The sequence below is a fragment of the Pongo pygmaeus genome, chromosome 4 (assembly GCF_028885625.2).
Source record: "Pongo pygmaeus isolate AG05252 chromosome 4, NHGRI_mPonPyg2-v2.0_pri, whole genome shotgun sequence".
In the NCBI taxonomy this organism is placed as follows: Eukaryota; Metazoa; Chordata; class Mammalia; order Primates; family Hominidae; genus Pongo; species Pongo pygmaeus.
In genome coordinates, this window is record NC_072377.2 from 109,921,670 (window position 1) to 109,993,758 (window position 72,089).

The following is a 72,089-nucleotide window of genomic DNA, read 5'->3' on the forward strand; positions in this document are numbered from 1 at the left end:
AAAGGACATTGGAGGTGAGACGGCATTCTTAATGCACAACTTCCTATGTTTTGAAAGCATTTATACTGAACACTAATGTAATTAACTCTACTTGATGCCAATTTAATAGGCAGCTGACTGCATTTGTATTGTAGAGCTCTTGGAAGCAAAGAGATCTACTACTGGATACTGTTTAGTTGAAGGATGAGTAGGAACAATCCCTTAACCTTCACCCACTGAGAGAGTAGGTAGAGCAAAATGAAACTATGTAGAAAGGAGTGTTTCTATCAGGTTAATTGTTTCTGGCTATTCTAGTTTCTTTTGTACCCATCTCATTATATTTTAGGGAACCCTCTACTTTTTTCTTTTTCTAGATCCTAAGGAAACATATGCTGGGCATTGAACGTTCCTCATTTATCATTATTTTGTCTGATCTTTAAAAAGTGACAAAACATGGTAGGTGTTCAAGAAATATGTGTTGAATGAGTCATTGACTGATATTAATGTTTTCTAAAGATTTAGGAAAGCAGCATCAGGTAATTTACTTTCTGAAAAAAAGGAAGTATTCAGCCCTTGTAAAAAATAATCAAATGCATTAGTTTTCCTTGTAAGTGAGTACAATAAAATTATTTGCTGTTGGAGCAGGGAATCATGCCTGGTCTCTTCTGAAGCTTCCATAACATGAAGCCTATCAATGGATATAGATTGAGTAAAATAAAAATTGGTAAAATAAATAAATGAGTTAACAAATCATGTAAACCGTGTCAATAAAATCAAGGAAATATATTATTTTTCTCTGAATGTCTAAAAATTATCCCACTAAGGCTAATATATTGTGGAGCTGGCAATCCGCTTTACTGAATGATTCTTAGGGTACTGAATGAAGGCAGCAATTATTACAAGGTAAACTTAAGGGTAAAGCTTAAAAATGCAAATCTGTAAAAAGACTAAGATTTATAGTTGAGATAATAATTTATATTGGCATCTTTGAGCTCTGATTAAGTATACAAAAAACACTGAGAGGAAAAAAATGGCTACTCTAAGCAAAATGAATTTTCTGCTGGATGTGTAAGCAAAAATACAGATGAGTCTTTAAGATAGGACATCAATAAAGTCTGAGTTGGATCAGCAGCAGTTGAACGTACTTAAAAACTTGTGTATATATTCATCACACGTGCAGCCTCCAAGTTTACATGTAACTGGTAGTACAGTTATAATTCAAATCAGCAAAAGCCATGAAATCTAAATGCAAAGATAAACCACAATTTACACCATTGAGTTTTCACATCCCTTTCCTGGCTCCATCTGAAATTCCCCTTGAGAATCTTAAGTCAGAGCTCTATCTGGAAGAAGTAATCCTGAGGATATCTAAAATCCTTTGTTACCACTTAGGCAAAGGAGATTCCACAAGACCTGAGAAGTGTGGAGTAATTGCTCCTAGCATCATAATGTTCAGAGCTGTATACTCAGAGGAGAAAAAAATTCAACCGTATCATACAGCTACAGTGTATTTAGCCAAAATGGAAGCTATTTTTGGCATGGCTTGCTCGCTGTAGATGTTATTTCCTTTAGCAATATATTGATCAATGCATTTGTGGTTATTATAAATAAATAAAACTCTATGTACAACTACCACAGTAAAATCATTTGAAAAAAATTGCTAACCTATTTTTTAGGATAGAAATCTTTATGAATTTCTTTAATAAAATATCATTATTCCAGTAAGACAAGGGCTTAAGAAATTATAGATGCCTTTCCCCCCTAACTTAATCATATTAGCAATCTAAGTAGAACCTTCTAAATGCTTTCTGAAGTTATTGATTCCCCTTGTAGAAATCTATCTGAACTATATCATAGAGTCATTAGCAGGTAATGCTATGCTGTACAAATTATATACTGACAGAATTTACTGGTGAGGTAAGAGAATCAGGACACATTAGCCATTTGCTCAACTAATTGTTGCTACTGTGTGCATTTTAGTGCGTGCAATCTCTGCAAAACAGTTTTTAATGAGGCCATTAGTCTTTTTCTTATATTATTCTCCTAATTCCCTTCTATATTCTTTAAAACCCTAATCAGCAAAATCACTCACAATACCCACTTCTAAAAGTGAAACAGTTAGCTGCAATGTGGTATCAATGGACTTAGCATTGTACCTTTAATATGTGTATACTGTACATCTCAAAGGGAGTCAACTTCACATATTTGTTCAGTAAACAATAATAATGATCTTAATAAGGTACTTTGCGTATTTGATGAGTTTTAATGTAAAGCATATTTCCTAATATACAAAATATACCAAAAGTAATCTTTCAATTCAAGTAATTTTCTTCCCTAGAATTTATTAAGAGCAGAAACTTCCAAATGAATAGAAATGAATTACATATAAATGATTTCTTTCTGGAAAATCCCATGCAACCAAAAGAGTTAATATTGCATAAAAAATAGATATGCAAATTAACTGTGGAACAAGCATTAAAAGTATATAAATGCTGGCCAAAAAAGCTAAACAGCCCATGGAAAAGGACAACTGTAATTCAACAAACTTAAATTCTAGGCCCAAGGGTAACAAAAATACAGACCCTAATAAGATAGTTCCAACTCAAATTTTCAGAGGAATCACTATTTCTGTGGAATGACTACAGATAGTTTCTAATGCTATTATCAACAAAATAATAAAAGCCTGGAGGCAAGACAAAACGCACATCAACACTTTATATTTTAAATAACACAACATGCTTAACAATCTTAGCCATTATGCTCTCATTTTGACAATATTCAAACTCCAATGTGGTTTAAAATATTCCAGTGGGAAAAATTTGTATAAACTTTTAAGTGTTCACTAGATGTGTTGATTGTAAATTTCTTCTCTATACACTGAACTTTTTTTTTTTTTTTTTTTAAGATGGAGTCTCGCTTTATCGCCCATGCTGGAGTGCAGTGGTGCTATGTCGGCTCACTGCAAGCTCCGCCTCCCGGGTTTATACCATTCTGCTGCCTCAGCCTCCCGAGTAGCTGGGACTACAGGCACCCGCCACCATGCCTGGCTAATTTTTTGTATTTTTAGTAGAGACGGGGTTTCTCCGTGTTAGCCAGGATGGTCTCGATCTCCTGACCTCGTGATCTGCCCGCCTCAGCCTCCCAAAGTGTTGAGATTACAGGCGTGAGCCACCGCACCCAGCTATACACTGAAATTTTAAATGAAGTCAAGCTAAATATTTATAAACTCAAATACTGTGAGTGTGTGTGTATGTATGCATGTTCATTAGAATAAAAGCTGAATATAATTGTATTCTGTAAAAATTGATCCCCTAATTAGTAAACAATGACTGAATTCTAAATCTCTAGCTAAAGTCTGTATCTCTTTTTCTGAACTTTAGAATTTCATGTTCTTCATCCAGATACATCACACTTTAACATGTAAATGACCTCCCAGCTGAACTCATTTTTTCTACTCCACTCTCTCCCCGTTCCCCACACAATTTTCCAAACAGGTGTTAGAATGGATAGTAATTTATAAATTTAGTTATGCAACACTTTTGCCACAACTTGTGGAATAAAACCTACACTCCCTACCTTATTCTACAAGGCTACATTGGATTTGTTGATGGATGTTATTCAGTCTCATTTCTCATACCTTTTTCATAAACTATTTTATGTCTCAGTCTCTTTGCAGGTTCTCTTACTCCTTGCCTGCGATGCTAGCCACTATTCTGATATTCCAATGATAAACACTTATGCATTTTCAAGGTACATGAAGGTAACATTTCTCAAGTATCTTGCCTGATACTCCACTCTCAGGTAGAGTATTGTTTCTTACATTATACCGATTTAAACATTTATATATTTAACTCCCATATTAGCCTATCAGCTACTTGATATGGGAGATATTATCTAGCTCATTATTGTATCATTGTTATCTGTTACAGTTCCAGGTGTATGATAGCTACGCAACAAATATTTCATAAAGGGTACTTACTTGGTATTTTGTAATCTCTTTAACATACACTCTTCACTAAGGCTTACAGAACAAGTCTAGAATATTTTTTTTTGCAGGGGAGGTCATAGTAGCTAATTCTTCTAGTTGATCATCTTCTGTTTGCTAATTGTTTTAGATATTGATAAACCTAATATAATTAACACATTACATTTTCTGGCTGCAGAAATAGGTTCAGGAATGGACCTTGACCTAATGCAGGTCTAGAAGCATATGAAGATTTTGGGAGGTTCCCCTGCACTTATGAAAGAGCTTCAGAATTATGCTTTCATCTGGACAATTTCAGATAGGGATGCTTTAAACTTACCTATTCCATTATATCTAGGATGTCTTTGACTGAAGCTTCTATATTTACGTTTAGCTTATTACTTACACTAATTTCAACCAAAGTCAGCTAGAGATACAGCTGGTTGAGCCCATAATATTAATAACAATTTCAAAAACATAGGTCTTAACATTCATAATCAATGTAAAGTTTTATCCTCAGTTATCTACTTGTTTTTTACCACATCCTTTTCCAAATCCATCCCTTGATCTTCCCATGAATAAACTTTCTGTTCCATCTTAATTGCCTTATACTTTATTTTCCTATAGCTGTTTTCATTATCACATGGAAGAGTTCCGTTTCCAAGTTAAGTGAGAGTAATGAAAAGACTTGTCTCAATTGGATTTCCTCTATTGCAATTGGTCAAATTCTGAGTATTTCACAAGAATGTTATAAAATGTCAAAAGAATGTAAACTCTTTGTACTGTCTTTCTTCCTACTTCGTCTGCTACTCCACAAGGTGTTTTAGGCTTCACAAAATTTCTCAGAATGAACTTTTACATCTTTCAATTAAATTAAATAACCTTTTAATTTTTCTCTACCTATGTCTGCACTAATGTAACCTTTCATTAAATTAAACCAATAAATAAAGTTTTATTATATTCTATATTCCCTAGTCAACAGATGAAACGCCAGTTTATTATGAGCTTGGAGTTAAAGTTAAATTCCAGGCAGAGCCTGGTGGCTCAACCTGTAATCCCAGCACTTTGGGAGGCCAAGGCGCATGGATCACGAGGTCAGGAGTTCGAGACCAGCCTGACCAACATGGTGAAACCCCATCTCTATTAAAAATACAAAAATGAGCCTGGCGTGGTGGCACATGCCTATAATCCCAGCTACTCAGGAGGCTGAGGCAGGAGAGTTGCTTTAACCCGGGAGGCGGAGGTTGCAGTGAGCCGAGATGGTGTCATTGCACTCTAGTCTGAGTGACAGGGGGAGACTCCATCTCAGAAAAAAAAAAGTTAACATCCAGAGGAGAAGAGAAAAAATAAGAAGTTGTATGAAATGGAGTTGGAAATCTGATGGAATTTTGCCTGATCACTATCTTTGTTCTGAAATGTCTCTCTAATGAGAGTCAGTAAAACCAACCTGTATTTTAAGCTACCTTGAGTTTGTTTTCTTCAGCAGTAAAAATAGTTCAAATGATCACAAGATTTTATATATATATATATATATGTACACATATATCTATATCTATATATCTATATATCTATATATCTATACGTGATAGAATGTGACTAGGGAGACATATTACTGATAAGACATATATAAATCAGGGGATATATATTTATATTTCTTATTAGTAATAATTATATCATAGTAATATAATTATACTATTACATAATATATAACATATTTTAAAACATAATATATTATGTTAAATATATTTAAAACATAATATAAATATATATAAATATAAAACATAATATATTTTATATATGTTATATGTTATATAACATAATATATATTATAATTACCATAATATAATATAAATATAAAATATATATAACTATAATTACAAATATAAACATATTCAATTTATAGACTTCATTTCCAAATTTGACACCAAGTAGAAAGAAGTCTTCCATGGGCCTTCACACAGCAACTCTTCTGTGTGCGTTCAACTCCATAGAGTGTCCTTGAGTGACAGAGACTCACTCAGGGGCTGGCTGGAGGACACAGTCATACTTAGGTGTCCATAGTGACATCAAGATATAAAGGGAGAACTAGGTTGGCCAGAGTGGCATCAGTCCCCAACCAAGCCTGGAGAGAGACCTAACCATGAAATGCACAATCTCAATCTCGATGCCGAATTTGCCCACTAACATGAAAGTTAAATACTTTAATAGTGTAAAATTTAATAGTGTGAATGCCATCAGAATGAATAGTGACTGGTTAGGCAAGGAAACTTGTCATGACTAATGACTAAAGAGCAGCCGCAGTAACAAGAGAACACTCACAGATATGAAAACCAAAACATTTGGACCAAAAAATGTTGTTTTATTTAAATGTTTCATTTAAGCATTTTGAGTATGGAGCAATAGTACTAAATTAGACTCACCCTCAGCTTTCTCCATCTCCCAATCTTATCAGGAGGCAATGGATTTGTGAATTGAGAAGGGAGATTGGCATGCTCCATTAACCACTTAAATATCAACTAGGGGAAGAGCAGGTAATGTGGAAGAGATTTGAAAGTCTGGAAATACTTTTAAAAGGGAGTCGGTAACTTTAACTGATTGTCCACTTATGCTTTTGGATCAAACTTATTCTCCTCTCGCATCTGCTCTGTGTTGGAGCTGATTGTATGTATACATCTCTTTCTAATTCCCTGTTCAGTCAAGTCACATAGATCGTTTGAAATCAGTCATGGTGAGAGTATCTCTACCACAGAAATCTGTAGCCCATCAGATGTTTTTCTTTCTGGAGATCATTTTACCACTGTGCCAGTTTTTGGAGGCTGAAAAAGGAAGAACAGTTATATCCTTTCATGAACAAAGATACTATCTTGGGTAAGGAAAAGGGTTTGTATCAAACATCTCAAAATCTGAGCACTTATCCAAAACGTAGTTAAGGTTTTGGGATAAGAGATTAGCCTGAAATTATCTTACTGAAAAGTCTTAGTTTTGTTTTCTCCTGACTTCCTCCGCACATGGGGAAAATTAGAGCAATCTTCTCAGGTAAGTGGTATTTTTACTGTCCATCTTAGTTCATGTCAAGTGATTCTTTTTTCAGTAATATGCCAAAGAAATAAATGCCACAGTCAAGGAATGTAATAAAATATGTAAACAACAACCATTACTAGCAAAGAGAAATAGAAAATGTTGTTTTCTACTTTTTGAGCCAATAGAATGATGTAAGTATCCTAGAGACAGGAATACTGATGCAACCATAAACAAACAAGTGATGGCCCTGATACTAGTTTATCTGTGTAAACAAAGGATTTTGTCATTTGATCACAACGTGTAACACCCAGATATTTTTTCTCTGTGGAATGAATCTACATGTTTTATCGCAAAATAAACGTAACTATGTATTATAATATTTTTCTTCTCATACAAAAATAATCTCACTCCATATTAATATGTTTCTCCTGTACACACATGATAAATCAGATAATTTAAAATTATTTGCTATTATTTTATTTTAAAGCTTATACCTAGACATGTCATTTCCTATTGATAAAGTTATTCCAATGATTATTATCAAATTGTTTTATTTTAATGTGTATAACATGAAAATGGAATGTCAGTTACAATTCCATCAAAAAAATGGAAGGTGGTTGTTTCTGTGTAAAAAGTCAAAAATGATCCAGTGGAGTTGCATAAACTTATTTGATGGTTTAAGCACTTAACTTTAATATAAGGTCATAAACTAAACATTAAACCTTGGGATATATGGTACAGAGTGATTCTAGACTAGAAAGCTGAAAGGAGAAACAACAACAATAAATTGGCCATGTATATGTTGGATTACCTAGATATTGCATTTATCAGAAATCATGTTACCTAGTATCATATAAAAATTGTGATCGACACACTTAATGTGTCTATTGTTTTTATAGACAGTCTTTTATTTTGGGTCTCCCAAATTATTTTTGAAATGTTATTTTGTATACCAATTAAACACCACCCTCCAAAAAAATGACAAAATTATAAATCACAGTAATAGCAGTTTTTCTTTCATATATACCTAAAATATCTGACTTTATAAAATATTAATTATTTCTTTAATTTCCTGTGTAGGTTTTTGACACTGTAATAATGAGCTAAATTTTCTTCTCTCCCTATTCTATAAAACAGCACCCTTTTTGAAAATATGAGTATTTATTACACTAAATATTAATTTCCTCATTTTCATCTTGTCTCCAAAAGAATTATATGCTTTGCTTTTTCCAGCACTCTATTTTACAGAACACGCTGAATTATATTACCTCTTTCCTTTGTATTTTCTGGCTTGTTATTTTGTTTAACAGCAAATGCCAGCAAAGTAGTGCTATGCTTCTGCTTATGGGTCATCGAATTATAAAGTGGAGAAAACTACCTTTGAAATTAAATTCTGTAGCACTACTTGATTCACATTTTCAGCAATGTTTTAATCATTTTATTTCTGTTTTCACATATTACTGACTGACACAAATAATGAAATACGTAATATAATGATTGCTTTTTATATGACATAATTGTACACGTTGTTATGTTTGAGATATTCAACTGAAAAACATCACCATTTGTAACACTTGATTATAATTAACTAAACCCAAAAATAAGACTAGAAGAATTTAATGGTCAGAGAATTTAGAGGATCATTTGATTGAATTTTCCATGAACCAAAAATCTTTCTGCAACCCATAATAGAAGAAAGGTAAAATTTTTAACATAAAAAGCGAAAGAAACTTTAGAAACATCGGTTTTGGAAATATGGTCCAGTGAATAAATTACAATATAGAGTTAATTCATAGAAGTGGAGTTATACATAATTGTATTCATTCATTCATTCCACATAGTTCTATTGGTATGAATACTACATAGTATGTTTTTGCCTCCAAAAACATTAATCTTAGAAATGTAAACAAGTAACATGCTTCAAAAGACATGAGGGCCAAATAGCTTTATAGATCAGATCTATCTTACCTTTTTTGGAAACAATCTTGATTTTATTTATATTATCTAAAATTAAAGATGAGACTCTAGACAATGATAATATCCTATCTGAACTTCCTACTCCTTTCTTACCTCTCTTGGATTCAATATCTACACAATAATCTGTTGTTTTGTTTTGTTTTTCAATTTTATTTGGGGATATTTTGTTACAGATTTTAATTGCTTAATAGAATGATTAGAGAAGAAATCTAACCTAAAATCTAGATTTTATTATTTAATGTCATAGAGTTTTACAACTTTCTCATTATTTTTTTCTTTTTATCCTTTTTCTATACTGTTGTATTATGTGTTGTACAATGCTGTGAAATATGCAAATTTTAAATGAATTTTTAGATATATTTATCAGTTGCATTATTATAATATGCACTCTTTACCAAGATATTGAATATTTCCAAAATTCCAGAAAAATTTTCCATGCCTCTTTCCAGTCAATACCTGCCACATTTCCCACTGCAGAGACAACCACTGTTACGATCAATTTTACTGCATATTAATTTTACTGTGTATTAATTTTGACTGCTCCAGTACTTCATATAAATGGACTTCATAAGCATGTACTCTCTTTATGCTTGACTTCACTCATCATTCTTTGAGGTTCAACCATGTTATATGTATCAACGATTTCTTTCTTTTCTTTTTTGAATATCACTGAGTAATGTTCCATTGTATGTTTATAACATAATGATCAATTTTCCTGTTGATGGACATTTTTGTCCCATTTTTGGCATGAATTAAGCTATTCTGACTTTCTTGTATAAATAGTGTAATGTACATATGTTTTATTCTCTCTTAGATAAATAACTAGAAGTAAAGTTGCTGAATCGCAAAGTAGGTGTGAGGTTTATTTTAAGAGGCATTGTCAGACTGATTTCTGTAGTGGTTGTATAGTTGCACAGCCCACTGTCAAAGTATGAAAGTTCCAGTTGTTTTACATTATCTATCTATCTATCTATCTATCTATCTATCTATCTATCTATCTATCATCTGTCTATCACTTATCTGTGAATCAATCATCTGGGTTTTTTGCTGTCATTCTTTATAATTTTAGTTATTCTAGTTTTCATGTAGTAAAATCTCATTAGGGTTTTAATTTTTATTTTCCCTAATAACTAAAAAATTGATGAGTGCTTTTTCATTTGTTTCTTGGCCATTTATTTATCTACCTTTTAAACTCCCCGTTTAAGTCTTTTGGCTGATTTTAAAAATTGATTAATAGGATTGATGTTTGTTCTACTTATTTTCTGTCAATTGTATACTGTAAACATATTAAACTATAATTTTCAACTTGTCAATAATTCTCTTCAGTTTGAATTACTTTTGCTTAATGTATTCTGAAGCTCTGTTATTAGGTGTGTACACATTAGAAATTACTATGTCTTACATGCACGCATGTTTATGGCAGCACAATTTGCAATTACAGAGATATAGAACCAACCTAAGTGCCCATCGACCCAAGAGTGGATAAACAAAATGTGGTATATATACACCATGGAATATTACTCAGGCATAAAAAGGAATGAACTAGTGCCTTTTTAAACAACTTTGATGGAGCCGGAGGCCATTGTTCTAACTAAAGTAACTCAGGAATGGAAAACCAAATATCATATGTTTCACTTATAAGTGGGAGCTAAGCTATGAGGACACAAAGACATATGGAGTGATATAACGAATTTTGGGGACTTGGGAGAGGGAAGTTGGGAGGAGAGTGAAAGATAAAATACTACATATTGGGTACAATGTATACGCCTCAGTTCTTGGATGCACTAAAATCTCAGAATTCACCACTAACAAACTCATCTGTGTGACCAAAAAAAAAAACACCTATATCCCAAAAACTATTGATATAAAATAATAAGAAAATAATTTTAAAAATTAAATTACTGTCTTCTTGATGGATCCACATTTTATCATTATAAAATGTGGATGATTTTATATCATTTTAAAATGTTTGTCTATATCCCTGAGAATATTCACTGTTCTGTAGTTTACTTTAAATGATATTTACATAGCCATTCTAGATGTCTTATGATTAGTATTATCAATTCTTATTATTAATATCCTCTATCCTTTATACAATTTTTATTTATTTATTTATTTATTTATTTATTTATTTATTTATTTGAGTGAGGGTCTCACTCTTTCACCCAGACTGGAGTGCAGTGGTGGGATCTAGGCTCACTGCAATCTCTGCCCCCCATCCCTGGGCTCAAGCAATCCTCCCCCCTGAGTCTTCCAAGTAGCGGGGACTACAGGCACACACCACCACGACCCAGCTAGTTTTTGTATTTTCAGTAGAGACAGGGTCCTGTCACGTTTTCCAGGCTGGGCAACTCCTGCAGGCAAGCAATCCACTCACCTTGGCCTCCCAAAGTGCTGGGATTACAGGCGTGAGCCACTGCTCTCGGCCTATCCTTTTATTTTTAACACAGTTTTGTCTTCATATTTAATGTATCCTTCTTTTCAACAGAATATATTGTATCTTACTTCTTTGTTCACTTTGACAATGTCTGCCTTTTAATTGGAAGGCTTATTACAGTTAATTTAAGTTTTCATATGACTGAGTAAAAGTCAAACTTATTTCTGTTTTTCTTCTATTTGTCTTTTCTGATCTTCATTATTTTATTCTCTTTTTCCAAATGAAAGTTCAAGAAGATATCCTAGAAAATTTGAGAAGACTGTGGGGCTCACTCTACCTCCCTTTCTCATGGATCAGAGTCACGCTCAGCCTGTTGCACGTGTGTGAATATAGCTATTGCACATTACAGGTAAACTGAATTTTTGGTTTCCTTATTAACTTTTGGATATTTACTAGATTTACTTAATTTTTAATTAGTTAGAATTAAAATTGTTTTGTCTTTGTTTATTCTGAGTTTTATTGTATTATGCTCAGAGAAAAATATGTATCAAATATATTTTTATTAATATTTCAGAAAAACATTTTTTCTGATTATAGGATAATAAGACAGAATTTACAGATATAAATATGAATGGAAAATAAGTTTTTATCTACTAGACTTATTGCCTTAATAATAATTTTGCTTTGATATACTTTGGGTATATAACATTTCATGCAACTTTGCTTTTCATAAAAATAATGAAATATTGTATATTTTATGGTATTTATTATTCTCTGCTATATTTTCTAATGGTAAATAATATATTTTAATGTATAATGTAGTGTTACAATAAGAATTATTTTGTAGCTAACTTATCTATTGATTGTTAAATATATGTCAATTGCTGTAATGTGTACTTTTTTGTGTTAGATTACCTCATTTAATTTATTGAAGTGCACAATAAGACTGGTACTACGACATTTACTTTTTGTAGATGAAAAAACTGTTGCTAAGAAGGGTTAATAATTGAGCAAGGATAACACTCTTGTTAGTGCCAGAGTTAGAGTCTAAACTACTTGACTACTATGACAAGGTCTTAAAGTTAAACTAAGTTTTTTTTTTAATCATTCTTAAATATCCCTTTTGCCCCTTTTTCCCTTAAATTTTACTTTATATGATATTAAATAAATATTGCTCTTTGGCTCATTTTATATTTGAATTTAAGTGCTCTCCATGCCCATATTTCCATTTCAAGATTCTTCTATGGGAGAGAGTGCCAATGTGGTGTTTAACAGTAGTTAATTTGGACATTTGGATAGGAACATGTAGCATATTTACATATATATTGTATTAAGCCATATTCTGGTGTTTAATACTTCCATCTTATTTCTTTTACATTGAGTTGAGCTAGTTAAATTCACGTGCAAGCCCAATATACAAGATATAATTTGCTTTAAAATATATTCAACATAACTGTATTATTATTATAATATTGTTTTTCAATGTAAGAAGAATTTAAGCAGATCATATTTTGTGAAATGTATTACGTACAGCCAGGTATGACTTACAGTGCAATCAGTGCCCAAACTCATCATAACTTGGTTTCTTTATTAAGAGTATAGAAGTCACAATCTGCTCATAATTGTAAATCACTATAATATTATTCCATGAAATACTATTTCCGCAGATTACTGCTTTAGGTATTTTCCCTTTATAATGAAATTTTCTATATACATAACTAGCAGTTATGTATACAGTTAGAGAAAAATTGATGAAACTGTACTCTCGAGAGGTAATAGTTTTTTAACTAAATAAATGTTTACGTATGTATGTTAAAAAATATCAGGCTTAATGGAACAAGTGACATTAAATATATGGTAGCGACTGACATGGATTATCAACCCATCCCACACTTTCCAGACTTGTCTTTTATTTTAAATACTTTGAGTTTGATGGCATCATTTACAAATTGGAATTATTAGCAGTGTTTAAAATACTAAGGCATAAAAAGGGGGGAATAGGCCAGGTGTGGTAGCTCACGGCTATAATCCCAGCACTTGGGGAAGCCAAGGCGGGCAGATCACCTGAGGTCAGGAGTTCAAGACCAACCTGGTCAACATGGTGAAACCCTGTCTCCACTAAAAAAATACAAAAATTAGCAGGGCATGGTGGTGCACGCTTGTAATCCCAGCTACTCGGGAGGCTGAGACATAAGAATTGCTTGAACCTAAGAGGCTGAGGTTGCAGTGAACCATGATAGCTCCACTACACTTCAGCCTGGGCAACAGAGTGAGACTGTATATCAAATAAATAAATGAGTAAGTAAGCAAATAAATAAATAAATAAAAATAAAATATAACTATTAAAGATTTCTGGAGGGTAATGTTAATAAATCTCTACCCTTTTGCCAACTAGATGAAAAGAAAAATATCTCCCCAAATCCTAATATGAAAGGTAAACATCACCCATGTTACTGTACACATTTCTACAAATCTCTTCTCTACTCTCTGCCCTCTCCCTTACTCTCTCTCTCTCTCTCAATATATGCCTCTACCAATACTATTTAGCAACAATGTTTTTCATTTATCGAATAAAAGAATGGAGATAAATACATATACATTTAAAAATGCGTCATACTTTTAAAAGTAAGAATGAAAAACAATATTAAACTAATCCTTATATAGGTAGGCTGCTTCCATTTTTGATTATTAGACAATAGTCCAAGGACAATCTTCTATGTACTTCTGCACAGATTTGTTCAATGACACAAACTTCAGAAGTTTTAAGAATTGGAACACTCAGACAAAATAAGGTTGATGTAATTATTTTTAAATTCATAAAAATGGGTATATTTTAATACCCTTGAAATCACTGCTGATTTTATTTTATCACTGTTAAAAGCTATTCAATTTCAGTACTAATTAAAGAAACAAACAAAAATAAAGGCACCAATAGATACTTTCTCCTCTACATGTTCAAATATTTATTGGCCATTAACATCCTCTACATGGGTTGCCTTATAATATTATATTAGAGTTACTTAAGAGATACCATATAAGTGGACATAGATTGTTTCTAAATCTCTGCTATTATAATTTTACAGCAATGATTACCATTGTATTTAAGACTTTATGTAATTCTCAGTTTTTCCATTAAAATAAATTCCTAAAGGTAATATTGTTGGCCAAATGGTATGTACTTTTTAAATGCCTCTGACATAACTAAATATATACACCTATACACGCACATATACATGTATTGCTATGATCATATTGTTTGTATTCCAGAAAATCTCATTAATTTACATAATCATAAGTAGAATATAACACTTTTACCCATATTCTCATAAAACACTCCTCATCCTAAAATGACCACTACTTATAATTTTCTGAAACGTAGTAATACATGTGATTATTACATGAGTTTTTAAAGGTTATTATTTATAACATATAAACTTGATATAGAGTGTTTAATTACAATTTAAACATTTATAGTCTGTTTTTTATTGAATTTAAAATATGTTAGATTAGAAAGATGCTTTAAAAAGTTTAATTATATTTTGATTTTGTCTACTTCATTATACTTAGTGATTAGTATTTTATATAATTTGAGACTGAATAAATATTTTTCACTGTAGATTGAATGCATCTTCAATAAAACATTGCCATTTGTTTCATGTAATGCTATTACATTCTATTCTATGTTCTATATTGATATCAAAATTGCTCTTTATTTTATGCTAACATTTTTCGTGGTTTATTTTTGCCTATAATGAGTGACATGTTCTTGACAAGCAGTATATGAAAGTATCTGGATAGACTTCTCAATCTTAAAAATCCCATTATTGTTTATTTCATCATATATTGGTTTATTAATATTGCTATAAGTTGATTTCTTTCTGTTTCTTTGCTTATTTCTTTGTTTTTTATTTTTGCTACATATATTTTAAAGTTTTAAAATATAAACTTCATGCTAAGAAGAACAAAAATATCAGCTAAACATGGTAGAGATGGGATGAGTTTGGAAGAACTCACCACTGATTACTTAAAATGTCCTTTTCATTACTAAGTGGTATAGTGTAGTAGAAAAGTACATCCTGGCAGAACACCACAAAGAATTGCTTTGAAAGATAGTAGTCGGGAGGAGGAACAATTTGGGCCACTCACTTGCAACCACTTTGTTCCTGCTGACCAGTAGCTGCTGAAACTTCAGCCTTTTGCTTGAAGTATAAGTCCCACCCTACCAAAAAGGATTATAAAGCCTATAGCTAAAAGCTTATAACATTGTGTTCTTTTGTTTTCCTCTCTGAAAGAAACTGAAATGACTTCCCACTTAAATGTTTCTTTTCCCAGCCTCATGAGGCTCCCAAAGGTTTTTGCTTGACTTTTTACCTCTTACGTATGACCTCTCCTTCCTACTTAGCTGCTTAGCCTTTGGCCCAAGACATTTTCAAATCAGAAAATGCCTTAAAGATGAAAAGCAAGAAAGAATCTCAGAATCACCTGAATATGCTTTCTTCTCTCTGGGATTTTAGCCTGTAAAACTCTAACTGCCTTATTAGACCTTTCTCCAAGTTAGTTCTCAAGTTTGCCAACCCCTGCTTTAGCTCACTTGGAAATAAAGCACGAGAGAAAAGCCAAGGAAATTATGCAAAGGAAAGGCAACAAGAGCTGCACCAGCATTAGCAATTATTGAAATCTATTCTGAATCACTAGGAATTAAAACAGGTAAGTGTCTGTACAGGATAGACACACAGTTAAAACTAAATGGAAAATATGGAAATAAACATAGCATATTTATAATATAATTCATAAAAATATTTAGTCATTTGGAAGCATTTTTAAAAGAACAGCAGAAATGTACCAAAATCAATATGGCAGTCTTTAAAAATATTGTTGGAATGAGAAACATTTGGGAAAAAATTTTAAACAAAGCTAGAAAAGTAATAGGATAAATATAACTGAATCTTTTCATGTTAAAAACAATTGTGTAATCAGAAAAGTCACAGAATCTAATTTCTAGAATCCATTACAATTGTTTTAATAAATTAGACAAGGACAAAGACAAATTTCCATATGAAAGAAATATAAACAAATTAAATATTTAAACGACAATCTGGAGGAAATAATTGCAATATTCTTAGAGTCAAAAGACTAATGCCTTTAATTTTGTTTACATATAAATCCATTAGAAAAAAACCTGAAAGAAAAAGTGGGAAATATATATGTAAAAATAGAACACAGAAAATATTAATATTATAAATTGAAACAAAATAAAAATATAAAGTTCTCACAAATAGGAGAAAATGCTATGCCTCACCCATAATTTGAAAAAGTTGTAAAATAAAATTATACACTGTGAATCATACATTATACATTATATATACATACATGCACATTATATATACATATATACATTATATACCTATCAGAGTAGAGTAACATTGGCATATACTTGGTAATACCAAGTGCTGGCTAGGAAATAAGAAAATAGGCCCTGGTATTTCTTTTGTTGTCAGTATCAACTGGGGCAAACATTTCGGAAGCTCATTTGAACATATATTTGCCAGTTACACTAGCAATCCATGAATCTAGGTAGATGTACTACTTTGCAAGATATAAATGGAAGGATATTTATGGGAGCATTGTTTTAAATATCATCAATCTGTAAACAAAAACAAATCTATCTCAATAAGGCTAATTATATTAATTATGTTAGAGTCTTAAAATGGAATACTGTATAGCCTTTAAAGTAGCTGATGTGTATCTATCTGTTGTGATATAGAAATACCTGTATAGCTAAAATAAATTGTTAATTGAAAAGTATGTGGCATAACAATAAGAATAATATTTTGTCTTTAAATAATACATTCTCATGCTTCTGAATGAAAAGACTGGTGAGTAGGTATGGGATATATAGTTTTTATTCTGTTTTGTTTTTGTTTCAGTCTATATTATTTCATTTTTACTATTAGCACCTATTTTATAAGAAATACAAAAGTAACTTAAAAGTATATTTAATGTAAATATATTTAATTTTATATTAGTGAGTAATTTTAAGCTCAGGGTAGGACTAATTGAAAGCATAAATCATTTTAGTTTCCTCAGTTTAATGGCGGACTTCTCATGATTTATTCCGTTAGGCCTCTAAAATAAGAGAAGAAATGTATCCCGAAAAATATTCTTCCTTGGAAAAAATTACAAAGTCATGACATTTGCTAGCAAATATGTAAAGATACAGAAAATATACATATAGAAAATTATTGAAGACTGCTGTTTTTCTATTAGTGACATAGTCTAATAATCTACCAAATATTGGATGAAAATAAATGGAATTTGAGCTGTAAAGACTTGGGAGGAGGAAAAAGCTACACATGTTATTGATTACTAAGAAAATAGAGTGATGATCATTGACAAAGATATTGACATATCATAATGAAGATTATACAATTTAAGTCTTGGGACCCTGTTACTTCTTTTCATCTCCACAGTAAAGAACATAGTCTATAACATGAACTATAAACTATCTGAAAAGATTCTAGCCCTTGGAAGTAGTATGACAAATATTTCAAAGTTGAGGATGAGGAACTTGAAGTAAAGTAAGAATGTTTATCAAAGTTAAGTTATGGAAGCTTAAATGTAGCTTAAGAGTTTTCTACACATATTTTTTTATCTTTAAATTCTACTTTGCACTCAGTCCATCCAGGCTTTTGCCTTTACCACCACAGGTCTTATCATGTGTGCTGCTAAATGCAAAGCCCATTTGTCAGATTTAATTACATTTAATTAAATTCTACTTATTACATACCCCTAATTCCCCTTTTGCTTTCTGAATATTGTTTTCCTCAGTCTCCAGTGTTTATCATTACTCGTCTAGAATTCTCAAAGATGAAAGCCTCCAAAATTCAGTCCTTCTATGTATTTTCTTTTCCACTGTAGTTAAATTATCAGTCACAAAGTGTTAAAAATCTTTCATTGTCAGTGACTTCCAAGTCCATATTTTAGGCCAGATCTATCCACTGGGCTTCAGACTTAAATATCTGTTTTCCCTCCACCTATTTCTTTAGTTCTTGTTTTCTTTTTTTTTTTTTTTTTTTTCAAGTTGGAGAAAGGAAATTTTGTCTGTCCTCAATGTTTTTCTTTAAATTTAAATCAGATAATCATTTTCAGCTCAACATGCTCAAGAATTTCCTATCACAAATAATTATATTCAAGGCCTTATAATTTCCTTTCATGATTTATAGTAGCATAAAAGTATAAATATTTAGAGATAACAAATTTGGTATTAATGCGGGACTAAAAATCCACCAGTGCAAGCACTGAGAATTTAGAAACACATTCACATACACATGGAAACTTAACTTTCAATGGAGATAGGTAGGCTGGTCTTTTTAAAAAACAAAACAAAACAATTTTAGTAAAAGTAGTAATCCATGAGGAAAAAGAAATAAGGTAAAATTGGACCACCACTACACTCACATATACACACACACCTATACATACCACAAATTACTAGTACATTAAGTATGAAAGATAGAATTATAAATATTTTAATATATTACAATAGAGTATCTTCAATAACTGTAAAGGAAACTTTAGCTACATCAAAATGAAGATAATTTGTTTTCAAAACACACTGCAAAAAGATACGTAAAGATAAAGAAAGTGATAATGTAGTAATCCACTAATACATACAAACTATTCTAAAACTGTCATTTAGAAAAATAAAGATATACTACTTTTTGTATTCTGTGGGTTAACTGGCTTCAACTGGGAAATTCTGTTCTAAATAGATTAGCTAAACTCTCATATGCAGGTTGATTAATTTGGAAGCCTGACCTGATAGGACATCCTAGATGGCTAATTGTCCTCCAGAATCTCTCCCTGCATGGTCTCTTATCATTTTCATTATTTTATGTCCAGCTTCTTTACAGCATGGCAGCTTATGTACAAGAGAGAACCCTACAAGAAGTTAAGCTCCAACGTGCAAGTGTTTGTCAAGCTTCCGCATGATAATATCCCACTGGCCAAAGTAAGAAGGTAAGCTAAACTTTAAGACAATATAAAAGGGGATTTTAAAAGGGTGGGCGAGGCACATCTTGTTGGAAGCCAAAATGTAGTAAGTCTATTCCATTCCACCCTCTGACTTCCAATGACTCACATATCTTCCATGTGCAAACTATACTCATTGCCACCCAACATCTTTGAATGTCTCATTCCATTGTAACATCAGATATAGTCTTGAATCTAGAATGTCGTTATCTACATCAGTTGCAGGTGGTGATGAGTTTTTGTATGGAATTCCTCAAGTGCAGTTCCCTCCATCTTGTTCTGCAGATGCAGAAGTCTTTAGATGGAAAAAAGAAAAAAACAATCTGGCTTTTGCATTCCCATCATAAAATGCTGCATCCAAGATAGAACAAACACAAATGACACTACCGTTTACAAATGAGTCACATGTTCATAGCAATTCCAAAATCTAGCTAGGTTCTGGTTGCTGGGCTCTTGGTTCTGGCCTCAAATCATCTTTCTTTTTCCACAGGAAATTATTCATCTTTGCTACTATCTTTCTCATTCTCTTTCCTGCATTTAGAAATTTGGACATACAGAGAATTATTTACATTTTGAACTTTCATGTTCCCTTTTAGTCCAAGGTATGGTAACTCCTTTAAAAACTTTGTATTACTATAGTAAATTTAAATAGATACCAGGCCTGAAGAATCTTTGAGCAGACAAAGTCAGTTAAGTGACCTTAACCTTGCTTGATTTGCAAACTTAAGTGAAACTTAGCTTGAGGTATTTATTCTAAATGCCTATATTAGAGAAAAATAAAATTTAAGGCTAAACAATCAAAAGCCACCAACTAACTTGTATAAATAGAGACTTTCAAGAAGGCTAGACCAAGTAAGGCAACTGTATAACTGTAACCAGTGAAATATTTTATTTGCTTTACTTGTGCATTCACAGCCTTTCCGTTTTGCATTTCCTTATGGAGCTTGAAACCATCTTCACTTTGGTGCTTTCGGATTCATGAATTGCTGTTTGCTCAAATAAATTATAAAATTTTACTTTGCCTCAGTTTAGCTTTTAATAGTATTAAATGATAATCTACTACATTAGACAAAAATCACACCCACGAATTCACTTGAGAGTTTCTCTACTTTGGGTAGCGAATTAGGGTGCTTTTAATACATTACCATTAAGTTCTTAAGAAGCACCTTTTTTTCGGAGAGATGTATTCAAGTGTTTTACAGCTGCGCTATTGACTTGACTTCGTCTCTGAGGCCATGTTTTATTGGCAGCACCTTGGATTTTATCATGGCCTTGAGATTATTTCTTACTTTGAGATTATTTTGTTGGCTGAGGAGGGAATGAGAAATATTTATATTTTCCAATCCAGCAAGTCCAAGGTTGGACATTATTTCCTTTAATCTGGCTAGAAAACTGAAGAGTTGATTATTAAGTTGGTGCAAAGGTAATTGCAGTTTTTGCCATTGAAAGTAATGCACTTGTACCAACCTAATAGTTCATCTCTCTCTTGCAATGTCTTATGATAGGTGACTAAAGTAACCAATTAGCATTTTAAACATTGTTCTAGAAATCTTAGCTCTATTCACAAGTTTTTTAGATACATTTTCTTTCTTGCATTTCTTTTTTTCTTTTCTTTTTTTTTTTTTTTTTTTTTTTGAGACAGTCTCACTCTGTTACCCAGGCTGGAGTGCAATGGCACGATATCAACTCACCACAGCCTCCGTCTCCTGGGTTCAAGCGATTCTTGTGCCTCAGTCTCCCAAGTAGACAGGATTCCAGGCGCCCGCCACCACGCCCAGCTAATTTTTGTATTTTTAGTAGAGACAGGGTTCTGCCACATTGGCTAGACTGGTCTGAAACTCCTAACCTCAGGTGATCCGCCTGCCTTGGCCTCCCAAGATTTTGGAATTACAGTCATGAGCCACCATGCCCGGCCCAATATCCAACATGAGTTCTCTTTTCTCTGGCCTCTTGTAGCAATTTCCTCACTGACCTTCCAATTTCCAATAATAGGCTGCTTGCCACTCTTTAGGCCTCCTACCAGCTGGCCACAAACAAATGAAACATGTTTTAGTTTTATGTTATCTCAGTTAATAATTTATGTTTCAGTTATTTATTTCATAACAAACTATCCTAAAATGTAGTGGCCTAAAATAAGAATTTATTATTTTTCATAATTTTGAATGTTCTGTGCTAAGTTGGACAAGCCTTTTGTGCCAAGGGATATAGTCAAGGTCACAAAGTCACAAGGATTAGTGCCAAGGTCACTAATTCAGCTATATTCATCTTGAAGCCCAGCCTGGTTTAGAATAATATAGATATCTCTCATTCTCCAAATTCTTTCTACATATGATCTTTTATCATTCAGCAGTCTAGCTTAAACTTCTTTACGGTATGTTTTCTGCAATTAACAGGGAAATTTCCAAGAGGTTCAGGCGTTTGGAACGCATAATATATGCCATATCATCCCTGTTAGTGACCAATGGGCCCAGGAAATGTACATGGCCAAACCTAGAAACAATGTGTGATGATACTACAGATGGCTAGAGTACCAGAAGGTATGGTCCAATGGGTATCACTAATGTAATTGTTTACCACATTTAGTAAAGATATATACTAAACATGTAACAAAGGATATGCACACAAAATAAATAACATATCCAAATGTTCAAATTCAGGATAATAGTTACCTTACATCATGGGGAGGAAGAAGGAAGCTCTCAGGGGGTTTCTTGATCCCTGGGATATTCTATTTATTGGACTGGGTAAGAGTACACAATTTTGTAAATGAATGCTCAGTATATCTATACTCATTTTCATGCAAGCTTTTTTGTATGTTCTATACTTCATAAGGAAACAAATAAAAATTGTTAAAAATGATAAATATCCAAGACAAGTCAATTTCATTATGTACATAATTGCTCATACTGGAAATCAAAACTAAATAGAACACACACAAGAATGAAAAAGAGAAATACTAGTTGAAAAAAAGACTTGATGTATTTTCAAAAAATTATCATTGACCAGAAAAAAACCTGATAAACATTAGTATAATGAAGTTAAAGTTACAGAACTTAAAGGAGATAGAAGATTCATGAGCATTTTGACGGGAAAAAAAGATGACTCAAAAGAGGCAAACTTATTATTTACTCTCTATAGTAATATTCAAAGGCTATAACATAAATTCTAAGGTAAAAAATTATAATATTTTGATTAAAAAACAATATAAATCAAAAATTTCATTTCTGAGATGTTCAACTTATTACACCATAAATACATAAGATAAATATATAAATGGTTGAATGAATAGATAGATAGATAGATAGAAACTTAATTAAATTTAGCCAGTTAAGATTTGATTAAAAGCAAAGAGGAAAGAGAAAACCAAACTAAAAGAACATTTGTGATCATAGAACCAATTCAAATGACTAAGAATGAACACTATAAGAATTTTTTGATTATACAAAATATATTTTATTCCTGCATAGTAAATTTATTTAAGGAGATGCAGGAGTAATAATGTTAAGGTAGAAATGTAAATCTGCTAATTTCCTCTCTTTTTTAACAATGTTAAAAGCTACTTAATGTCATAAGCATTCTAATTTTTATAATTTCACATAATTTTAGGCTTTCATTATAACTTTTCCTGCTTTAGAGCAAAGGTTCTCAACTCTGGCTTCGCATTAGAATCCCATTTAACTCTCTTGATAAGCCAGTCACACCCTCCTACACCAACTAAATCAGGACCTATGCAGGATGAGACTCAGAGATCAGTACTTAGAATACTCTCTGGTGATACACTGCATGGCCGCAGAAACTTGAGTACATGTTTTCTAAATTTAAATGGATTTTACTAATTTACAGTGTTTCTATATCTTGTGGTGAAACAAAAATATTCTAAAATTTATTAATTTATCAATTTTTAGCTTCATTTTCTTGAGAAGAAATAGCATTTTAATAATTTTTACTAAAAATACTTTTTTTAAGATCAGTATTCTGTTTATATTTCTTTACTAGGTCTATCTATCTATCTATCTATATCTATCTATCTATCTGTCTGTCTATCTATCTATCTATCTATCTATCAATCTATCATCTATCTACCATCTATCAAGGTAGATAACTAGCTATTTATACCTTTGTATCTTTTTATGTGCTCTATAATGTAAATAAATTTGGCAGACTATTCCCAAGTGCTAGAATTTTGGTGTGGATTTTCAACTTTTTTCTGTGCTTTTCTCCAATACTTGACATTTCATAATACAAATGTTTTATTTTCACAAAAAAATTAATTTTTACTTTATGTTTTATTTTCAACTGGTATTAAGTGAATTACATATTGTATTTTGTTAGATAATTGGTCATATTTAAATTTATAGTTACAGTTATTCTTTGAAAGATTAAAATTTACTTATTAATGACTGAAAGTATACTTTTATTATAAGTATCTTGACAATAAAATATCTATTTGTCTACAATTTGGTGGCTTGTTTTTATGGGCTTGGAACTAGAGCAAGGCAATGGATGTTTGCAGTTTAATTTTAACATTTCACAGCTTGAATTGGTAAAAATATATGCCTCTGTGATGTGATAGCTAAATGGGTATACATCAGGACTAAAAGAAGGAAATGAATATCCATAATTGAATTTTTATATGTTATAGCTTGCGGTAGAGAAATAAATATCTGTCAATGACATGGATGTTAAATGGTTATGTGTCAGCATCTAGAGTACAGAAATTAATATCCTCAATTAAATGTCTATTTGTTATGTAAAATTTTGATGCAGACATTCTTCATGACTTAAATTCCTTCAAGAGTTTTTCTAATCTTCACAAAAATAAGATTTCTACATTTGCCCTCTTTTGAAAACATGGTGAGGGCAGAGAACTGAAGGAATTTAATTTACAGAATGTCTGCATTTTTAAGCAATAAATGACCCATAAGTCACTTTATATCTTCATGATCTCAATTTCCTAATACACTAAAAAGTTAAACCTCTTTTTCTCCTCTCATTTTCTAGCCCTCCTCATTAATTATCTGAATTAGTATGTTTTTGCACTGCTATAAAGAAATACCCAAGACTAGGTACTTCATAAAGGAAAGAGGTTTAAATGACTCACAGTTGTGCATGGCTGGGGAGGCTTCAGGAAACTTGCAATCATGGCGTAAGGGGAAGTAGCCACCTTCTTCACAAGGCAGCAGGAAAGAATGAGTGTGGGAACTAGGAAGTGCCACACTAAAACCATCAGTTCTCATGAGAACTCACTCACTATCGTGAGAACAGCATAGGGGAAACAGCCTCCATGATCCAATGACCTCCCACCTGGTCCTTCCCTTGACATGTGGGGATTACAACTCTAGATGAGATTTGGGTGGGGACATAGAGCCAAACCATATCATCATCCTTGACCACCTTCACTTCATTAAAAGTTAATAGGTAAAGAAAAAGCCACATATAACCATAAAATTAAGAATTATATGCAACAAAATTAATCAAGTTACAATGAAAAAAACTGTTTTGTTATTTCAGTATACTACATACAAGATTTTCTATATATAGTGTCAATGCTGTGAAAAAAGATTTAAAATATTGCTTCTATAGAGAAATGTTATTCATATGTTCAAATACTTTTTAGGATTAGAGAGAACTCCATCCACCAAACATCTTTGACTAGTGGATATTACATACAGCATTATCATAGGGTTACAATTCTGGAATTCATTTGAAGACACTACTAAATAGTCTTTTAAAATGTGATCTGTTCTGGTAAGCAATAATATAATCAATAATAGGTTAAAAGTTTTCTGGAAATTCTGCCAAGGTAATGATTATTAATTATGAAAAAAAGTCAATTGTTTATACACTGTTAAGATTAGATATAACAAAAATAACACTGGAAAAATGAAATTTAATTGTCTGTTGATTCTATATAGGAAATGCAAACTCTTAATCACATATTCATTATGTGATAGAATATGTGATAGAAATAAACTATTATTTCTTGTCACATAACTTTCACATTAGAATAAATGTATGCATATAATTATCAGTATAGAGATATGCAAACACACATGAATACATGTGCATGGTATCAATTTGTTACACATTTGTCTTGTTAACTTAGGAAAATCAGCATTTGTAAATTCTAGTTTCCATTCACCAAATCACTTTTCTCTCAAGATTTCCTCATTTTGATGACAAATCAAGCTGTTACATTGTACTTTCATCAGCGAATGTCTGCACATGTATCCTGGCAACCACATGCTGCCATTGCTTTGAATTCTTGAAGCACATGATGAGAAGGAAATTGTTAAGGCCAAAAACCAAGTTTTAAGGAAAAAAATTACCATAGAAAATAAAATGTTTCTAAGTTGTTTTTGAACAAGTAGTACTTCTACCAGCTGAATTAATAAATTCTTACTTTTAAAGACATTTGCTTTTACTACCTAAAGAAGATGGTCAGACTATAAAAATGTGTTTTGGTTCTATGACAATACTATGTAGAACAAGGCCCAAATGTGAACACTTAAATTCATTAACTGAATATTTATTTTATTACAGCTAGGGCAGTTTTTCAATTTTCATGATTTCTATGCCAAAACATATCTGAACAGTATGCAAATATGAAATAGTCTGAATACTTCAGCTAGTTTGCTTATACTGAGAATTCTAGAAATTCTGCACATATTGTACTTACAGTAATTGTATCGTATCATAACTACAATATTGACAGTCACGAGTACATAATTATCCTAAGCATACTACTCTGGAGAGACTGATCTCACAATTGCATCAATGATGATGAAAAACTCTCCTGACCCAAGCATTGTAAAATCTGTACACCTTCCCTGATTTGCTGGCTACAAGCTGAGAGAGGATCAGTAGGAGACATGTAAAAGCCTTCAATGAATCATGCTCTATTTTGAGTCTATTTAAAAGACTAAGACACATTCCCCAAAATTCAACTAGACACATTTTTATGTAATCACTCTAGCCTGTGAACATGCACACATATAGTGATCACATGAATATCATAAGTGTTCATTAATATTTGGAAAAAAGTAGCTTTCAGTGTATCAGAAAACAAGCATTAAAACATCTTAAAAAATAGGAAAGAGCAGAGTAAAATTTGAAACATGAGAAAGGAGAAAGTAAGGATATAAATCAATAAAATAAAAAACTACAAATCAGTAGTGAAGATTAAAAAACAATAGAATCTAGCTGAAATAAAGATTGTTCAATATTTAGTGTTGTTTTTAGAAGACTGATGAAAAATTATAAAACCAAAAAAAAAGATAAAATTACAAGTACAATTGAGGTAGGAGGTGGCATACCGGACCAGATTGAAGTCTAGCTAAAACAGGAAAGAGGCAAAAGCACCTTACCATAAGACACACCCACCAGTGTGCCACTTCAGTTTACCATTGCCATAATAAAACCCAAAAGTTACCACCGCTTTCTATGGCAACGACCGGATGACCCAGAGATTACGACCTTTTTCTTAGAAAGTTCTGTATTATCAGCCACTTAATTTGCATAAAATTAAAAGTGGGTATAAATATGACTGCAGAACTATTTCTGAGCTGCTACTCTGGGCACACTGCCTGTGGGGTAGCCCAGCTCCACAAGATGCAGTACCTCTGATGGTGCTGTACACTCCCTCTTCAATAAAAATTGCTGTCTAACACATCAGCTCACCCTTGAATAATTTCTTGGGTGATATGGTTTGGCTCTGTGTCCAAATCTCATCTTGTAGCTGCCATAATTCCCATATGTTGTGGGAGGGACCTGGTGGCAGATGACTGAATCATGGGGGCAGGTGTTTCCCATACTGTTCTCATGATAGTGATTGGGTCTCACGAGATCTGATGGTTTTAAAGACAGTAGTTTATCTGCAAAAGCTCTTATTTTTTGCCTGCTTCCATCCACTTGAGATGTGACTTGCTCCTTCTTGCCTTCCACCATCATTATGAAGACTCCCCAGCCACGTGGGGAGTCTTACAATTTTAAGTTCAATAAACCGTTTTCTTTTGTAAATTGCCCAGTCTTAGGTATGTCTTTATCAGCAGCTTGAGCTAAGTCCCAATTTGAGGCTCTCTTGCCCTGTATCATCTGGTGACTGATTGTATTAGTCTGTTGTTATGCTACTAATAAAGACATGCCTGAGACTGGGTAATTTATAAAGAAAAAGAGGTTTAATGGACTCACAGTTCCACATGACTGGGAAGGACTCACAATTATTGCAGAAGGTGGAGGAGGATAAAGGGCCTTACAGGGTGGCAGACAAGAGAGTTTGTACAGAGGAATTTCCATTTATAAAACCATCAGATCCTGTGAGACTTATTCACTACCATGAGAACAGTATTGGAGAAACTGTTCCCCTGATTCAATTATGTCCACCTGGCCCCACCCTTGACACATGGGGATTATTAAAATTCAAGGTGAGATTTGGGTGAAGACACAGCCAAACAATATCCTTCAAGCCCTGGTCTCTCCTAAATCTCATGTCTTCACATTTCAAAACTAATTATGGCTTCCTCAAAGTCCCCCAAAGTCTTATCTCATTTCAGCATTAACTTGAAAGTCCATAGTTCAAAGTCTCATCTGAGACGAGGAAAGACCCTTCCGTCTATTAGCCTGTAAAATCAAAAGCAAGTTAGTTAGTTTCTAGATACAATGGGGGTGCAGGCATTTCTCCTGTCCCAAAAGGGAGAAATTGGCCCAAACGAAGGGGCTACAGGCCCCCAGCAAGTCTGAAATCCAATAGGCAGTCAAATTTTAAAATTCCAAAATGATCTCTTTTGACTCCATGTCTCATATCCAGTGCACGTTGCTGCAAGAGGTGGGCTCCCACAACCTTAAGTAGCTCTGCGCTGTGGCTTTGCAGGGTACTTCTCTCCTCCCAGCTGCTTTCAGGAGCTAGTGTTGAGTGTCTGCGGCTTTTCCAGGCTCAGGGTGCAAGATGTCAGTGGATCTACCATTCTGCGGTCTGGAGTATAGTGGCCCTCTTCTCACAGCTCCTACTTGGGTAGGGACTCTTGAGTAGGGGCTCTGACCCCACATTTCCCTTCTGCACTGCCCTTGCAGAGGTTCCCTATGAGGGCTCTGCCCTTGCAGCAGATTTCTGCCTGGAAATCAAGGCATTTCCATACATCCTCTAAAATCTAGGTGGAGGTTCCCAAACTTCAATTATTGACTTCTGTGCACCTGCAGGCTTAGCCCCACGTGGAAGCCGCCAAGGCTTGGGGCTTGCACCCTCTGAAGCAAAGGCCTGAGCTCTATGTTGGCCCCTTTTAGCCACAGCTGGGACATAGGGCACCTAGTTCTGAGACTGCACAAAGCAGCAAGGCCCTGGGCCTCACCCATGAAATCATTTTTCTCTCCTAGGTCTCCTAGTTTGTGATGGGAGGGGCTTCCATGAAGACACCTTACATGCCCTGGAGACTTTTTCACCATTGTCTTGGCAATTAACATTTGGCTCCTCATTACTCATGCATATTTCTGCAGCCAGCTTGCATTTCTTCCCAGAAAATGGGGTTTTCTTTTCTATTGCATTGTCATGCGCAAATTTTCCAAAATTTTATGTTCTGCTCCCTCTTGAAAACTTTGTTGCTTAGAAATTTTTTCCACCAGATACCCTAAATCATCTCTCTCAAATTCAACATTCTACAAATCTCTAAGGCAGGGGCCAAATGCTGCCAGTCTTTTTGTTAAAGCATAGCAATAATCACCTTTGCTCGCTCCAGTTCCCAATAAGTTCCTCATCTCCATCTGAGTCCACCTCACCTTGGGTTTCATTGTCCATATCATTATCAGCATTTTGGTCAAAACCATTCAAAAAGTCTCTAGGAACTGCAAACTTTCCCACATCTTCCTGTCTTCTTCTGAGCCCTCCAAACTGTTCCAACCTCTGCATGTTACCAGCTCCAAAGTCGCTTCCACATTTTAGGGTATCTTTAGAGCGATACCCAACTCCTGGTACGAATTTACTGTATTAGTCCATTCCCATGCTGCTAATAAAGACATATCCAAGATTGTTATAAAGAAAATGAGGTTTAATGGACTCACAGTTCCACATGGCTGGTGAGGCCTCACAATCATGGCAGAAGGTGAAGGAGGAGAAAAGCATGACTTACATGGGGGCAGGCAAGAGACCTTGTGCACAGGAACTCCCATTTATAAAACCATCAGATTTTATAAGACTTATTCACTACCATGAAAACAGTATGGGGGAAACCACCTCCATGATTCATTCATCTCCACCTGGCGCTGCTGTTGACATGTGATTATTACAATTCAAGTTGAGATTTGGGTGGGGACACAGCCAAACATATCACTGATGAAGTAACAAAGACAGTATAGAGCAGCAATTGGGGAGAAACTGAGAGGCAGTGGTCAGCAGGATGGTGAGACAGTGGAGTGGTGTGACAACTGTCAATGGGATGGCAAGAAGATGAGAGGCAGTGAATGGCAAGAGACAGCAAGATGACAATCAAAGCTGCACAGCTATAACACTGAGGCTGTAACAATAAAGAGCTGGTAAAATTGCAGAGCTGTAACGCTAGCCAAAGGCAGTTTTAAAAGCAATGTTTGGCCAGGCATGGTGGCACATACCTGTAATCCCAACACTTTGGGAGGCCAAGGTGGGAGGATTGCTTGAGCACTGGAGTTTCAGCCTGAGCAACATAGCAAGTCCTCACCTATATTGAAAATAAAGTCATCATTTTCCCTGGTGGACAGCAGAGCCGAGTGAATTGGCAAGCAGCCAAATTGCCACTGCCTTATGTGGGACCTGCCATTCTGACCAGCAGGCCAGTGGATTATCATTCTCTCTGTTAGGCCCTCCCACCATGGCAGCTGAACCCAACCAGGCTGAGGGAACCAGAAGAAATATTACTCAAGTCCCACCCACATGGAAGATCAGTCGGCACCATTTTGGCTCCAGCGAATGGATAAGTATCTCCTCTGTCTCCCTCATAATATAGAGTGAGCTAGGGAATAAAAGCCTTTGGCTAAGCAGTCAGTGAAAAAACTTCCCCATTGTTTGAGTGCCTCAAAACACATCCTTGTCACCCCTTCACTCCTTCACCCTTTTTCTTCTGACTCTATTTTATTACTCTGCCAGCCATGTTATTTTCTGTCCTAAAATGTATGTTTTGTTTGCAGTCTTTTGCTTTGCTCTGATTCCCTGAGCAATTGTTTAAGGCAATCTAATTGGTTGTGTGAGATCCCCCATTGTATTAACTCTGGGATGCCATAGTTACATTGTTCTGTGGCCCAAACAGGACTTTGGGGTTCACTGTTGGCCATCCTCTAAATGCTCCAGGGTTTTCAGCATTTGGTCAGTCCCTAGATATTCTGGAATTTCTGGCATTTGGAATGGGGACCCTTATTGGCTAATACTCAGGTACTCTGGATTTTTGGCATTTGCTATTGTTGGCAATGATTTAGGGCTTTCAGAATTCATATTTCTTCTAGGACTGTGAGTTGGAGGTCCACCTAGGGGAATCTTGGTCTTGCCTTTGCTTGTTTTCTGCCCTAAACTTTTCGTTTTCATAATAGCATTTTATTTTCTTATTGTCACTTCATTTACACTTTTCCTCCTGCACTTTTCTTAATAAAAATGCTTCTTTTGTCATATTTCATTCACTGGCAAGTGCTTATAATTCACCTTCATAACACATTGCTACCTATACTTATACCTTCTTTGCAACAAGTGGGAATCTGAAAGCGAAAAACAACAAGGGCCCAGTTGTTTTTCTCTTCCTAGACTTAGAAAAACTTCTGTGTCCTATAGAAATCCTTGTTACACAAGGGGACAATGACAAACATCCCAGAGGACTAGCCAGTAGAGTGTCACTTAGGCTATTGTAGCAAATTCAAATTCACCTTAAAGACAAAGAAACTCATTTTCTATTGAAATATTATTTGAGCTCAATACTAATCAGAAAACCAATAGATTTGGTCTTAAAGTGATTCTTTTAGTTATAATGATATTTTATAATTAGACTTGTTCTGTCAAAAAGAAGGAAAATGGGAGGAGGTCCCTTATGTATAGGCTTTTGTGGCCGTTATGCTAGTTCATGTTATTTCCAGGCACCAGGAAGCCACACATAAGGTATCCCCTTCTAGCTGCTCCACCTAAAAGGCCTATAAGCTCCCCGGAGTTTCCTCAGTCCTTCAATCCTGAAGTGGGCCCCACTAGTTCTCTAATGAAGGATTCCACCTCAAGGTCATTAGGAAACCGCCTTTATTCAATTAGCCCCAGCCTATACCCACCATTGTCCCAAAGCATAAGCCCAACCAGAACCACAATAAGCAAGACCCATATCAGCTCCTAAAGTCAAACCTGTGTCCATTGTGGGAGGTAGCTGATGGACGTGAGGGAATACTTAGAATACATGTGCCATTTTCTATGTGTATAGCTTTATACAAAGACAAATTTGGTCAGTTTTCAGAGAATCCAGAAAAGCTTATAAATGAGTTTGTTAAATGGACCATATTCTTTTATTTAACTTGTCATGACTTACAAATATTGTCACCTGCTTGCTGTGCTGTGGGAAAAAAAGTAGAGGAAAAAGCGTGTGGTTAAACCAGTCAATTATGACAAGGCTGATAAATAAGTCAGGTAAAAGAGGAAAATCCTACTCTGTTTTGGGGGCATTTGGTTCAGGTCCTCAGAAAATATGCTAATGCAGACCCCTACTCTTCAGAAGGACAAGTTCTTCTCAGTATACATTTATTACTCAATCTGCCCCTGACATTAGGAGGAAGCTACAAAAATGAGCAATGGGACCTCTAACTCCTATGAGCAAACTCTTAAACATGGCCTTTAAAGTTTATAACAGAGACAGGGCAACAGAGGTCTTAAAAAAAAAAAAAAAAAAAAAAAGAGCCAAAAAGTACAATTATTAGCAAATGCTTTAAGCCCCTCTGCACTCTCAGGGCTACCCAACCTTAGAAAGTGTCATAAGATTGGTGTCTGGAATGCCCAGACAAGAGCTCCAAACTTGCCAACCCCTGGGCCGGAATCAGTGTGCTTACTATAAGCAAAAAGGCCATTGGCAATGAGAATGTCCTAAGTGTGTGAGACAGAGAGAAAAAGCTCTGCATAAATTCTAGAGCTTACCTTCTTACACTAACCCCAAAGAGATGCCTTGCTCAAGTATGTTTACTGGGGAACACAGACCCTAGAACCCGATGGACAGCTTTCCACAGTGGTGACAAGAGGCTGCCTAAACATTTTTTTTTCAGTGTCTCTACTGTTAGGTGAGCTCCCCAGTGGCTTGAGAACTCCAGGGTCTTTCCTTGAGCAATGCAGTTTGCCCCTTCCCTTCCTTATATTTGATGCCATGGGATCCCTTCCCCTGTCTTTTCTTCTCTTCCATTTGGGACAAACAAAATTTGGCCAAATAGATGGGTCACAATTTTGTAAATAACTTGAATCCTGTTGTCTTATACAGGACATTTTATCTGATGTGTTTGTTTAGGTATATATGCAGGTATTTAAATGTGTGTTGTGTCTAGCATGCTATCAAATTGACATTTTTTTGTTTGGTTGGTTTTGAGACAGTCTTGCTCTGTTGCCCAGGCTAGAGTGCAGTGGTGCAATCTCAGCTCACTGCAATCTCTGCCTTCCAGGTTCAAGGGACCCTCCTGCCTCAGTCTCCCGGGTAGTTGGGACTACAGGTGCATGTCATCATGCCTGGCTAATCTTTTGCATTTTTAGTAGAGATGGGGTTTCACCAGGCTGGTCTCAAACTCCTGACCTCAAGTGATTCAACCGCCTTGGCCTCCCAAAGTGCTGGGATTATAGGCATGACCCACTACACTTGGCCTCATAAATAAAAGAGTGGCCTTATAAATAAAAGAGTGCTCATAAGTTAAACAAGATAGTCTAAGATTATTAGTTTGCAGAGAATGTAGTGTCTTCTAAAATTTAATATTTTTACCTAGCTAAGTCACTGATGTTCATAGGCATTAAAATGTTTAAAATGCCTTTAAATGGTGACTAGCTCTGCATGGTATCCTGATTCTTGGAGGTGGTCTAGAGAAATCTGTTAAAAGTGAAAAGTTACATACATGGGAATAGAATAGATGCTTAAATAGTGAGAATTTTGTATAGTTAAAAATCTTAAATTTATAAAATGATTCTCATCTATATAATGCCAAACTCTGGTGAGCAGTTCAGGATTTCTTGCTTCCTAGATTCACATAAAACATGCCAAAAATATGTCATTGATTGGGAAAAAATAGTTTTATTTCAGAAATTACTAAAAGGGAGGTTCAAAAATGAGGGAACTAGTGAGTATAAATAAGAAGGAGGGATATAAAGAAACAGTGATTTTGTTTAAAAAGAGTCTTGAACAGTAAATTCTTTTCCTAGAGTAAAATGACTGGTTATTTAAGACAGAGGTAGTATGGACAAGTCAGAAAATCGAAGCATGTTGTAGATGGTCTGCATTGGTCATAAGGTTCATAAAGAGGAATTTATGAAAGGAATTTTGTGTGTGATCAAACTAGCTGTAAGTAAAAAGAAATTGTTTATAAGAGAATTTCTAAAGAATGGTCTACATTTTAAAACCAAATTTTCTTAAGGTGTTAATTTAATGAATTACCAGCAAATTTACTTTTCAATCCCATAATCTATTTCTTTTGAAAGCTTCTCAGATTAATGTAACTCATTTATTTAGCTTTTGGGCAGTTCCTCTGAAGTGTTCTCCTCTGATTCTAACTGTTGTTGTAAGCTAATGCTAAAGTATTTTGTCTTATAGGTCTGTGGGGAGCAGAGTTTTCCCCCAATATAGCTTAACTCTATGATCTTAAAGAAAAGTTTCTTGAGAAAAGTTACCCATTTTCTCTACGTGCAACTTTATTTTCGCTTTTGGCTTTTGATTCTTATATTGCTTAGAAAGGTTTTGGGGGCCAATGAATGCCTGCCCAATTACATTCCCTTTGGCCAGGAGGGATGCATTTGTTCAGTCTGTTGGAGGCTACGGATTTTGATTTTGTGGTTTGTATTCTCCTTTTTGTCAGGGTGTAACAGAGGCAATGTCAAGAACTAAGCTTTTATTTTATTCTGTGCCAATGCTAGGTGGTGTGCTACCTGTCCTGGTTCCATTGTGTTCCTTGGTGGGACCTCCATGGCCAGGGGCTTGTAGCCAGCTGGATGTTCTGGGCTGGGTGACAGTGGAAATGAGTAGGCACTCACTGCCCCTTGAACTCCTTTTGAGCAGTATGGGAGCTAAAGACTAGGAGCCAGGACACGGGCTTGTAAAATTAGCTTGTCTGTGGGTTCTGTGTGTTGTTGCACTGCTGTGGTCTTGGTTTGTAGTAATTAGCTATACAAACCTTCCTTCTCCACTTTGGAATTTAGGCCAGGTTCAGGAGACCCACCAATATTAAAATAAAACATTGCCCTTTCCCACAAAGGAAAAGAATAGCTTCCCTGTTCAACCATGAGACTTAGTCTCACTAAAAACTTAAAAAGAAGACTCCCCCAAGGATCAATTACATCCAAAATGGAAGAGCTCTTATTAGATGTTGTTAAGTGCCCCCATACTGCTGTTAAATTTCAGAAAATAACTACTTGGGTGTGCCTAAAAGGGATTAAAACTGTTCTTATGAGTCACAGTCACAAAGTGAAGACACTGTGACCTACATCTGTAAACCTTTGAAAGACCTCTGTTACCTCAGAGGTAGAGAATCAACCGCCAAAAAACGTAAATCCTAAAAGAACCAACACTCAGCTGGAAGTGGTAACATGTGTCTGTGGGTGGGAAAAGAAGCATTGATTTATCTCTTCTTCCTTACTGTAATACTTATTTTCTATCACTTTAGACTACCACCTCCTCCTGGGAAACATCCCTTTTGGCTTTGTTGGGGAAAGAGGACACTCTAAGGCCCAAACAGACACTATGCTGCCATTGTTAATCCTCTTTGCTATCCCAATTACCCTAATCCAGTATGGGTGGGAAAAAAACTCTATAGTAAATATTATTAAAATCATAGATTCAAGGAATCACCTTTATGGTTGCTAGATTTGTTATCAACCTCCCCAGGATAGAAAATTCCAATCCCCAGACTTCCTAACTAATGATAGTGATTCTGAAGTACTCAGACCCCTATTTTTTGGTGGAATTCTCCCCCACTTAACAGACTCCTCCTGAACTCCACCACCACTATTACCAGGACCTAGAAAGTTGGGTTATCTATATCTCCAGTACATTAATGACGCTATCTTTTGTACCCACTCTGTGTTAATGACACAAAAGTAGAAGTTTCCCTGTGACACTCTCATCCAACTCTAGTTGCCAAGTTCCCAAGGCAAGGAGACCATATATGGTGCCTATTTCCAGGTAAGAACATACAGGAAAAAAAAAAAAACAAAGAAAGAACACTACCTAACCTGGGAAGGTTAGGGAAGTGGGTATATCACCCCCTTCTCAAAAACAAATATTGTTCGGCCATTCTCGTTGGAGCAGGGGAAGAATCTTTCTATAGATCCAACTTGGCCACAAAGGATAGACATCATGACACATAGATGCTCTTTGTTTGGAGCCATGATGACCCAGCATGCCACCTGGGCTTATTTTTGTCTGTGGCCATGACTACTCAGGAAGCCACCTGTTCCATTAGGAGTGGCTTTCCCTTGTATATCAAAAACTTGGAACAGAGGTTAATGCACATTGGCCACTCTTGCCCCTCCAGGAGTCATAGTCTATATCCTTATAAGACCCAGGAATACAAGAAGTCAATGAGTAATACGATTAATTCTGACAGGAATTGGGGCAGCAATAGAACAAGCAGCACTCTGGCCTATCAAAAGTCAACCCTAAAAAACTTAACTCAAACCCTAATATCCTTAGCCATCAACAAAGGTAAGACATTAAAGGGAACTGAAAAGTCCCTAGACTCTTTGGCAAATGAGAATAATTTTGACAACACAGCAAGACCTGTCTCTAAAAAAATCAAACTTAAAAAAAGTTTAGTGTGCCCGTAGTCTTAGCTACTTGGGAGGCTGAAACAGGAGGACTACTTGAGCCCAGAAGTTCAAGGTTGCATTGAGCTATGATTGCACCACTGCACTCCAGCCTGAGCAGTAGAGTGAGACCCTCTTAAAAAAATAAATAATGTATACATACATACATATACACACAGACCCACACACTCACATACATTCATATATATACACATTCTGTTTTTAAAATAATTTTATATATAAAGAACGTGTATATATATAAACAAATGAATACATAAAACAAAATATGTAAAATGAAAATAGAATAAATTTAAAATAAATGTATAAAATAATTTATTAATAGAATAAATAATGTTAATAACTTTAAAGTAAGTATTAAAATATACTAATTGGGCAAACCTTGATAATTCTATTGAGGGAAAGCCCAGATGCTGTACTTTGAAATCATTACATCATTTTTACAAGCCCACAACATCCATGGGCTGCTCCTGGCAAAAGACTGAGTTAAGCAAGGATACCAAGGAAGACCTGTTCCCAGCACACACAAACTTCTCTATTAGATAGCTTTGGCTTGAAGAGTTTTGAATGGCTTTGCTGAATCTTCCTTGAACTACATTGCAGTCTAGGATGTTTCCATCCAAGTTTATTTCCCTATCTTTCACTCAGGGTCAGACTCATATTGCCTTCTTATCTCAAGCGAAAACAATGTTTAGTCCATCATGTACCATTAATTTATGTTAATTATTATCAAAGAAGAATCAAAACTATTCCCAAGGACATTTATAAGAAAGGGAGCATTAAATGTGTTTTAACAAGTTTTTAAAGCACTGTAAAAAAGTTGTTTGTGAATATAAAGAAGATTATGCACTAAGGGAACTTTTACAACAACCTCGAACATTAGTCTAAAGTTTACCTTCATGACATTTTGGCGTCAATGAGTATTAACTGTTTATCTGTGGCATGCTTTAATAATCACAGTATTTTTAAAATTTTATATAAAGAATATAAAATTAATTTAACATCCAAGAAGAAGAAATTTAAAATCACTAGTGTCCTCTGATTTGCAAGATCAGTCTGATTATTATTTTCTATGGTTTTGAACTTTTGGAGATTTTAATTGCCATTGAAAATCCATTGAAATTTATACATTCTCTTCGGAGAATAATGCACATATATGTTATTTTGTCCCTACATTTGTGTGTGTTTCTTTAATGTAGCCCTTTGCCTTAGAAATATGGGAGCATACTGCTTTATAAGTTAAATTTATCTTTTATTGAGTACATTATAATGACTAGTACATTTTTCTTTTTTATGAAGAATATCCCAACATCTGAAAGTGCATTATTCAACAGTATTATTAAATAACATTAAGTAAGCAATACATTTTGTTTATTTAACCAATATTTTATTGCATTGTTTTAAAATATTTTGAATATTATTGTAGTTAAATCTTAGAGCATCCTGGTAATTATTTCTATAGGCTAAATTTCTAGCAGTAAAATTCCTAAATTAAAAAAACTCACTTATAAAAATTGTATATTAACAATTGCTCTTTAAAAGACTAAAATAAAATACATGCTTGTGTACTTAAAGCCTCTATGTCACTAATTATAAGTGATTTCAATCACCAACAAGTTGAGGCAAAAATTTCATTTTGTTGTTTAAATATGTATTTATTTGATATCTAGAGTGATCCATTCTCTTTCTTTCTCTCTCTCTTTTTTTCCCCATAATGTTTATTGTCATTGTTTTCTTTTGTGAATTTTCTCTGTATTGCATTTGCCCATTTTCTATATTAGGAAGGTAAAGTGCATTAACACATTTTGTACAAATCATCTGTTCTTCCTCTTCTGGGATAAACTTCACTTATCTGTCTATACTATATTGCTGAATTATATTTGCTAATACAGGCATATCTCGGAGATAATGCACGTTCAGTTTCAGATGCACACAATAAAGTCACACAAATTTTTTGGTTTTTCAGTAAGTATTAAAGTTATCTTTACACTGTACTGTAGTCTATTGTGTGTGCAATAGCATTATATCTGAAATACCTTAATTTAAAAGTACTTTATTGCTAAAAACACTAACAATCAACTGAGCCTTCCACAAAATGTTAAAATATTGTAGGATATTTCTGGGAAGTGTTATGTTTTTGCTGGCGAAGGATCTTTCCTCAATGCTGATGGCTGCTGACTGATGAGGATGGTAGTTGCTGCAAGTTGGGGTGGCTATGGCAAAATAAGATCACAATTAAATTTATCATATCTCTTGACTCTTCCTTTGGTGAAATATTTCCTTGTGTCACATGATGCTGTTTGATAGCATTTTACCCACAGTAGAACTTCTTTCAAAATTGGAATTAATACTCTCAAATTCTGCCAGTACTTTATCAGCTAAGTTTATGGAATATTCTAAATCTTTTGTGATTTCAAGAATCTTCACAGCATCTGCACTAGGAGTAGATTTCATCTGAAAAAACCACTTTCTTTGATCACCCATAAGAAGTAACTCCTTATCCATTAAATTACAAGATTGCAGCAATTCAGTCACCTATAAGACTTCACTTCTATTTTATTTCTCTTGCTATTTCCACCATAGATGTGGTTATTCCTTCACTGAAGTCTTGAGTCCCTCAAAGACATCCACGAGAGTTGGAATCAACTTCCAAACTCCTGTTAATGTTGATATTTTGACCTTGCATGAATCATGAGTGTTCTTAATGAAATCCAGAATGATGAGTCCTTCCCAGGTTTTCACTTTGCCCAGATCCATCAAAGGAATCACTATATATGGTTTCTGTGGCCTTAAAAAATGTATTTTTTAAATAATAAAACTTGAAAGTTGAAATTGGATTAATCAATTGGATTGATCAGAAATTTCCCACATTATTGACAAATAATTTCCAAGCCACATAATAATTGTATAAGTCTTAGATAAAATACTGAATGAGTTAAAGTTGTGACATTTGATTTAAACATTTAAAAAATATTTAACCTTATTGTTTTTTATTTTAAAATCTGATATGCAAAAGTATGACTCTGATTTAAAAAGACTTCAAGTCCAAGCTAAAAAGAGTCATATAATACAAGCATAGATTTTCATTTGGTTCTGCTTCTCTTTGTCACACCATATAAGTAAGTTTATCATAATTTACACTCATAAAAATAAAAGAGTTAAAGAATATGACACCTTAGAGATAAGATGGTTTCTCATTTTGTAATTCCTAAGGTCAAATATCTCTAATTTTAAAATGAAAAAAGTGGGAGCATGCTGTAGATCTAAATCTATGTCATTTATACTGATAATAATAGGGTTCAGAAGGCTTGGTGTACCATAAATTATTTGAGGAAAGCATACAAAAAAAAGATAAAGATAGGCCTTATATTCAGAAATGTTCACATTTATGGAAAGGAAAAAATGGGAAGGGGTAGAACTAGTAAAAAAAAAAGGCACATATTTATATATTTTACCTGATTCAGTGTTGGTGACATTGGTATAGTATAAAGTTTATCTGAAAACATATTTTTAACAAAGATTAATTTTTAAAAATAAAGCTAGGATACTAGGACATATAATCAATTTATGTTAAGTATTGAAAAATTATAGTGTAAATACTACAATATTTTTTAGATTTATGGAATAGTTAATATTTTGCTACATTTTATAAATACAGCTTAAATCGGAAATAGTAATGTTGAGAGAAAAGAGGAATGATGGGTATGTGGGAGTAGACTGATGCTCTTTCCTTCTAAATTATAGAAATAATAGAAGTAATAATATTTTGCATTTAGACTGCTTTTTCTCCTCACAGCTTAAAGCAAGCACAAAGATTAAATTTGGTGTCCTCCTTCTTACCTATTCAACCAAGCTAAAACCTGTAGGAAAAATAAAAGAGCTATTCTGATTGTTTCTCCGATAAATTATAACCATTGCTATACTGTTTCCTTCATCACATAACAAGGTCTATTTTCTTTAAAAATTACATATGTAACTTTTCATTGTTTCCTAGTCACTAATGTTTGGTATTCAACACCTGTATTGGTACTGAGCTGATGCTCCTGTGTCAATGTGTGTGTTGAGGCAAGGGGTATTCGAAGGAAGAAGTGTTGACCAGAGGGCCACTTACATTCATCATTAGTGTACCTCCCATGTAGTATTAATAGGCACATTTAACAGAGACCTGAAGTCTTATTAATCAAAATGGCAGTCTTAGTCTAAAAGATCTTTGGGAGAAGTTATCAATAAAGAATTTCATTGCAACATGAAATTGTGCCAGACCATTTATATAAAACAAATATGGATAGCACTTACAGATTGAAATTGGAAGTGGATGGATGTCATTATGAGAAAATGGATTGAAAAATGCTGAATCTCACTAATCCAATTCTTCACAGGCTGTAATTTACAACAGTGACTCTACTTACAAGAGTGATCTGTGATAAATTATAGATGGATGAAAAACTATTCATTCGACACATCTTTGAATTGTCATACCTAATAGTGCTAGTTTATTGCCTTAGCCAGAAACTTTCTATCCTGGGTTTTCTTTCAGAGAAAAAATATTTCTTTAAAAAAATTTTTTTTACATATTTAATCTATCCAACTGAAGAGATAAAATATTTCTTAATATGAAACATTTTTGTGACTATATCTAAACCATAACTACTTAGAACTTTTTAATGTGTTGTTGCTTTATTCATTATATTATTTAATCCTAAATTACTTTTTCAAATATTTATTCTACAATTATCATTTTCTATCACCTAGTTTTATTTCATAAAATGAGGATTTGGGGGTTGCAAGTAACAGAAGCCCAATTCAATTAGCTGAAATAGAAAATATTTCAGTGTGTCTTAACAAACTGAAGGCAGGGAAATAACTCATGTTAGAATCTAACAGGAACCAGAAATTCAGCTGCCATCAACACAATTATTTTTCCACTTTTTTTCTCTATGCATTTCTGCTTCTTCATTTTCACTGCAGAAAATGTGCTATACTTCTTAGCACAGCTGGCAGAATAGCCACTGAAGGATGTTATGCTGTATTGTAGGCATTAGAAACAAACTTCTCTGTCTTATCAGTCTCTCCACGGGTCTCTTTCTTTCTTCCTCCCTACCTCCTTTTCTCCTTCTCTCTCTTTTTAATTTCTCTCCCTTCTTTCTGTGCCTCTCATTTTTTTTTCAGGTTCCAAAACCCTTAAGAACAGAAATAGAATTGGCCCAGATTGTATCAGATACCTGGTCCTGGGACACTCCCGGAAAGAAATACCAATTCATTTTAAATGGCTGCTTCTTTGGGAAGCATGCCAGTGAACAGCATTTCTCAAAAAAGGTGAGTGAGATCAAGATCAAGAACTATTCTGCAAACAAAGCTACTGGTTGATGACTTAAATATATGCCATTGATACCAGATTATATGTTTTTTTAACACCTTCCCTAGATTGTCCACTTCTTTTCTAAATTATATTAATTTCTGAAAATCTGTCTCTTGGTAAATATTACATATTTTATTGTTTCAATGATTGTTTCATATTGTTTTTCCTTCAAACTCTCCAGGTAAATCAACCTTTTTTTCAACTTTTTTTTTCTTATTCTTGTATACTTTCTCTGCTGCCAAAACCAGTAGCCCGGCATTTCATTTAAAATCCCAAAAGCACTGCACAGCAACTTTGCTGAAGCTGCATTTTTAAGATGAATCTTTGGGGTATTTTTTGTTTGGATTTAAGGGGGAAAAATTAACAGGGTCATTCATGCAAAATTTTGCACAGCAAACTAAGTATCTAATTATGCTTTCCTGCAGCAGACTGTGCTGTACTCCAGATGTATGCACTTAAATAGCTCTTTAATGTTCTGCAACTCCAAGTAATGACGTTCTGAAACTTTCATTTTTTTCCATTGGAAAATCAGTTTATCAACTTTAGTCAAAGAATAAACATGTTCTATTATGACACAATATACTAAGTCAATCATGTTTATGCCTGGTTCTGGGAGAAAATCAAGCTTGTGTCATTTTGAAATTTCAGTGGCATAGAAACTTGCATGGACTATGAGGCTAAATGTTTACACCAACATAGAAATACATTGTACAAGTATTTTCAGAACATTGCTTAGGGAAGTCATAAAATAAGAATTTTAAAAAGTCATACCAGGTTAAAATGTAAATGACTGTTTTTTGAAGAATAGAAATCTAGGTCCAACATAGGCTTATTCTTTCTAAACAGGGCATTTTAACCTGCTAAGACCGTGTGTGTGTCTGTGTGTGTGTGTATGTGTGTGTGTGTGTGTGTGTGTACCTATATACACATTTGAGTGCTTATACAATGGTTTTATTCTAGTGCATTATTGTCCCTTTCACATGTTTTTGCATTTTGCATGTTTCAGTATTAAGCCAGTGTAGAATACAAACGATTTATTTTTATTGAAGTATTCTCCAACACAGCCTTCTCTACTGTGGCAATTTTGGAAGTGCATATAAATATTCCAGATACAAAAATCTAAGCAGTGAAATAAACTAACCACACAAATTGATCTTGTAATTATAAATGCTACATGAAAAACTCAATACATTTTTTAATGTTCAAATTAAGACACACTAATTACATAGTAACTGCTAAAAAAGAGGCATATAATTTAGAGTTATGCCAAAGAGTGTCGTTCAGATTTAGATGCTTCAAATCATGGGGGAAAGTTGCTCACCGCTGGTAAATGTTAACTTTGATAAGCAAACTGGTGATTACCCAAGGAAAAATCTACTAATGGAAATGTTGTGTTCACATAATTTCAGGTGTCTTTTTTTCATTGACCTATTTTGAAGTTTGTTTTAAAACTCATTATTTCAGTTTCTTGTTAATTTATTTAGTGTTACACAACAATGGAGGTTTTCAACTGAAAGATAATTTTTAAAAGTTCAATGGCTTACTGAGAAACACTATTATGTGTACTCACTATGTTCCAGAGGATAGTAAACAAATACCTATTTTATTCCAAGTTGCATGTAAAATGTATGTGTTTTCAATCTATTTCAGTCAAAAACAATATGATAATAGCAGAGATACAGAAAATTTTCATGAAAGTTTAAAAAATTACCATGAATCCTGGTCCTTGAGGATAAAGAGTTTTTGTTAGAAGGGAATAATAGAGATAGATATAAGTTTATGGAGATTAGGTGGTCAATTCTAAGCAATTTCAAAGTCTATCAAGTTTAATATCATGTTTTTCTTTAGGACTAAATTTACTTAAAATATATGACTTCCATTTTCTTCTTTTTTTAAATTTTATTATTATTATACTTTAAGTTTTAGGGTACATGTACACAATGTGCAGGTTTGTTACATATGTATACATGTGCCATGCTGGCGTGCTGCACCCATTAACTCGTCATTTAGCATTAGGTATATCTCCTAATGCTATCCTCCCCCCTCCCCCTACCCCACAACAGTCCCCGGTGTGTGACGTTCCCCTTCCTGTGTCCATGTGTTCTTATTGTTCAATTCCCACCTATGAGTGAGAACATGCGGTGTTTGGTTTTATGTCCTTGTGATAGTTTGCTGAGAATGATGGTTTCCAGTTTCATCCATGTCTCTACAAAGGACATGAACTCATCATTTTTTATGGTGGCATAGTATTCCGTGGTGTATATGTGCCACATTTTCTTAATCCAGTCTATCATTGTGGGACATTTAGGTTGGTTCCAAGTCTTTGCTATTGTGAATAGTGCCGCTATAAACGTATGTGTGCATGTGTCTTTATAGCAGCATGATTTATAATTCTTTGGGTATATACCCAGTAATGGATGGCTGGGTCAAATGGTATTTCTAGTTCTAGATCCCTGAGGAATCGCCACACTGACTTCCTCTGAAATAATGCCGCATATCTACAACTATCTGATCTTTGACAAACCTGAGAAAAACAAGCAATGGGGAAAGGATTCCCTATTTAATAAATGGTGCTAGGAAAACTGGCTAGCCATATGTAGAAAGCTGAAACTGGATCCCTTCCTTACACCTTATGCAAAAATTAATTCAAGATGGATTAAAGACTTAAATGTTAGACCTAAAACCATAAAAACCCTAGAAGAAAACCTATGCAATACCATTCAGGACATAAGCATGGGCAAGGACTTCATGTCTAAAACACCAAAAGCAATGGCAACAAAAGCCAAAATTGACAAATGAGATCTAATTAAACTAAAGAGCTTCTGCACAGCAAAAGAAACTACCATCAGAGTGAACAGGCAACCTACAGAATGGGAGAAAATTTTTGCAACCTACTCATCTGACAAAGGGCTAATATCCAGAATCTACAATGAACTCAAACAAATTTACAAGAAAAAAACAAACAACCCCATCAAAAAGTGGGCAAAGGATATGAACAGACACTTCTCAAAAGAAGACATTTATGCAGCCAAAAAACACATGAAAAAATGCTCATCATCACTGGCCATCAGAGAAATGCAAATCAAAACCGCAATGAGATACCATCTCACACCAGTTAGAATGGCAATCATTCAAAAGTCAGGAAACAACAGGTGCTGGAGAGGATGTGGAGAAATAGGAACACTTTTCCACTGTTGGTGGGACTGTAAACTAGTTCAACCATTATGACTTCCATTTTCTTTCATATATTTTCATCGTTAGCTTTCTTTTATGTTTATAACTTTCTAAGGATAAAAGGAGAAAAAAAGGGAGAAGTTGACAAAGACCTTCTTGGAATAACTAGAAAAGAGTTGAAAGGGAAAGGAAATCAGAAGAACAAAAGTAATCTGTATATAAATGTAAAAAATTGCATTAACTAAAATAAACCTAACTTTAAATGAATTTAAAAAGGAAATGGAGGAAATAATAAGTAAACAAAAGACCAGGAGATCTTCAGAAGAAAAAGGGAGAGCTTTATTTTCTATTACAAAAAACAAACAAACAAACAACAACAACAACAAAAAAAACAATGTGTAGGTTGGGGAGGCATGTCCTCCAGGACAAGTGAAAGTCTGCTTTCCAAAAAACAAATGGAGGGTCTGTCTTAAATAGTCAAAGTTCTTATCCTCGTTCTCAATGAGGTTCACTTATGCAAATAAAAAATTTAGATTTGTTCAGTTCTGATTGGTCAAAATAGTAGAGCCCTGACTGAGTAAAGAAAAGTCTTGTGATACTTTCACAGCATCTTTTTGAGAACACAGAGTCCGTGACTACTCCCTCACTTAGTCATGGCTTTCTGATCCTGTTTTAACTTTGAGCATCTCAGCCACATGGAATCTATTTTTTCCAATCATCAGGGGCATACTTTCACACTACAAACCCCTTTTGAATGGAAGTAAAAGAAGTGGTTAAGCAAGTAGTTAAGAATGACAAGTGAGTTGAACAGTAGACAGACCATTTATTCCCTAGAACTTCTCTCCAATCAGAAGCGGGACTAAGAAGAGCCAAACGTCCCTAAAGCCATGGCAGTGTGGGATTATCTATAAATGATTATGGAGGTTTATCAAGGCAGGTGTTCATTTATCATCAAGTATACAACCATATAATTATTAGTTTCTTTCTTATATTTACCCAGCACTTTGTTGGAATTTCTGGGAAAGTGAATATGAAACTTCAAGACCAATCATTTCTAAAAATTTTATAGCACAATCCAAGAAATACAAAATATTATCAGTTAAAAATGTAATCTTTGAAAGGATGGAAAAAATATGTTTTATGCTTTTCTTCATACTGAGCTTCAAAATCCAGTGTGTTTTCCCCAGTTACATCACATTTAAATTTGACTAGATATACTAGATCTGTATCTAGATTTAATATTATAGTTATGAGAAAACATTGACACAACCAAGTTGTTCCAACAGTGTTAAAGTCTTCTAAAAACTGAATTAATTATCAGTTTAAAAAACACTATTGAAGTAAGACTCACATACAAAAAGTTGCACATACTTAATGTGTACAACTTCATTTGGAGATAAGTATACACCTATAAAACTATTACTACAATCAATGCCATAAAGATGACCATTACCTCCAAAAGTTTTTTCTCATCCTTCTTGTTTATTATTTTTATGTTATGTAATAAGGAAACAACATAAAATTTACCCTTAGCAACTTTTTAACTGTATAATATAGTTTTGTTAATTACAATCATTACACTATACAGTACAGTGTGTCTCTGTGACTTATTCATCTTGCATAACTGAAATTTTGTATACTTCGACAAATACCTCCCCATTTCCCCCTTATCTCAGCATGTGGTAATCCCCATTTTACTCTCACTTCTATGAGTTTGACTATTTTAGATTTCCACATAAATATTATGTTAGTATTTGTCCTTCTGTTTCTGGCTTATTTCACTTAGCATAATGTCCCATAGATTAATCTATGTTGTTGAAGATGTCAAACTTTTCTTTTTTAAGGCTGAATAATATACCATTTTATGCATGTAACACATTTTCTTCATCTTGTCTATAAGTGAGCACTGAGGTTGCTTGGCTATTATGAATAAAGCTGCAATGAACATAGAAATGCAGTATCTCTTCCAGATCCCAAACATTTTGATGTATTTTTTGTTTGTTTAGTTGCAAGGTATAGAAATCCACAAAGAGTTATTCAAGTAATAAGGTAATTTGTTGAACAAAAGCTGACAAATTTAATAAACTTAGTAGCAAGAAGGATAATTAAGCTTCAGTCTATGGAGTAATTTTCCAGTTAGTTTTGGCCAAAGTGAGGTCACCCGATATACTACCATTTACTAATTAAAAACATATATATATACATATGGGGCAGTTTTACCGAAGAGAGGAGTATGGGAGTTGAGTCAATATTTGCATTGACTGCTAATCAATACTAATGGATAACATTAACAGTATAATGCAGTATATTAACATTATCCAACGATCAAATAAGAAAGGATAGATTCCATTACTATCTAGTACTTTTGTGAATGGGAATTTATTCCTCAATCCATTATTCTTTGTCCTCTCCTCTTTCTTCCTTCTTAACATTGCTTTAGTTGAGAAACTAAAGCCACATCAGGTGAGTTTGTCTCAACTAAGATTACTCATAAGTTTTTAATTGATAAGCTATATGCCCTATTTTAAATTCTCACCTTCTTGTATTGCAGAGTAGCATTTGGCAATGATGAACTTCCTGCTACTATTTGAAACTCTTGTCCTTTTGTTTTCTTCAGTTCTACTCTTAATTCATTTTATTTATCTTTTATAACTTTGTGGCTCTTTCTTTGTTCTCTTTCCACCTCACAAGGTTTATCCCAGATTTATTTGATTAGTACTCCATTTTAGATTATGTCCTATTCTAACTCAAAATATTTCCTTAGGTAATCTGACGTACATTTATGATTTCAAACATCATCAGATATTACTGAGATGGTATGCAACTGTCTATGTTTATGTATGGTTGTGTATGCTTGTTGAGGTAAAGGTCCACAGATTTCACCAAATATTTTTGAGTTCTATAAAAATTCAGAACCACAACTCTATATTAAACTTGTCTTCAGAATTTCAAACATATAATTCTTGCTTTTTAGCATGTCCACCTGGGTAAACTGAAAACATTATACAATCTCATGCTTAGCACATACAAAATTGAATTTATTATCTATCTGCAAAAGTATATTTCTTATTTCTTTAATTTGTTAATTGAATTATTTTCCATTTACTCTGAAACTACCATTTTATTGTTAAATCTAGATTTCTCCTTATCTCTCATTCCCAGATATTTTTAACATTGAATATGAACACTAAATCTATCCATCCCAAGTCTACTACCTTAGTTAAAAATCTTTCAGTAGCCTTGTAAAATATGAAATAAAATTCTTTCTAATCATCCTATTCCAGACCGTCTTCCATGTTGTCAGTTGACTGTGTCAGTTCAATGATTAAAAAGAAAACAAAATAAAGCAAAAAATTTGTGGGCACCTATTGTCTGTAGGAAAAACTTTTCAGACTCTTCACAGTTTCTTCTCTCTGCTACTTGCATCTCAGACTTTGTCGTTAGTATTACTATACTTCTCACCATTCTCCAAATAGTCAAGCCTTTCAAATTCTTCTCAAAATGAAATATCTATGTTTCTAACCTTTGCAAATTCCTACCTGACCTTAAAATCATATTCAGTTTTAATATCTTAAATGGGAAATTTCCCCATTTAAGAATGAGTTTAATTGGTCATCTCTCTAGGTTCACATAGCATATATCTAGTATTTCTCTTTATATTAAGATGTGCTACAATTTTCTTGTTTATCATCCCATTTAAATAATCAGCTCCTCAAGGACATTATTTCCCACATGTCTTAAAGGTATTAGAGTATATAATTACACTATGCTGCTCAGATAAATATTGATATGATATCAGATACGGAGAAGAAAGAGAAACATAAAGCAACACCAAATATTAGTATCTGTGGCTCTCTTACCTTGAAGATAATATTGTCAATGAAAATTTTCCGGGAGCCGTGTTGTTCTAAATAATGCTTGTATTGCATAATAGTTTATTTCTTAAAACAAAACCCAAAACAAAATCACCTTCTATAATTTCTGTAAGACTAAAGATCAATTTAAAGTATAATTAAAAAAAATTAATTAATTAATTAATTAATTAATTTTAAAAATACAAACCAGCTATGTAGGAATCAGAGAAAAAAAATAAAAGGAATTAGAACTGTTACAATTTAATAGGGGAAAAATCTTAAAAATTATTTTAATCTGAGAAACTTAGTTATCTATTATATGCAATAAAAATTAATTCACAAAATAGACAAGTACAGATACATATATATCTGTTCTGACAATTACATTAAATTTTCTAGAATAAACAATAGCAGCCGTGCCCTGAAATATCTGTACTTTTACTGGAGTATTACAACCTACACTGATAATGTGCTATTAAATCCCTAACAAATCTAAATTTGACACCACCAGAGAAAAAGACATATCATAAAATAAGATTAGAAAGATGGAAAAAAATTTATTTTAATTTATGCCCAATACTTTAATTTCTCTATGTAAATATTAGAAAAATTGGTTAAATGGTTTAAGCAATATTCTTTCTAACACAAGGATTAAAAAGTCAAGTTTTATAGCTCAGAAACATTTCAGAAAAATGTTTCATAAATATAATCAACATAGAAACTTCAAATGAAACTCATAAAATGTTCCACAAAATACCCATAAGTAAGAAAACATGGACAAGTAATTTCTACAGAACAAAATTCTGCTTTGTAGTTAATATTTCTCAATTACAATTATAACCACATACTGATATAACCTCACAAAAGATCAAACCCCAAAAAGGTGAAGCTTTTATCTGAAAATAAATGATACATGTCCCATTTTTTAAAACTATTTTATTAATTGATTGATGATATCTTACTGCTTTTACATAGGGTTTGAAGATCCCTGGATACAAAAATGAAAGACTAAGAAATTCCTTTAAATCTAATATGCATACATCAGAAACAACTTAAATATTATTTCTGAGTTGAATTCAATGGTCAGCAATTTTTTCTTATAACTTTCTTTTTTTTAATTTTATGTTTTTTTAAAATTTTAATTGCATTGGAGGTACAAGTGGTTTCACTACCATGAATTGTATAGTGGTGTAGTCTGAAATTTTACTGCACCTGTCACCTGAGTAGTGTACATTGTACTCAATATGTAGCTTTTCATTCTGCACCCTCCTCCCACACTTCTCCTTCAGAGTTTCCAATCTCCATTATACTACTCTGTATGCTTTTTCATACCCATAGCTTTACTCCAACTTATGAGTGAGAAAATATGGTATTTGATTTTTAATTCCTGAGTTACTTCACTTAGAATAATATGATTCATAAAATAAAAAAATACAGCAGCTGAAAGATAAGATGGCCATTATAAGAAGGAACCAAACTGATCTGATAGAGCTGAAAACACACTATAGGAATTTCATAATAAAATTGCTGGTATTGACAGCAGAATAGGCTAAGTTGAGAAAAGAATCTCAGATATCAAAGGCTGGTGCTCCAAACTAACTTAGTCAGATAAAAATGAAGAAAAAAGAATGAACATAGCATTTGATACTAATGGTATTATGTAAAGAGACCAAATCTATGATTCATTGTCATCCCTGAAAGACAGCGGGAGAAAGCAAGCAACTTGAAAAATGTATTTCAGGATATCAGCCATGGAAATTTTTCTAACCTCACTAGAGACTGCAACATTCAAATTCAGGAAGTGCAAATAACTCCTGTAAGATATTACAAAAGAAGACTATCCCCCAGACACAAAAGCATCAGATTCTCCAGGTCAAAATTAAAAACAAAACACAACAAAAAAACAAAATAAAACAAAAAAACTTAAACTAGTGAGAAGGGGCAGGTTACCTACAAAGGGAACACCATTAGGCTAACAGCAGACCTTTCAGCAAAAATCCTACAAGCCAGAAGAGACTGGGGGCCTATATTCAGCACTCTTAAATCAAAGTATTTCCAAATAATTACATATACAGCCAAACTAAGCTCCATAAGTGTTGGAGAAATAAGATACTTTTCAGAAACACAAATGCTAAGGGAATTTGTTACCTCAAACCTACCTTATGAAGTTGTGAAAGGATCACTATGAATGGAAAGAAAAGACCATTTTCAGCCACTAAAAAACATACTTAAATACATAGACCATTGACACTATAAAGTAACCACACAAACAAGCCTGCACCAGCTAACAACATTATGAAAGGATCAAATACACACATATCATTATTAACCTTGAACGTATACAGGCTAAATGCCCCAATTAAAAGGCAGAGAGTGGGCTGGGTGCAGTGGCTCATACCTGTAATCCTAGCACTTTGGGAGGCCAAGGCAGGTGAATCGCTTGAGCCCAGGTGTTCAAGATCACCACAACATGATGAAACCCCATATCTACAAAAAAAAAAAAAAAAAATTAGTTGGGCATGATAGTGTACACCTGTAGTCCCACCAACTCAGGAGGCTGAGGCAGGAGATCACTTGAACCTGGGAGGCAGAGGCTGCAATGGGCCAAGATCATGCCACTGCGCTCTAGTCTTGGATAAGGAAGTAAGGCGCAAATGTATGTTGTCCTCAAGAGACCCACCTCACATGTAATGACACCCACGGGCTCAAAGTAAAGAGATGGGGGAAAATCTACCAAGCAAATGGCAAACAGAAAAATGCAGGGATTGCTAACCTAATTTCAGACAAAAAGTTAAACAAACTTTAAATCAACAAAGATCAAAAAAGACAAAGATGGCTATTATACAATGGTAAAGGGTTCAACTTAATAAGAAGACCTAACTATCCTAAATTTATATGGACCAAACATGGGAACATCAAGATTTATAAAGGAAATTCTTAGAGATCTAGGAAAAGATGTAGATTTCAATACAATAAGAATGAGAGATTTCACCACCCCACTGACAGTATTAGACATGTAATTGAGGGAGAAAAAATAACAAAAATATTCAAACTTAACACTTGAGCAAATGGACTTAATAGACACGTACAGAACACTCCAACCCGAAACAACAAAATATATAATATTTTCATTTGCACATGGAAAATATTCTAAAATCAACCACTCAATCAGACATAAAATAATCCTCTGCAGATCCAAAAAGCTGAAATCATACGAACCACACTCTCAGACCACAGTGCAATAAAAATAGAAATCAATACTATGAATAACGCTCAATATCATATAATTATATGAAAATGACTTTTGAGTAAATAATGCGATTAAGGCAGAAATCAAGAAATTTTTTTGAAACTAACAAGGGTACAGCATACCAGAGTTTCTCAACTAAAGCAAGGTTAAGAAGGAAGTTTATAGCACTAAAGCCCCACATCAAAACATCAAAAAGATCTCAAATTCATAATCTAACATCTCACCTAGAGAAACTAGAGAAACAAGAGCAAACTAACCCCAAAGCTAATAGAAGACAATAAATAAGCAAAATCAGAGCTGAATGGAAGGAAATTGAGATGCAGAAACCCATAAAAAAGATTAATGAATCCAAGAGTTGTTTTCTAAGAGAATAAATAAGATATACCACTAGTAAGACTAAAAAAGAGAGAGAAGATACAAATAAACAATTAGAAATGACAAAGGGAACATTATCACCAATCCCATGGAAATAAAAATATTCCTTAGAGACTACTATAAACACCTCCATGCACACAAGATAAAAAACCTAGAAAAGATGGATAAATTTCTGGAAATACACAGCTTCCCAAGATAGAACCAGGAAGAAAGTGAATCCCTTAACAGACCAATAATGAGTTCTAAAGCCACATCAGTTAAAAAAGCCTGCTAACCAGAAAAAACCCAGGACCAGACATATTCACAGCTGAATTCTAACTGATGTATAAAGAAGAGCCAGTACCATTACTACGAAACTACTTCAAAAAATTGAAGAGGAGGAACTCCTCTTTGACTCATTTTATGAAGTCAACATCATTCTGATATCAAAACCTGTCAGTGACCCAACAAAAAAAGAAAACTTCAGGCCTATATTTTTGATGAACATATATGCAAAAATCCTCAACAAAATCCTAGCAAACTGAATGCAGCAGCACATTAAAAAGCTAATCCACCATTATCAAGTAGTATTTATCCTTGATAAATACTATCAAGTAGTATTTAACCTTGGGATACAAGGTTGGTTCAACGTATGCAAATGAATAAACGTGATTCATCACATAAACAAAAATAAAAATAAAAATTATAATATTATCTCGAAAGACACAGAAAAGGCTATTGAGAATATTAAACATCTCTTCAGGGTAAAAACACTCAACAAACTAGGCACTGATGAAACATATTTCAAAATAATAAGAGCTATCTATGAAAAACCCACAGCTAACATCATACCAAATGGTCAGAAGCTGGAAACATTCCCCTGAGAACTGGAATAAGGCAAGGATACTCACTCTCATCACTCCTCTTCAATATAGTACTAGGAGTCCAAGCCAGAATACTCAGGCAAGAGAAAGAAATAAAATACATCTAGATAGAAAGAGAGGAAGTCAAACTATCTTTGTTTGTAGATAATATAATTGTCTACATTAAAAACTTCATAGTGTCTGCCCCAAAGCTCCTGGATCTGATAAACAACTTTAGCAAAGTTTCAGGTTACAAAATCCATGTATAAAAATCAGTAGTATTTCTATACACCAATAATATTCAGGCTGAGAGTCAAATCAAGAACACAATCCCACTCACAATAGCCACAGAAAGATTAAGATACTTAGGGATACAGCTAACCAAGGAGGTGAAAGATATCTACAAGAATTTATGAACACTGCTGAAAGAAATCAGAGATGGCCAAAACAAATAGAAAACATTCCATGCTTATGGATAGAAATAATCAATATTGTTAAAATTGCCATACTGCCCAAAGCAATTTACAAATTCAATATTATACCTATCAAACTACTAATTACATTCTTCACAGAAATAGGAAAAACTTTAATGCTTACAAGAGTTTCAATTCTGGTGCATATCAACCTTTGTTTCAAGATTTTGAACTCCTCTTAGCAATTTTTTGTAGGGCTGGTCTAGTATTGACAAATACCCTCCACATTTGCCAGTACTAGACCTTCCTTAATAAAAAGCCTGAAAAAAACTTTATTTCTTCTTTATTTATGAATCTTAGTTTTGCTAGATACAAAATTCTTGGCTGACAAAACATAGGAGACTAAACATAGGACCCCAATCCCTAGTGGCCTGTAAGGTTTCTGCTGAGAAGTTGGCCATTAGTCTGATGATAGGTTTTCCTTTTTTGGTTACCTGATGCTCTTGTCTCAGTGCTCTTATTTTCTTCACATTAACCTTAGACCATCTGATAATTATATGTCTTGGAGGTGTCCTTTTTGCAGTGACCCTCCCAGGTGTTCTTTGAGCATCTTTTATTCAGATATTGAAATTTCTAGCAAGGCCAGAGCAGTTTTCCTCCATTATCCTCTCAAATAGGTTTTCCAAACTTTTCTATTTCTTCTCCCTTAGAGACACTAATAATTCTTGGGTTAGGCCATTTTACATAATCCCATATTTCTTGGAGAATTTGTTCATTTTTTTAAAATTATATTTTGTTTTAGCCTGATTAGGTTGAATAAAAAGCCTTGTTTTCAAGTTCTGAAATTCATTCTTCAACTTGATGTAGTCTATTGTTAAAACTTTTCACGCGTTTTGTATTTCCCTAAATGTGTCTTTCATTTCCAGAAGTTTTGGTTGATTTTTCTTTAAAATATGTATCTCTTTAGAAAATTATTTGTTTGGCGGGGCACGGTGGTCATGCCTGTAATCCCAGCACTTTGGGAGGCCGAGGCGGGCGTATCACGAGATCAGGAGATTGAGACCATCCTGGCTAACACAGTGAAACCCCAACTCTACTAAAAATACAAAAAAAAAAATAGCCAGGCGTGGTGGCGGGCGCCTGTAGTCCCAGCTACTAGGGAGGCTGAGGCAGGAGAATGGCGTGAACCTGGGAGGCGGAGCTTGCAGTGAGCCGAGATCGCGCCACTGCACTCCAGCCTGGGGGACAGAGCAAGACTCCGCCTAAAAAAAAAAAAAAAAAAAAAAAACCAGAAAATTATTTTGTTCATATGGTGAATTGGTCTTAAACATTTTTATGTTGTTTTTCGTCTTTGCCTTGTCCCTCCTTGAGTAACTTACTAATCAACTATTTGAATTCTCTATCTCATATTTCAAATATTTCACTTTGATGTGATCTGCTTCTGGAGAGTTGTGATGTTTTGGGGTTGTTATAGAACTGTTTTTCATATTGCCAGAATTATTTTTCTGGTTACTTCTCATTTAAGTTAACTATTTCTTCTAATTATGTTTTAATTTATGTTTGATTCAACTTTTTAAAAAATATTTTCCCTGTTGAGGATGTGACTCTAAGGTTTATAATTTATTGTTACCTAGCTTAGGCTCTAGGTGCCTTCACTGGCAAAGACTGTATAAGAGTTCTTGGTTATAGAGAATCTTTGTGCAATGTCTTTCTCAGTTGAAGGTTGAAACAGCAATATGCTGAATGTGTGAGGAGGTTCACTGTCTCCTGTGAGGCTGAAATGGCAGAGGTCTCATGAAGCTTATCTTGTTTCCCAGAGGTGTGCACTTAAAAACCCTTTTTTGCTCAGTATTTTATTTACTGTATTTGCCAGTTCAGGCTTCAGGCAAGTAGGAGACGCCCATGGGCAAAAACTAGCTGCAGCTAAAGCAGATGGGTAAATGCAACACCCCAGTCATTGGTAGAGGTCCCAGCCTTGACAGAGGTGACTGGATAATCTCTCATTGAAATGGACTGAGGTCTTTTGGGGGAAGGATGGAGCCACCAGGAAAGCGATCCACCTCCCAGTCACACTCCTGCCCTGGTGTTCTGGCTATTCAGATCAAATAGGCACTTCTTTTCACCTTGAGAAATGCAGATATTCCATGTAGACAGCGACTGTGACTCTGCCTCTTGTGGAAACCTGAACCCTCCTGTGAGGATGCAGTCACCTTGAAGTGTTCCAGAAAGGCTATCTACAGATGCACCCATGTCCACACCCATGGATAAAGCCCCAGCTATGTCTGCAGTGCTAGGTGAGGGAGAGAAGTTCCCTTCTCCAAGACCCTTCCTGAGCACCCGGGCTCCCTGATTTTTGGGGTAGTCACAGATTTTCCCCACTGAGCCCAACACAGCAGCTGTGCCTCTACTGAAACTTTCCACAAGTGAAAGTTTTCCAGGAACTTGAGTTCCAGGACTCAAGGCAGCCTGGTTTCTTTTGTCTCATAGGGTGCTCCCTTAATGTAGTATGCTACCTTTTCCCCTAGGAGTAGCCGTCCCTGAGCACCAGACTACTTTCAATCCTGCTGCTCCTCTGGGTCTAGCCTCCCAGTGGGGCTGCCACACTAGAGACTGGTGATAGCAAATATCTGCAAGAAATCCAATGATGTGACCTGTTCTTGTCTCCCAGCATTGAGTATCAGCTCCATCTCTGATGGGCTTGAGAGGAAAGTGACAAAGGCTCTGAGATTTCCTCAGTTATAATTAGCCTTAATGTATTCGGTGATGTAGGCACTGGTGATAGCTGAGATTGCACAAAAGTCTTCTCCTTACTGAGCCCTATATTATTGTGCCTGCAGATGTTGTAATGGGCTGTTCCAGTTGGCCTCCAGCAATGAGGAGGTGTTTGCAAAAGAATGCCAGCTGCAGTGGTAGCCATGGGATTTGCACTTGCCTTATGTTACCCAAGGGAGGTACTCTGCGGTCTTAGGCGATGGGAGGCGCCATGGAGCTCCCAAAATCCCTTAATCATTGTGTTACCCTACCAGGGCAGATGGAGGGGCAAAGCCAGACTGGGGCTGAGTCAGGCAACTCTGTGCTCTGGCTCCTCACATGCGGGTGCGAGCAGTGGCCCCAATGGAGATCAGTGGGTGGTTCCCTGACTACGAAGGTGAGGTTCCAGGGAGGAGCACAGCTACCTTTGCTACACAAATGAATCTACATGGGGACAAGGGGGTGGCAGGTGGCAGTAAGCCCCATTCAGCTCCCACACTTTTGGCAAGGCAAGTCTTGCACTCTCATTCCTACAGTGTTCTGCTAACAGCAGCTAGCTGGGTTTCAGGAAGACTGCACTCAGAACTCAAGACTGCTCCAGGTCCGAAGCCTTTCCAACCAAAACAGAAACCATGGCTTTCAAGTCTCGCTCCTCCCAGTCTGCCCACAAAGCATGGGTGCCCAGCTCCTGTGCCCGTGGCTATAGCACACTTCCCATGCATCCCTTGATTAGAATCAAGGGGGTTCATCCCCACTCAAGATTATATAGCAAATCTCAGATGGGAGTGTCTCTCAACCTGTGACTACCACTTGAGTTAGTTGGCAGACTTCTGCAAGGTCCCGTTTGGTAGGATCAGAAATGGCTTTCCTCTGTCCCTGCTGGAGGCCTGGGAGTGCACACAAAGCATGTCTTGATGCCACTCCTTCTCATATGCTCCTCACTGCTCACTAAATCAGCTCCAGTGCTGGGTAGGGTTAAGGCATTCCTCCGTGACCTGGATTGCCTGGCTCCCCAGTGGGAGTGTGTGTCATGGAGGCAGTTTCTCCTTCTCTCATGCTCTGGAGATTCACAGTTTTGTCTGGATTACAGTGTGGGCGGCTGCCTGTCACTTCTTTCAAAGGGTCTGTGGTTTCTTTTAGTTTTTCTCTTAAGTTCCTGTGTTGCTTCTTGAAAAAAAGGTCATGGCATAAATCTCTACACACCATTTTGCCTTTGCAAAATAGCAAGGCATTTTGGAAAGGCATGCTAACAATGTCTCCAATCTGCCATCTTAGGAAAAAAAAAATACAGCAAATTTTCTTTATAAAGGTCCAGCTAATAAATATTTAGATATATCAGGATACATATAGTATCTCTTATATACTCCTAGTCTTTTTGTTAACCCTTTAAAAATGTAAAATGATTCTTAGCTCACAGGCTAAAAATAGGATATATTTGTCACTTTTTGCCTTATGAATTACAGCTCTCATTTATACTTCATATTCAATACTACTGTAAATGTTGTATTATTTTACTATCACTGTCAAAGAAAGACAAAAGCAAAAATTATATTGAAAGTGTATTTTCCTTAATGACAATAAATTATGTAGGGATTAAAAATTATGTAATTCAGCATTTGTAGTGGAAGAAGATGGAGGATATAAATTACTAGGTTTCACAGTTTACAGAGGTGGTATATTGGTGGTATGTGGCAAAATACAATTTTATTGTTGGTGTTTATAACTAAACAAAGAAGTTTTTATAGAAGAGTAAGTACTTCTGAAGGATATGTATTTTCCAAACTACTGCAAGTGTAAGTCAATAAAAGCAAATGAAGTCTTCATTAAAAATAAAATAAAACTCAAGAATAAAAGCTCAGAAATAGGAAGCATAAAATAAGTACAACTAAGAATATTATCTTTTGAAATATGGCCAGATGATTTAAAATTTCACACTATATTCCAAGGCTTTCAGATTGAATATATATATATATATATATGTGTGTGTGTGTTGTATTATTTAAAAATTAAAATCCAAATTTAAGAAGCTATATCAAGAAGATTTAAAAATATATAAATTAAATTTGGCAGTAATAGCACCTGATAAGCTAGACTTTATTGAAAAAAAATAATTTTTGAGTGATTAAAAACAATTATCTTAATGAAATATGAGACACATTGAAGAATTACAAAAACAGAAACAAATCATAGTAAAGCTTTTTCATAGTATCAAATGTACCAGGACAAAAAAAGTTTAAAAGTTATAACATTAGAAGAAATAACCAACAATAAGACTGGATACTTTCCCATTCTTTATCAGAGCAAAAATAAATAATTCCAAAAAATCTGATTAATGTAAGATCATTTCAACAGACCCATGTCAAAAAAATTATGCTACAATGTAAGAAATTTTCTTTTCATTTGAATACTTTTGCAGTATTTATAATTTTACTATACTCTAGGCCACAAAAATTGAGTAAGTTAAACATTTATCTAACACTCTCAGAACACAGCGTGAAAAACTAGAAATTTATAATAAAGGTATCCACCAAAATAACCATTAACTTAGAAATGAATAAGTAAAATAATTATTTCTGTGAATTTGTTTTGAATGTATGTAGTTTTGGATATGTTGCTTTGGTTATCGCTACTTTTGAAGTGTTCTGTTGTTTGCAGATTTTTCTTAATACAAGAAGATTTGCAATTTTGTAAAAGACTTTACACAACATAATGAGAAAAATAATTGATTACTGTAGAAAATTAAAAGTAGCTCAAATAAAGTTCTAGCCCACAAATTTTCAATATAGAATAATGATGGAACTCAGCAGAATTAGATCATTTTTGTTTGAATCTCTGCTTCCTGACTTCCTAGCCATGTGATGTGGGCCAATTATCTTACCCCTCTGTGCTCTACTTTCCTCTATTGTCACATAAGAACAGTAATAATATTCACCTAATTTATTATGTTATTTTAAGTGTTAACTGAGATAAAATGTATAAAATGCTTGAGTATTCTTTGGTCCATATCATTACTTTATCTGGTTAATTGCTGCCAAGGCAATTAACAGTAAATCTAAAATTCTCATTTATAATTTATCTTTCAAGCAAGCAAACACAGTTACTGAGAAAACCCATTGTAGCTACCCTTGAAGTAAGAGCTTACCGAAGAAAATTTAAAAAAAAAGATCTGTTCTTAGACCCAATCTGATTTGGGAGCTTATGTCCAACAAGGAAACAGTCTCAGATGTAAAGAGAAAACAATTATGAAAATAATATTATTCACATCATCAATGTAATTTTATAAGTAATTATATTCACAATACCTTATTAAAGACATTTCTTCCAATGAGGACACAATTTTGGATGTTCATAGGGCCAATAAATTGAAGCAAACAAATCTGACAGAGAAAATCACATGCTGAGGCAGAAACCCAGTTAGAAAACCAGAAGTAAAAATCTGAAGACTATTCTCAAAAAAAAAAAAAAAGAAAGAAAGAAAAGAAAAGAAAAGAAATAAAAAGTTTATTAAAGAAAGAAAAATCCTTTCTTCTAGTTTGTTCATCATCACTTTATACAATGGAGACATAACTACTTTATATGATTAACTTGGACTTTCAATTATAGGGCCTCACTACACGACTTGAATATATGTGTATGTATATATGCATACACACACAAATATAATCTGTAAACCAAAAGATATCTGAAACAGGTCTCAATCAATATAGAAAGTTCATTTTGCCCAGGTTAAGAATGTGCCCATGACACAGACTCAGGAGGTTTTGGTGACATGTGTCCAAGGTGGTCGGGGCACAGCTTGGTTTTATATTAATACATTTTAGGGAGACATGAGACATCAATCAATATATGTAAGATGTACATTGGTTTGGTCCAGAAAGGGAGGAAAACTCCAAGTGGGGAGAGGGCTTCCAGGTAGGTAGGTCATAGGTCATAAGTAGATAAGAGACAAACAGTTGCATTCTTCTGAGAATCTGATTAGCCTGAATGCACAATTTAAAGGAATAGTCACTAATGTCTTAGTCTGGCTTAGTGAAATTGAGAGGAGGTGCCAGCTGGGCTTCCTGGGTGGAGTAGGGGCTCAGAAAGCTGTGAAACTCACTCATTTCCTGCATCAGGACTTACTTCAGTCCTGGATGAATAATATTGAAGATATATGCTTAAAATATTCCTAACACCAGGATTTGTGCATGTATTTCTTCCCCAAGAAAGATATAAGCAGCGAAAATTTTGCTGTAAGTTTCCCTGTGTCCTTCTCTCCCTCTCTCCCTTCCCCCTTTCCTGAAACTAAAGTAAAAGGAATGTTAACAGCCAATTTTTCTGTGACCAGCAGTCCTTATTTATACTCCCAATTCCAATTCCTTGTAAACATACTTTGTGCCACTGCAAGGTCATAAAGTAGATAAAACCTAAGTTGCAACTCCAGTTTTCTTCAAAATCTAAGACATATCACAAAATAATTTACTGCCTTTGTTTCTCGCTCCTGTAACAAGCTCCCGCCTCACGTATCTCCCACCTTAAAAAGCTTAAAAGGCGAATACCCAAACTAGCAGTGGCTACCCGTTCGGGACCCCTTCCACACTGTGGAAGCTTTGTACTTTCACTCTGCTCAATAAAGCCTACAGCTTTTTCTCTCTCTCGGTCCGTGTCTCTATCACTCGCAGCGGTCAGCTGCCAGGCCAATTCTCTGGCGTGGCTAGGCAAGAACCTTAGGCGTTACAAAATGATAGGGCAAAGGAAGCAATCAGATATGCATTTGTCTCATGTGAGCAGAGGAATAAGTTTGAGTTCTACCTGTCCTTTGTCCACAAGGAATTTTGTTGTGGGCAAATTGTGAGGAAGATGTGTAGCTTTTAAAAATCTTTGTAGCTATCTTATTTAGGAAAAGAATGGAAGGCAAGTTTGTCCAACTCAGTTACCAACTTGACTTTTCCCTTTGGGTCAGTGATTTTGGAGAGATTTATTTCCTTTCACAAATCCATCCTTTCATCAACAAACATTTAATGAGCAAGCACTATATTCCAGTAAACTAAATGATAAAAATACCTGACCTCTTCACAGGCTGGAGGTGCCGTTAAAAAAAAAAGAAAAAAAGAAAAGAAAACACCCAACCTCATGGATCTGACAATTTGTTAGTTGTCTCAGTCCATTCAACCTGCTATAACAAATTACTATAGACTGAATGGCTTATAAATAACAGGGATTTGCTCTTCATAGTTTTGGGTTCTGGGAAGTCCAAGATCAAGGCGCTGTCAGATTCGGCATCTGAAAAAGGCCAGCTTCGTAGAATGCCATCTCCTCATTGTGTCTTCAAATGGCAGAGGGGTCAAAGGAGCTTTCTGACACCTCTTTTTAGGGGCACTAATACCATTCATGATGTTTCTGCCCTCATGGCCTAACCACCTCACAAAAGCCCCACTTCCTAATACTATCACATTAGGGATTAGTTTTAACCTATGAATCTTGGGGGAAGATTCAGTCTATAGAACTGGTGTTATAAGTTTTCTCCCTACCTGGGCAATTGAAACCTTGTTTGGAAATACAGTATCCCAGTAATTTTGAGGCTGAGCAACTCAGATGATGGATGAAACATTAAATACTGCCAGTAAGTTCCTACTGCTGAGAAAACCAGAATTGTTGTGGTTTCTTTATTTCTGAATCCAGATTATTATCATCTTGTAGCCCTTACATCAATTTTGGGAGCCACATAACATACTTCCAATAACATAATTTTTAATTTTTAAAAAATTATTTGCAAGAACTATTGAGAGTTATATTTTACTGATTGCAATCAAAGAGGCCTAATTAGCACCAAAGCTCATACCAGACTGGGTTTAGAAAACATAGACTTAAGGAAAGTAAGGCATTCAAAATTGGTTATTGGAAAATAATAGACATTGAATGGGAGGCTTGCAGCCAATGGCATATTGTGGTAAACAAAGTCATTAAATCATATAAGCCAATTGAGAGTGAAGCTCACAAGGATTACATACTTGTTCTGTCACTAATTTAGCACAGATGCTGTCAATTAAGCCAATAACACAGATGCTGTCCATCGGGTTGGATAATTTGGCGCACCAGAACACTGGATAACCTAATGTGACAAATTCAAATTCTAAAGTTCTTGCCCCAAGACATGGCCATGCTGAAAAGAATCATTTAGCTGCTGTTGTAATAGGACTGAGAACACAAGCAAACATTCAGAAATATACATCGTTAGTTGCCAAATTAGCCACTAGTTTAATTCACAACTTTATCCTGGGAAAATTAAAGGAGTTTGGCAATTGTAATAATTTGGAAAGCTTTGAAAGACTTGGGTAACAAGAAAAACTAACCCTTGAAACACTGTGTATTGCACCTTTCTTCTTGTAGAGGCCACTCCTCTTTCATAAAAGAAAGCTCATCTTCCCCAAGAATCTTCAGTCTCTGTTCTTAGTAAACAGAATTCAAATGTGGCCATTATTGGTGGTAAAGGGGTGGGAAAAATGCAGAAAGTTTAGGGAACAGAAGAGTTTAATAAGAAATGATTGCCAATGTTGGATAAATAGCATGTCATGTATCTAATGAGTATTTGTAGAAATAGACTTCAAAGTGTTCAAAAATGTGAAATGCACCAAAAGACTGAAAAAAAAATGAATGTATTGACAATAGGGCACTCTGCAGATTCACACAGTTAGCTTAAATTCTAATAAATATCTGGGCTAGGAAATGTAAATGAGAACTGTACTGTAAGTATCCAAGCTAAATGGTATCAAAATTTCAAAATCTCTTATTCTAAAAAAATGCAAAGATTTTGGAAGACAAAGAAGCTGGATCAGCTGACCATGAGTTTTCCATATACCTTTTCCTTCCTTGGGTCTCCAAGTATCTCCACAACATTTTCCTTTCTTCCTTGTTTGAAATCCAGCATGTTTAGGGAAGTGGTGAAATTTAAATGAACAAAGGTGAGTTTGCAATTTGCTTCAGGACTGGAATACTAGTCAGAGGTCAACAACTGAATAAGTTTCCCTTATATGAGGAGGAGAGAACCACAGAGGCTAAGCACAGAAGGTAGTACTTAATCACAAGACAAAATGTGTAACAGGAATCAGGGAAGGGGAATGAAAAACAAGATCTTTGGTAATGGTCTGATTGTGGAGGCTTCTTAGTAGTTAGTTAATTATAAGATTCCCAGAAATGTTATTAATAAGAACTCTACTGACATTTTAAGTGATTTGTATAATAAAAAATAAATAGACAACAATAAATGCAAATAAACTACAGAAATTAATGGATAACTAGGCAATTGCATGATAGTAGTCAGTCTAATATATTATTTAGACCTGAATTAATTCAGAGCTTCAGAGCCCTTAAATGAAAGGTTTCCCAGATGCCTTTAATGGAGGAACAAATAGCCTACAAAAATTCCTATATAGTTTTTTACAGAAATTGAAAAAATAATCCTTAGATTTGTATGGAACCATAAAAGACCCTGAATAGCCAAAATAATCTTGATCAGAAAGAACACAGCTAGAGGTATCACACTCCCTGATTTCAAAATACCCTATAAAGTGATAGTAATCAAAGCAGCATGATACTGGCATAAGCAGACAAATTGACCAATGGAACAGGATAGAAAGCTCAGAAATAAACCCACACAGTTATGGTCAATTGATTTCTGAAAAAGGTGTCAAGAGCAAAAAAGCACACAATAAAGAAATAATGATCTCTTCAATAAATGATGTTGGGAAAACTGTTGGCCCACATGCAGAAGAATAAAATTGGATTATCATTTCACAGTATATACAAAAATTAATTCAAAATGGATTAAGAATGTAAATATTAAAACTGAAACTGTAAAATGACTACAAGAAAACATAGGGAAGAAGCTCCACAACCCTACCCTGAGCAAAAATACTTTTGGATATAACCTTTAAAGCACAGGCAACAAAGCAAAAATAGACAAATGGAATGGCACCAAGCTAAAAAGTTTCAGCGCAACAAAGAAACAATGAACAAACTGAAGAGACAACCCACAGAATAGGAGGAAACATTTGCAAACCATTGGATGGTTTGTCAATGTATGAGTGAATAAAGAAAATTTGCTATATATATGTAATAGACTATTATTTGGTCCTTAAAAAGAAGGGAATGCTATCATTTGTGACAATGTGAATGAACTTGGAGAACACTATGTTAAGTGAAATAAGGCAGGCACAGAAAGAAGTACCTCATGATCTCACTTATATGTATAATCTAAAAAAGTTGAACTCATAGAAGTATAAATTAGAATGATGGTTACCTGAGGTAGGGAGTTGGAGGCAGAAAGGAGAGAATGGGGAGTTGGTCAAAGGATACAAAGTATCAGATAGAAAGAATGCATTTTGAGATCTATTGCACAGCAGGGTGACTATAGTCAATAACAGTTATGGTATATTTCAAAATATCTAAGAGCAAATTCCAAATGTCATGTCATAAAAATGATAGACAAATGACATAATGTATATGTCGATTAGCTTGATTTGATCATTCCACATTTTAGACACATATCAAAACATTATATTGTACCCCATAAATATACACAATTATAGTTTGTCAATTAAACATAATATTAATTATTATAGGGCTTCATGACCAAATCATCTCTTAAAGGTCTTACTTCTTAATACTGTTAGAATGACAATTGCATTTCAACATGTGTTTGGGAAGAGACAAATCCAAGACACAGCATTTTTAAATATTTAACCAGTTTTTATAAATTAAAACTATTAAAGAAGAATGATTATTCCCCAGAATACAGAGGAAAATAGGTTAAAATAGAGTAAGTTATTGTATATAGCTATTAAATCTTAGGCAGTCTTCTAAATTCACCTATATATTTGTAACTTACATAATTTAATTTAATCATCATGATAATCCTAAAGGTAAGCAAATGCTGATATGAGCCTAAAAATTAAATGTATTATTTCTGTTATCTGGATCAGTGTTATTTGCAGTTATATTCATAGGTTTGGTTTAGCAGTTCCAGGAATGAAAAGTATACTATTACCACCATATATTAAATTTTGCTATTAAAGTTTTTCAAAACTATCATATAAGGCAGGAAAGGTTTAATTGGATTGAGTAGACAGAAAAGTATCTACAGCTAGGATAAATGTAGACAGATTCATTAAGCTAGGAACAAATTAGACTACAGTTGAGGAGAAATGTGATAAAATAAAAGCCAAGTTTCCCCAAATCAAGCTTCTTTCCCCATCATTACTGATTCTACTGGGATAGGTAGCCTCCGATAATGAAAAGGAAATAATGCTCTCTGTCCTTAGCACAACTTCCTCTAGGTAGTGCTATTTCTAACATGCTGTTAGGTACATGAGTCATGAAAAAATTGGTTATAGAATCAAATAACCTTTTGAAAATATTGAATGTTCTACTTCTGTCCTAGAGATTCACAGTGAACTCACCAACTTAAAAGCCCTGAAAAAAATTGAAGTTTTAAAAAAAAATCCATCAAGTTGCCATGTTGTTCCAAATGTATTTGACTATGATTGGCTTTTATCATCTAACATCTGTTTCCCCGATCAACTCATGTGGGGCAAAACTGATAGCTCAGCCTCTTCCTACATAGAATAAGAATGATTCTGAGGACAGGCTAAGCCAACATTTGTAAAAAACCAAGGGTTAGAATGATATCCTTAGAGCTCTGCTAACCTTTTTACCTTTTTACCTTTTTAAAGAACTGTTAAGTCACAGTAAATTTACAGTACAATGATTTCAAGACTTTCTATGCTTGTAACCAGCCTAAGATAGAAAAGCTGGGAATGGCAACACAGTTAATTATTTTATGAGCCTAAAGAAAGTGAATTTAATACAAAAATACCCAAGCCATACCTGTATTCTGGCCTCTGGAAACAGCATGAAAGTCGTTATGTAGAATCGCAGAAAAAGACATCCAACCACCCAAATAGAATAAAGTACATCATATTTTCTTCATTTTTTTTTCCATTTGACTTCAGTTAAACACACCATACCCATAAAATCTGGCAAAACTAGATAGTGGCTTTTATTTTTCTAACAAAAGAAGAAGACTGTCAAAATACATTTCCTCAAATTATCTCAGTTGCACTTACTAAAAGCATGTTCTTTCCCCCGCCCCAGTGGTTTTATCTGGCATGCCAGTAACAACTTTCTTCTATTATTAATACACTGGACTTCACAGACAACAACCTCATTAAATGCTCTTTGTCCTTTTCTGCCCCAAACAGGCATTACCATTTGCAATTTCCTCAAGTTTGATAGAATAGTATACTGAGTAGGGGAAAAAAAGGAAAAACAACAAAAAAAAGAAAACATAAAACAGAACCTAAGAGACAATTTCGCACATCTGTTCCTGCGGGTGTTCTTTCATTCTTTCTCATTTATAATTAATGAAAAATAATGGTGCTGACACAAGTTAATTACTATGAAAAATTACAGTTTATGCTACTCATTATAATAACGGCAAATTACTTGAGATTTTCAAACACCGTTCCTAAGCAATTAGAAGTGTTCATAAGGAGTTCACCTGTGAAATTTTTTCATCTGCGTTTGCATTCTGTGAAGTGAAAGAACACCCAATGTTTTTCATTAGCAGCAGAGATAACACAGCAAGTGATATTAATCATAGAGTCCTGTACCTGGGAAAACATTTAAAACAAATTGGGAATGTGTAGTTGATGTAGAGGTCAAAACAATACACAAAGATATTCATTACAACAAAACTTTTCTTAACAGATTCAAAGGGACTATTAAATCTGTTTCACTTAGTAACAATTTGGCATAACTAATTAGAATTACTATCTTGTCCTAGTTTACCAAAATATTAAATTACTGATTTTAAAATTAGAATTAATATCTTTATAATTAGCACAGGCAAGTTAGAGCATCATTTCTTCTCAAATTTGCTTTTCTTATAAACCTATAAATTGTACAACTAATGCAATAGTCCCCAAGTTATTGAGAATAATTTATGACTACAAAATACTAATTAGGCCTAATATGCCTCTGTAAATGAACTAAGTCAAAAACATCTCTGTGAAATGTTTGGTCTGTTATAGATTCAAAGTAACCTAAACAGGAATAAGCTCATTTTGTCTTATTTAGCTCTATGGCAAAGTTGCTATACATATACCAATTTTGTTTTATTATTAACTTATTCAGGCAATACAAAAAGATGAAAGTTTCAAGACAGTAAAAAATGCTCCATATTATTTATAATATTTTCAATTAATTATCCTTCCAGGAATACATTGATTTAAGAATAAATCAATTGCTAAGGGTAAAGAAAAATAAATATTAAGCTTTTTTGAAAAAGCAAGGAAAAACCACACATAAATGCATGAATTCCATTCATTAATATTAGTCAATTATTGCTGCTAATAATTAGTTTTGATACAATTGATCAAAAATATTCAACATTCTTGTAAGTATTCTTCTATGATACTTCTCTTCATAGCTCAGCATATATCCTTAAAAAGGAATTACAAATATATTACTATGTTGTAGATTTTGAGTTGATATTCTTACAAATTATTAACTGCCATATTTTGAATGGTATTATCCCCCTTTGTAAACACATGATAAACAAATCTAATCAATAAGTAAAACTGAATGTGTTTAAAGAAAATTACTGTATAAGAAAATAAATGTCTTTACATAGTAAATCTTACAATTTTAGATTAACTGATTAGAATATCAGAAGTAAACATTTTTGAAGCAAAAGGAAAATTCATTTATTATAATTGTATTGACTGTTTTTTTTCTGCTCTCAGATATGGCTGATTACAGGTGGTGAAGTTAAGCATCAACATTGTCTCTTCCTTTTATTTAGCTGCTGATCTTTGGGTTGGTTGCATTGTCATCAACAATCTCACCACGTGGTTGCAAAATGAACACTAATAGTTTAAATATCCTTAATCCCTGAGAGTTCCAATGGTAGGAGTTGGTGAGTGTCAGAGTAAAAAGGAGTAACAACTGCTAGTTTGAAAGGCAATAGTTAACTAGAAATGGACTTACAAATTGTGTTTGACACCTAATTCATGAATACATTAGTTCTGTCTTACCTAAGTTTCCACTCTCTGCGGCTTCAATTAACCACAATTAACCAAGGTAGAAAAATATTCAATGGATAATTTTAGAAATAAACAACAATTCACGACATTCCGAGTATTGTGCACAACATTGTTCATCTGAGTATCTGCACAACATTCTGAGTATTGCGACGAAATCTTATGCCGCTCTGCTCCATCTTACCTGGGATCTGAATCATCCCTTTGTCCAGTGTATATTCATGCCATATCTGCTATCCACCTGCTAGTCACTTAGTGCCATCTGCATTATCGGACTGGCTGTCACAATATCTCAGTGCTTGTGTTCAAGTAACCCTCATTTTACTTAGCAAATGACCAGCAAAACAAGACTAATGATATTGGCATATTGTTATAATTTTCTATATTATTAGTTGTTATTAATTTCTTAGTTTCTCTAATTTTGCTTTATCATAGGTGTATATGTATAGAAAAAAACATATTATATGTAAGCCTCAGTTACTATTCATGGTTTCAACCATCCACTGGGAGTCTTGGAATGTATCCCCTAAAGATAAGCTGGGGGGTAGGGGGGGCTACTGTAGATAAGACTAACTGATGGTTTATTCATTGGTTGTGTATAAATGGAAATTTCTAAGTATAATAATAATGAAATAATGAACTATAATGACCATTTTTGCTTACAGTTGGGGTGTTATGGCCAACATACTATTTTATCCTCTTATTAGAACTATGATGTAGAATATCCTCCTGTCACCGAAGACATAACTGATAATTAGACATTTTAATATATTGCCTAGGATCAAACAACTGGCAAGCAATTAACCTGATTTACCTTATTACAAAATTATTTTGTCATAGTTTTTATTAATTTTTATTTTGAATAAGCTATATTTAAACATAATAGCAAATGATTTTAGTAAAGAAGATAATTACACACTATTAAGAGAAGTTCTAAATATTTCCTTGGTAAAAACTTATATACAGATAGCTGATAATACTGCATTTTTTTATTGTATTGCAGGACTCCTTACTTTTTGGAAGTATATTTGAGGAAAAAATCTGGTGATAGGTTAAAACAAAACTGTGAACTAAAACGTGCTTACATTCAGCAGTTCAGAGACTGAAGTTAATTTTTTTTTCAATAAAGACTTGGCTTTCTACAACATGTTTGTCTCTCAAGTAATCTAGATTAAATATTTTAATTTTACTGAAAACATCATGGAATTTTAAACTAGAAACTGGAAGTTGAAGCAAGGATAGTTTTGAATCCACATGTATAATGTAATTTTGTGTTATAAACTTCATATGTCTATTCTATGAATTCATTTCTCTGTGGGATATCCTCCTTCACTAAATGTTTTTTCCTTACATGTTTAAGAATTCATGAGTACAATAATCTGCAAGACAATTTTTTAATATAAACATATCAAGTCTTTCAGAATGTATATATATATACACATATATGTATATATAGGGAAATATCTATGAATTATATATAGAGAACATATATATAAACAGAATATATATATATATATATAATAGAATACAAACAAGGAAGCAATTTAATTATCCAAAAAGTTAAAACTTCTCTAGATACTTTGCAAGTCACATCAAGCATGGATATGCAAGAAAACTGTAATATATTATTTTCTTTAAGTGAAATGATATTTTTTCCCTAGCAACCGTTTTATTACAGTCATTTGGGAAGTTGTTCAAAGATCTAGGGAAGGTGAGGTTATGTGATTGATTATCAAAAATTAGAAAAAGAGCTTCAAGTCTCCATAATGGTAATACTGATATAATTACTGTCAAAGTCCACATGGCATCTGAAAATGGCACTGCTAATTCTCTGTGCTCAATTAGCTTTGGGGAGTCTTCCAAAATGCCTGCGTAGTTCTATAGTTAGTGGCAGAGTTGGATACTAGAAGAGCTGAGGACTGCTTCCCCTCATCAGGCCATTAAATTTTGTGCTTGGGCCGGCTGTGGTGGCTTATGCCTGTAATCTCAGCACTTTGGGAGGCCGAGGCCAGTGGATCACCTGAGGTCAGGAGTTCGAAACCAGCCTGGCCAACATGGTGAAACCCTGTCTCTACCAAAAGTACAAAAATTAGCCGGGCATGGTGGCTCATGCCTGTAGTCCCAGCTACTTGGGAGGCTGAGGCACAAGAATGCCTTAAACCCAGGAGGCAGAGGTTACAGTGAGCCAAGATCATGCTACTGTACTCCAGCCTGGGCAACAGATGGAGACTCGATCTCAAAAAAAAAACCAAAACAACAACAACAACAACAAAAATTAGTTTGGCTACAACCTGTAGAAAAAGGTATCTTATTCTAATGCAATTGAAGGTGCTGCAGGTGTGGGCACAGTCCTGGCACACTCTCCCTAAGTGTACCTCACAGATGATTTCACAAGACGCCCTGCCTCTGTCCAAATAGCCACTATAGATGATGATACAAGGTTCTGTTCCCTACAGGTCCTGGAAATGTTTGTTTCCATCCTAGTTTTGTAGAACCATTGATTCCCTTTCCTCTAGCAGCTTCCATAATGAGCTTCTCTCACAAGGCATTGTCCTCAGAAAGGCTTTGTTTCTGTAAACCAAAGCCAGAAAAATAGGTTTGCTTTAAAGATTTTTCACATAAATCTTGCCAGAGGCAACTTAAACATGCCTATAAATTGCACTAAGTAAGCACATATTTTCCTCATGACAACTGTAAGTCCAGCACTTTGGGAGGCTGAGGCGGGTGGATGACCTGAGGTCAGGAGTTTGAATCCAGCCTGGCCAAGATGGTAAAACCCCGTCTGTACTAAAAATATGAAAATTAGCAGGGCGTGGTGGCTCACACTATATAATTTTTGTATACTGCACACACACACACATATACACATACACACACACACACATACACACACACACACACACACACACAGAGAAAGTCCTCCATTTATGATGGGGTTATGTCCCAATAAATCCACTGTTAAGTCAAAAATATTATAAATCAAAAATGCATTTAATACCCTGATAAACTTATGGTAAAGTAAAAAAAAAAAATCTCAGCTTGAATCAGAACCATCATAAAGATGCTCCTCAAATTACAGTAGGGCTATGTCCTGATAAACCTATTGAGAAGTCAAAAAATACTAAGTCAAAACACTCCAGGTCAGGGACCATCTGTGTGTGTGTGTGTGTGTGTGTGTGTGTGTGTGTGTGTGTGTGTGTGTGTGTGTATAGTCATGCACTACATCATGACTTTTCGGTCAACGACAGACCTTATATATAACAGTGGTCCCATAAAATTAATAATGGAGATGAAGAATTCCTATCACTTAGTGATGTCATAGCCCTGGTAATGTTGTAGCAGAACATATTACTCCAGTGTTTGTGGTGATGCTGGTGCTAACAAGCCTGCTGTACTGCCAGTTCCCTAAGAGTACAGCACATACAATTATGTACAGTACCTAATACTTGTTACTGATAATATATTACTATATTACTGGTTTATGTATTTACTATACTATATTTTTATTGTTATTTTAGAATGTAGTCCTATTTATATAAAAAGTTAACTATAAAATGGCTTCAAATACATCCTTCAGGAGGTATTTCAGAAGGCGTTGTTATCACAGATGGCAGCTCCAGGCATGCTATGGCTCCTAAAGACCTTCCAGTGGGACAAGGCC